The 72089-nt window shown below is 39.7% G+C and overlaps 1 protein-coding gene across 1 annotated transcript; it reads right to left on the bottom strand.

The window, feature by feature from the left end:
• Nucleotides 1-38337: 38337 nt before the first annotated feature.
• Nucleotides 38338-57569, bottom strand: SHISAL1 (shisa like 1). The gene is made up of 4 exons (XM_068402383.1): nt 57503-57569; nt 48605-48818; nt 40005-40328; nt 38338-38371 (listed from the first exon to the last, which is right to left on the bottom strand). The coding sequence occupies exons 1-4, from the start codon at nt 57567-57569 to the stop codon at nt 38338-38340; spliced, it is 639 nt and encodes a 212-aa protein (XP_068258484.1).
• Nucleotides 57570-72089: the final 14520 nt, after the last annotated feature.

Below are 72089 nucleotides of genomic sequence, written 5' to 3'. Positions count from 1 at the left end.
TGGCAAGTTGTTTGATTGTCTAGTCCCCTGATTCAACACCAAACCACCCAGGTGGCACCTCAGCAGCTGTGAGCAAGCCCACAGCAACTGGCTGGGGTCCCTGGCTCTGTGGGGCTCTGTCGGCCTCTGTCGGCAGAGGGGTCGCCACTTGACGCTGCTTGTCCTTATGTGTTGGGCCCCCTGGCCAGGACCCTTGGGATGGCACATCTCCTCTGTGCACTGGAGGTGGGTGGCTTGTTTTGGCGGTGGGCAGCATGTCGGGATCCCCAGATCTGACGTGTTTCCTCCAGCTGCCTGGCAGGTCTTGCAAGTGAAACTTTGATGCCAGAGCCAGCCATGGTGGAGCTGTGCTTTGCCTGTTTCCATTTTCTGTTTGAGATTAGAAGGCCTGGCACGATGATGCTGGGGAGACACCCTGTTACTGACACGCCAAACCCATGCTGAGCAGTTTGGGACGGGGAAGCCCAGCCCAAGGTCCCACCCCACATCTCTGGGGCTGTGAGCAACGCCTGTTTGACAGCTTGACCTCCCCACCTCAGTTGCCTGAAGGGTAAAATACATCTAACCAAAGGCTTGGCTTGCTTTGGCAAACTGATGAGTAGGGGAAAGGGACCTGGGGGTCCTAGTGGACAGCAGGATGACCATGAGCCAGCAGTGTGCCCTTGTGGCCAAGAAGGCCAATGGCATCCTGGGGTGTATTAGAAGGGGTGTGGTTAGCAGGTCGAGAGAGGTTCTCCTCCCCCTCTACTCTGCCCTGGTGAGGCCGCGTCTGGAATATTGTGTCCAGTTCTGGGCCCCTCAGTTCAAGAAGGACAGGGAACTGCTAGAGAGAGTCCAGCGCAGAGCCACGAAGATGATTAAGGGAGTGGAACATCTCCCTTATGAGGAGAGGCTGAGGGAGCTGGGTCTCTTTAGCTTAGAGAAGAGGAGACTGAGGGGTGACCTCATTAATGTTTATAAATATGTAAAGGGCAAGTGTCATGAGGATGGAGCCAGGCTCTTCTCAGTGACATCCCTTGACAGGACAAGGGGCAATGGGTGCAAGCTGGAACACAGGAGGTTCCGCATAAATGTGAGGAAAAACTTCTTTACGGTGAGGGTGACCGAACACTGGAACAGGCTGCCCAGAGAGGGTGTGGAGTCTCCTTCTCTGGAGACATTCAAAACCTGCCTGGACGTGTTCCTGTGTGATATGGTCTAGGTAATCCTGCTCCGGCAGGGGGATTGGACTAGATGATCTTTCGAGGTCCCTTCCAATCCCTAACATTCTGTGATTCTGTGAATACAGATATGCTGAAGCATCCCCTCCGCCACGTCTCGTGAGGCGATACAGAGATGCCAGGGCAGCACAAGCTGCTGAGCCAGGCTCTGGGGATGGGTCCCTGAACTACGTGGGGGGCAAGCAGTTGCTCAATAAACCTCCTGCACGGGGGGGCACAGGGATCAGCCCAGGCAAGGAGGGCACAGGCTGAATCGAGCAGGTTTGCTCTGCCACACCACACCATGTCCCTCTATCACAGACCCTCGTGAGGAAGCCAGGGGCAAGGGTGTCCTCAGAGGGATGAGGTGCATGGGCTGGTGGGGCCGAAGGCGAGCATGTGGTGTGGTGTTTCTCAAGTCGTGTGGGAGCTTAAAAGAACTGGCAAGGTGGAAAGAAATTTTAGTCCTGCCTCAGGACTTGCTAAGCACGAACGTAAGCCTGGTGATTCAACAGACCCAAGCGAAGGGTGTATTTTTCTGCAGAAGTTTTAAGGGGGTTGCTGGTATGAGGTGAAACCATTGATGTCATTGGTAGCATCACTTACCGTGCTGACATTATCACTACTCATACCATGCAGGCGATCGGCAACTTTAAGCTGCCAGCTATTAATCCCTTTAATCTCCTTGTGTTCTTTGCAATGCGGTAAATTAGCAGAGTACCTTTTTTCACTGCCCTTTTTTTTCCTTTGGAAAACAAATTCAATTCACTATATTCTTCCAGAATTAAAGGCGATGTTATGGGAATTGTGTCCCAATTGAAATGTTCCTTTTTTTTGCTAATATGTTATTGCCAATAGTTGTTTGTTTGTTTGGTGTGTGTTAGTTTTGGGATAAAAAAGGAAAGTCCAGAGACAGCTGGATATACATTAATCTTAGCTAAAAGCTTTTCAGTAGATTAACACTGGAAGGCAAAAAGGATGTGAACACAGCTGGAATGAACGATTGTTTTCTATTTCAAAAGAACATCCAGAAAGCTCCTTATTTTGGGGATTCACACCGAGTATTACAAAATTATCTCTTTCTGTCTTCATTCAGACTTCCCTTTACAAGTGTCCTGAGAGTGACTTTATAAGTTTATTTCTGTTGAGCTGCTGAAACACTTCACTCGAGTCCTTCCCACCCCTATTCTGGGCTATTGGTGGTAGCTCTGATTTCTTAGGGATTTTGTCTATTTAAGGTAAATTTGCTGGGAATTCATTAGTGTAAGACCAAAATCAAGGATCGTGGGGCATATGTGTAGCTCGGTGCTTGTGCCACACTATTGTTAGTAATGTGCCTGTTGTGTACTGTAGTTTCCAAAAAAGTGTATCTTTTACTGTTTGGTCCTGAAGGGCAGCCAAAGCCCTCACTGGGGTATGGGGTTATGCTGAGGATCCACCACAAGCACAAAAAAAAAGAGCCAGAAATAAAATGTAAGAGTTTCAGTCTGGAGGCAGAAACTGAGAATAGGAAGAATATAGTGGGGAATTGAAATGAAACTTTCATAGAATCATAGAATCATTTTGGTTGGAAAGGACCTTTAAGAACATCAAGTCCAACCGTTAACCTAGCACTGCCAAGTCCACCACTAAACCATGTCCCTAAGCACCACATCTACTCATCTTTTAAATACCTCCAGGAATGGTGACTCCAACACTTCCCTAGGCAGCCTGTTCCGATGCTTGAGAACCATTTTGGTAAAGAAATTTTTCCTAATATCCCATCTAAACCTCCCCTGGTGCAACTTGAGGCCGTTTCCTCTTGTCCTATCACTTGTTACTTGGGAAAAGAGACTGACAACCACCTCGCTACAACCTCCTTTCAGCTAGTTGTAGAGAGCAAAAAGGTCTCCCCTGAGCCTCCTTTTCTCCAGACTAAACCACCGCAGTTCCCTCAGCCTAGAGTTTTTCTGCATCAAGGCATTAAAGGAAATCCTTCATATTTACATCCAAGAAGGCCCTACTAGGAGGGCTGGAAAAGAAGCCCATGCAATATTCTGCAGGGTGGGCATTTTCTTGGTTTCCTCCTTCTGATGGCAAGACATAGCTCAGCCTTTTGCTTTATACTCTCTTCTGCAAATGCCCTATAAACTTCAGGGCCCATGCTGACCTGTTAAGATCTGCTTGCCACCAAATCTAGTCCACCCAAGCTCTGTACATGTTTGTCAACCCTGCTTTTTTGCCTTGGATCTGGACAGCCCGTGGAAACCCATGGGTCGTTCTGCTAAAGTCAATGGCTTTGGGTACACCGGAGTAAGTTTTTTGGTCGAGAAACCTGGCTACTTGTCTGAAATGGCAAATCCTGCAGCTGCTTTGGCAAAAGCTTTATATTTTTGCAGAAGCCCTACCCATGCCATCCAATTCTATATTTTCTTGTGAGTTCTGACATTTTCTATGTGTATTTCCGTGAGCAGCCATTTGTAATGCTCATTTTCCTACAACAATTCTGGAGAAATTAGAGAGATAATTACGCAGAATGGAACAGGACGGCTGAGCTGATGTCTTGAGCTGGGAGATGGCACAGCGAAGGTGAGCCAGAGTCCAGCAGACCTCAGCCAAGCAGGCTGAAGCTTTCTGGGTTTGGGTCAGATCACTCTTAATGCTTTCAGACGCGTGCTTGGTATGTGCTCGCACATGCTGGGCGAGCGGCTACTTCTTTTGATCTGAGGCAGTCTCTGGATGTTTGACTTTGTGGTGGGAAAGGAGCCTGGTTGAGGTATGCAGCTGCTACTTGGATACGCGCAAACAGCCGTGCCGACAACAAGAGGAGTCTGGGTTCATTCTGGCTTAGAGGGGTCTCGGCTCACAGTTAGCAGGCATGCGGCTTGGCCTTCCTTCAGACTCTGCTATTTTTACCCTACCCTGCTCCAAAGTTTATTTGCCCATTCCCAGCCCACCGAGGTTTGTCTCCTCAATTCATCTCAGCGGAGCCTGGGCAGCAGCAAAGCCAAAGCCCAGCCCTGGGGTACAAACTGGATAGCAACTGGACAGCAGAGTGTGGTTTTAAGTTGCAAATGCAAAGCATGCACTTAAAAGTGTTTTTAGTTTTAACCACCACTTCCTTCCTCAGTGTACGCGGATGTTTCTGGCTCATGGGATAAAGGAGGGAAATGCCTTACTGCCTGGTGATGGAGCGAGGCACAGGAGCCGTAGTGGGGCTGGAAAAACACACCTGTGACAAGGGGAGACCTGGCAAAGGCAACGGCAGTTTCAGGAGGTGGGCCCTGGAGGAGAGGACAGCATGGGGGACCCTAGATCAAAACTCGGGAAGTGGCCACAAGCAGTGTAGAAATCTGCCCACAGCACCAGGCTGGAGGAGTTTATCACAGCTCTGGCAGAGTCTCTTTTGGGAACAAGGCTCGGTCCAGAGCACGCTGAACCTCCAGATGGGCCCTGTGATGGGGTCTCATCTAGGTGGTCTGAACCTCTGGTGACTACAAATGTGAGGCTGCAAGGATTGCAGGGGAGAACAGGCCTTTTGCACCAACTGGAGAAAGATGGCCCAGCCAAAATATCCTTCATTTAACTGTTGGGGAGTAGAAGTGAAATGGAGAACTGGATTTGCCCAGTTTGTCCATTCCTGCCAACAAGAAATGTGTGTCTCTGCAAAAGGATGCTGGAAGCTTTAGTGCGTATTTCATCTGTGTTGTGGGTGAGGAGAAAGAGAGGTGAGAGAAAAGGAGATTTCTTAATATTCGTCGTTTTGGAAATCATGGCCTGATTTTCTGTTGTCTGAATGTTGCGAAATGGGAGGAGGAGTTAAAAGAGGAAGATGCAGTCTTCCAAATAGTCCCAGTATTCCTATTTTATTTCAGTCCTGAATCAGTTCTGGTTTTGGGCACTTCTGAATGTTCGTAGTACCCCTTCAGTTGCTGTGAGGCTGAAGCACCTGAGGAAAAGTATCAGGCCCCCAACCAAAGCCTCGGGGGGCTTGATGATGTCTTGGCTGAAAAGGAAAATATTCACGTGCAGTGTAGGAGGGACAATATTGTAGAAGGTGAAGCAGTGAGTCCTTGCAGCTAGGCGTTTGCTTGTTCAGTGCGAGGAGGCATGGCTGGGTCTTGGGGAGGGTGGGAGCACCTATAGGTGTGTGAAAAAGCACTTCATGCTATGGCTAGAGCGGTACCTCGTTGTACATGGGAAGTGCTGGAAAAAGATATGAACCGGAGGAATGACGACCACACAGCACAAACAACTCAAGTCACCTCCTGTGCTGCTTGCCTGCAGCCCAGGAACTCAATAAAAATTTGACTGTGGGCTTAAGCAGTGCTTATTATTCATGTGGCTTTTGTATGGGTAGTATAACAAAACAGAAAATCTGCGAGTCTCACATATTGCATGATTTCTTTTCCTAGGGTTTGGGGCTTTTTACTTCTTTTATTAGCTAGAGATAAGTTGCTTTAACAAACATCCATGCAGTTAGCAAAAAGGGAAAGGTGAAATGTCTTTGAGCTTCTATATCTGCATAATAATAGCAAATACAGCACAAGGATGCTGTGCAGTTAGCAAAAAGGGAAAGGTGAAATGTCTTTGAGCTTCTATATCTGCATAATAATAGCAAATACAGCACAAGGATGCTGTGTCTCCTTGCTAGATAAATTCCCAGCTGTCTTTTTCTGGTGGCTGCTTAGAGAGTGTTTATTCAGGGAAAGAGAAGGTGCGCTGTGTGGTTAAAATGATAATGGAGTTTATGCAGCAAATCCCAGCTATCACTTACTCACCAGAGGTGGTACTTGCTACTGTGCTACTACCTACCCCAGCAGCATTTTGCAACATACAATCTTCTAACAAAATCTGGGCATGACAGAGAAAGGTGGCTTTGCAGTGAACAGTTTGATATTGCACAATACTAGTTATCAATTATTTAATATACTTGATTCCCGGGCCAGCAAATGCTGGAGAAAGGAGCTGGCAGATCCTGTGCTAGGGAGCAAAAAACTCGAGGTCAAATGCCACATAGCTCTTTAGATGCTTCTAAGATTTGAATTGTTTTCAGTAGTCCTACATGAAAAAAAAGGTATTTTTCATCAGTAACTATAAGGCAGTTAAAACCAAAATTAATTAAAAAAAGTAATTTGGGAGACTGCCTTAAATTAAAACTGGAGCTTAGCTGGCCAATAGGAGAGTATTCTCAAATATTACCTAGATCAAGATTTTTTTGCTGTCAAAGCTGAGGATTTAACTCAATTGTCACTAGTAGGTCTCATGGCAACAAAGCAGCTATTGGTGTCCAGGTGCTGTCACCCCTCATGGTCCAGAACATGGCCTGAGACTCCTAGCAGCTCTTTAGAAAAACTTTCCTGATGCATGCAGCCTCTTCACTTAAAGTCCGACCTGCCTTATGTGCTGGTTTGTTTGGATCGTGAAAGACACAACAGTGAGACGAATAGCTCACTCCAGTGGGACAGCATTGCCAGTGACAAGGAGGCAGGAAGACGATTGAGAAATGTTACGTTAGTATTCCCTAGCTTCAAAAAAAAAAAATCAGAAAAATAAAGCGGGTTTGCACAATAGCAGAAGTAAGCAAGCAGGCACACACCTCATATTAGAGAGTGTTGCTTTAGTTTTCATGATGAGCACAAGCCCCTGGGGAAGCATGGACTGTGCTCCCATGGGAAAGCTGGGAGAGCGCATGCTTCAGGAAGGATTTATCCTTGAGAGTGCCGTCCTCTACAGTGGTCTTGCGACAGGGAAGTCTCTGACTGGATGCTTGCTTTCCACTTTGTACTTTGTCGGAAAAGTTTAAAAAATAGAAGTGCAAAGGCTAGCTGATGAAAGTGTGGTGAAGAGAGGCAGAAGAGTTTCCCTGTCTTTAGATGACTTTTCAGTTCTTTAGAAAATCCTACTGATTCCTCATTATCCTTACAAATAAACACCAGTGATGGTATTGCACTTAAGGATGAAATGATGAATTCAAATTTGAGAAGAGCTTGAGGCTCTGTACAGCTCAAAGGGGAGAGTTAAAATTCTGATCGTGAAATTCAAGCCATTATACGCTTACACATGAATGCCCACACCCCCCTAATATATTAGTATGTTTTTCCCCCACAGTCTGCATTTTCTGCACAAATCAAATTAACTGTTGAGAATAACTTGGGTGAAAGGGACAGGGTGTTGTTTTCTTGGAAGTAAATATCAAACCTGAGACACCTTTTCTCTCCTTGTCCGTCTGTACGTGTGAACGGCAAGCAGATCAGCCCCTCTCTCTGCTTTCCAGTAAGAACAAACAATTTAAAGGAACTGGCTGTGATGCTCCTGTTTGTTTATCATTTGGTGATAATGGCTTGGTAATGGCAGTCTGTAAGCCACTATCAGCATTTTAACATCTTCTATGGAAATTCCAGAGATATTTAATTTGCTCACTTGGCATATAAAAGCTGTTGCTGCTGAGCACAATGCGTTGAATATAATTCTTACTCAATTACTAGAAGCACGCTGTAAAAATTGTTGAAACTTGGTAAGGGAGCTGTAACACACCCAATATGTCAATTTACCATTTCTCTTCTCATTTGTCTTGTAAATTTAGCTGTTTTCATAATTGCAAGTGCAGTTTGAGAAGGGGAATGGGTTGTGATTATTCGTATTTTTATGTATTTATGTGTTTTTAAAACTGACTTTTGTCCTTTCTTTCTTTCTGCAATATGTCTCCATAAGTCTTAGCACAGTGGGATGTAATTGTAGTCTCTTACAGTTGCAAAAACTCTACGAATTACTGAAGTGTTGCTTTAATTAAAATCATCCTTTTCCATTTTTGAGCTGATGTGCGTAGTGACAGAAGCTGCAGGAATGAACTATGTTACACGAAATAACTGACATTACAAGGGATTTCTCATATTTTTTTAAAATTTGGCTTTAAAATTTCTGTATTTTTGACTGTCTAGGTGTATTCCTGCAGCACAGTCTCCAGTCTGGGGTCAGTGATCTGATATTGAAAGTGCAATTTCTAACATGAAAAGGTACATCCTGTGTTTGTAAATGCCAGCATTGCACTTGGACATCAAACATTCAGGATGAGCCAAGGAGGACAACAAGTGCTGGACAGGACAACAGCCGAGGAAAACTTATGCTTGGGAGCTGCAGGACAGAGAAGAGCAAGGACTGTTTCTATCTAGGGAAGCAACCTGTACCAAGAGGCGAGAAGCCCCCCAGGACTCTTCTCCTGCCCGTGCACTGTGTTAGGACCTAGACTCCCCATGTATATTACTGAAATCTTCTTGAGGAGTGAGTGGATGGAGGAGAAGCTTTAAGTATAAGCAAAGCTACCAACAGAAAACAGCAATGTTTTTTTTGGTTGTTTTTTCTCGTGTGTGTATGTTTAATCCAGTTGTCAAAAATGTTCCCTTTTACTAGTCCAAAGGGCGAAATTTCAGCTCAGAATGTTTAATATTTTTGGAACACTGGCAATGATGCCTCCTAAACAATAGGTGACAAAGGGATCTGAGAGAACACAGTGTGTTTAGAAAGTCTAAACCTTTCTGGAAAAACTGTCCACATCCTTCAGCCTGGCAGGAAAAAAAAAAAAAACACAAAAACCCCTCTTGCCTGTGTGAACTGTTGGTCCTGCCTTCTTGTACAGAGCAAGTTAAACTGTATTTGCCCCTGCCTCAGTTGGGTAGGTGGACCTACCATAACATCCATGTGGGACAGAGTACTTTGTGTGCGGAAATCAAAATGTTGCTTGCTTTCTTCTCAGTTGCACGTTTGGCCTTCTCAGCTAGCCCTGAGTAGTGGAAAGATGATGTTTATTTCTTAGCAGTCTCTGTTCAGTATCCCACACTTCCCTCTTAAGTATCTGGTATCAGCAGCTGCTGGAAATGTGATGCAGACTAAACAGACCATGTATTTATTTATGCAATGGCCTTAGCATTTTTTTTGTTGTGTGGTTTGTTTTTTTTGGGGGCCTTTTTTTTCCCCCTCCAAATCCAAGCATCATTCTTTGCATTAAATACACTCTCTTCATTTCCCCTTGTATAAACCACTCGTATAAACTATGGAGTATTGGTATCTGGGGATTTCCCCGCAGACAGAAAGGAAGACGTGAAGTTTGAGGCTACTGAAAAAAGTGGAAACTCAAATCTCTACAGCTATTCCAGACAGTCTCTGAAACACTAAAGCAAGTTTTATTACAGAGATTAGTTTATGTTACACTCATTTATTAAAACCTAAGGACATCTTTATAAAAACTACTGTATATAAAGACAAGAGCAGTGCAATAGCAGTGTAAAACACGTTTTTGGTTTACTTGGCAATCACTTCAGAAAGACAACATGATTCATAATATGAAGTTAGAGAATGCTGCAAAAAGTAGGACAGGATTAGATCAAAAACTAGATTAGCAAATCACTGGACACTGGTACGTATTGATTTCAAACATCGAGTGTTATGTAAACAGTATTATTGTCAATGTATTAATAAAGAGTGAGAAATCACTGCAACCCTAGAATTTCTACTTAGCTTAATTAGCCTTAAATTTGACTTCTGACTATTAAAATAGACTACTGTACTGTATATATTATCTTCTTAGTGATTTATTATTTATGTAAAAGGAGGACTAGAAGAAATGCCTGTCTTGTACAAGAGAATTTTCAAGGCTGAGAAAAGATGTTTCTTCCTGGCGAGTGCGTGAGGTTTTGGTTTTGTTGCTTCACTCTTCATACATCATCGCTAGTGGTGAAATAGAACTGACTTTAAAAATCACTTTGACATGTTATTTCATTGCTTCTTCAAGTGGACAGTCCTCATATAGAAATTACAGCCATAATAAAACTATTAAAACTAGTTATCTAAAATAGCTGCTACAATATGCTGAAGTATACATTAAGAGGCCAGATTGTTTTCACTCTTTTTTTGTAAGATCGATAACCAGGCATGAAAGACGGTTAATTACAACACTAAGTCCTGCACAAGCTTTATAACTTATCTTCTTATGTCCTATGTTATACACAGCAATTATTAAGAAGTTGGACACTCCGTTCTCAGTAAAACTGAAGTGAGAAAATGAGTTGGACAAGGAAGGAGGCTTTTGGAGCACGAAGGTCGTTAATAGCCACTGAGACAGCTGCTGTTGTTAAATAGGGTGTATAACGGAATGATACACTTCTGCAAATGTTAATTTTAGATTCCTTATTTTTCTAACCATATCAGGATGGACATAGAGGAAAATATATTTATTTTAGTCCAGGTCTTTTCTTTTAGAGAAAGATTGTGTTTGAACCAGTCTCTTTCTGCAGAAATAACTGAAGAATTCATTGCAGTTTATCTGGTTCACCATAATTTTGATCAGGTAAATGCAGAGGGATATCAAAGCACAGCTACATAGATGATTGAGATGTTCAGGTGACTGTTTGTCTAACCAGTGCTCTTCTATAATGTTCCAAACGCTAAGGGAGAAGGGCCGATAGCGATGGTGGTAGGGAAACACGTGTGGTGCACTGTTTCCCTTTAGTTTAAGGCCCAACGGGCATCAGTCTTATTCAGGAGCTTATATTCTACTGAACTAGAGAAGCTATCAGATTATAACAACACAATTGATGAACAATTGTTCATCAGCTACAACATGGATTTATCCATAAATTAGCTGGTAGGCAAAATCAGAATTTCAGCCAGAGAGTATCTACCTTATATTAACTGGCTCTGTATAGAGAATAAAAGAAAACAAATGAACAAACAAAAAGCACATTAATTACACGGTAGACATGTACTAGAAGTAAAGCATAAAACTGCTCATTAATAACGCACAATTCCCAAAGGGAAAAAAAACCCTTACAAAATACAGTAAGACACACAAACCAGTATCTAATACAAATTCCTTCATGAACATAAGCTTTTTACAAAGCTCTCTGTGGCGGTCATCACCTCACAAAGAAAGTAGGTGCTGGTAGAAAGTAAAAGGAGCAAACAGTTACTGCAAAGTGCCAAGGTAAGACTGATTACTGTAGATAGGTACTTTGTTGGGTGTCTGCAGAGGTTATGGATCTCGGAGCCAATGTGGAGAAGACGTGATGTTGGCAGAGGCACGGATGGCATTGCTTCCAGCTAGTTGGTTTCCTTTGCTTTTCTTGCAAGTTGGCACTAATAGCACCACCTTACATCTCATAGGATCAGCTCTCCCACTGCCAGGAGCACTGACCCTGTCACTGCCAAAGCTCTCATCATCAAGGAGAGAGCAGTTTGGACTGTCTGCCAGTATCTGCAAGCTACTTACAGCGTGTCTTTGCTGGAGTTCCTTTTTGATCCCAGCTGAAGTGCTTTGAATGGTTCTACAATGCTCTGATGAAATACTCCTTTTAGAAAACTAGAATCTCTTAGGTTTAGTGAGAATCAAGGTTTAAAAACTACTGACTCTGTTTTATTTGAAGTGCTACATTTCTTAAAATGTAGAATACCCCAGTTGCACTGTGGCAGCTCTGTTATGGCTCTAAAAGCTGAGCTGCGTGCAGAGATGTGCACGCAGGAGCTCCTGTGAAGAATGAGAATGGGCCAGGCCTTAACCTTACCTAGGACAGGATGGAGTCTAATGCCTGCAGGGTGGCACTCCCACCTGTGGCATTTGAATTCTTTCTTATTAGCTGTTGCCTGCTCTTACTCAGTGATATTTGGCATTTTTTACTGGTCGATTTGCAAAGGGGCATGCGCACATTGGTATCCTACTCAGATTGGGCCTTCTTTGAAGACTGTGGTCTCCAGCCTTGTTGGGTCCCTCAGCACTATTTATTGCTACATGGCTTTAGTCATGCACCATCATCATGCACTCCAGTAGCCATGAATTAGCTCAAATCACTCAGTAATCTATCCCTTTTGAGTTCAACAGAAGATTAAAATTCGCTCAAATTGAAGAGGTACAAAAGGAAAACTTGATCGTTCATTGACAAGGTGTTCCTCATATGGTTATATAGTAGAACATATGGTTATTTTAAAATTATTCAGATTTGCAGGACGAAATATTAGGCATGAAGGATTAATTTGGCATTATCATGGCTTTGTGTTATGATTTCTAGATAAACTCCTCTGCTTGGTTGTCATTGCCAGGTTCTCAATTCTTAAATAATTGAATTTCACAGGATTTGCTCATTTAATTGATACTGTAGGATTTTAAAATAAGTCTGTCCTGTGGAAAGTTAAGTCAAGCTATTGCAACCTAGTGACCAAGTACTCCACATACTTCTGTTGTAGCATCATTGTCCTTCTGGCTTACAAATGAATTCTCAGATTTGTGAGGGGTAAACTCTGAAGCCAGTCGGTGGCAGAGGGAATTGATTATTGCCTTGTAAAGCAGAGGGACAATGGTATTATTGCTTTTGAAATACATAGTTTATTGATTTTCTTCTGTTTCTCTTTCAGCTTGAAGGAGTATGGGGGTGGAATGGGTCGTCTGTGTTGCTTCTTAATAAAGCTCCCCTCTTCAGGAGGGTGTGTGAAGCTGAAGCCAAGATGTGCTCAGATGTTTGATGTCTTAGCAGAATCATTGCCAATGACCTTAAAAGGTGTATTAAGGTTTAAACGACTGCTACCCTGCAGTTTGACTTGATGAAAGGGCTTCACTTACCTTGTAATGCATATGACAATATGGTTAACAGTAATGGGGACTGCCAGCATCTACCCTATTGTGACAAAATATTCACCAGAGAACTTTGGAAAAACTCACATTCAGTATTCTGACACTTAGATTAGGCTCAAATGGCAATGGATGGGGAGGCAAAGTAAAGTTATTTACCAAAGGTTTGTCTTGTGATCTTTTTCCACCTTTGTGTGGATTTGCCAGAGCAACTTAATTTTCTTCCTATTGAGCATTTCCTCAAATATGATGCTTCCTTTCAGAGATAATATTGTCGGTCTAGAATTAAAATATTGCTTACAAACTACATTCTTCTGGAGACTTTTTCTATATCGTTTGTCTATAGAAGTTGTCTGAATGGTGTTTCTCTTCAGGTGACTTGCTCAATCTCCTTTTTGTAGTCTTTCTCTTTACTGCTTATCCATCATTTTTTCAGCTCTTGTCATTTAGTTGATTTTCTTGAAAGCTGCTCCTTGAAGTCTGATCTTACCTCTCCCATCTTGAGGCACATCAATATGATTTTCTGGAAGACATAAACCACAAATGTTCCCATAATGTTTCATGAGCACACCGCGTCAAAGTATTTCCTGTAAAGAAAAAAATTATCAGTTGTGGATTTAATTTGCGGATGCAAGAAAGAGGAAGGAAAAGCATGAGAAAGAAAGAGGCATTAGGAGGCCTCCACCTTCCTTCATTAGCTCTATTTGGCCCAGTGTGAGTTTGTGTAATACGGATGGTTGCATTCTCCTTCTGTTTTTTCTATATACCCAGAGTGGGAGGCTAACCTTGTTTCTCCCTGTTTGTATTAAACTCGTTCTGGTTCGGCAAAGTATTAATCGCACAGTAGGTGTGCAAGTTGCTTATTCTTATGTGTAACCTGGGCGAACATGGAGTGCTGCCTAGCTCCTGGGTCTGGGTGCATACCTGAGGTGATGATGATGTGCCAGACCAACCCCTGAGTGAGCATCATCAAGAGGGAACCCTGGGAACTTAGCAGGGAGGGAAGTGGGATACTTTCCTGCAGGTCACAGAGCCTTGGCTGCTGGAGACAGCAAGGCTGTATGCTACAGGATAAAAATCAGATTTCACCCCAAATCCCTCCTTCTGTATGTATGCCAGTGTACCCATTTCACATTGCTGTGTTGTCTACTATCTGTGAGATTAAAAGATCAAATACTTGACTGAAAAGGTGAAAGAGGAAATGTAACGAACTGCTAAACTCTCTATTTCTACTGCTTGTAGTCTACTCTGAAAGTACAAAGTGCAGAGGGCTTCCTTCTGCAACCATAAATTTACTTTGAAGTAAATCTTATTTCCACAGATAATCCCACTGGAGCTGTCTTCCTGTTGCACTCATTACCAAGGTATGCATCAGACCAAGCACAGGCTGCTTACTCTAACCCCTATTCCTTTCATATGATGAGAAAATGCACTTCTATTTCCACATGTTTCCACATATGTAAATGAGTAAGTGTTATATTCATGTGCTTTCCTCACAGATATGTTGTGAGTATTCATCATTTTTTGCTTGCAGTGCCTGCTGGACATAACAAATGCTTTAAATCTGCCCATCTTCACCTTGTGCAGAGTGTGTGTGTGTAACTGGCTATGTGATCCATCCATATATGAACTATGGCAGCAGGTAGGTAAATTGGCTGAAAGTCCAACTAGGGAAAGTTTTGAGGTAGACCAAGATTACTAATCATAATGATAAATTAAAGCAATGCATCTGTTTGCTCAAGCAGGCAAGCATAATGGTATGAATACAAGCTGTTGGAGGCATAATTTGGTATCCTAGTAGCAACAATACTTAATTAACTTCTCCCACCAGACAGCGTTCTTTGCATATTGGATATTCCCAAGTCTATGTGCTATATTATACATATTGCATTCCATTAATATATGAAATATGAAGAAACATCTGGTTCAGACAATGGAGTATCCATGGGAATCAGCATGTTTGAGGTTATCTAGAGTTTTACCCATCAAATCTATTCAGTATACGAGGCTTGAGTCTCAACTTTCGCATCAGCATAACTCCATTGAAATTGCCATGGTGAATCTGCTTGAAAGTGCAATTCTCTCGTAACTAACTCTGAGGATTTAAGCCTTCACGCACAACTCAATCAAATGAAACCTATGTCATGGTTTGACAGTTAATTGCTTTCTAATAATGGAATAGCCTAGACAGCCTTATTCATGTTAGAAATACAAAAAAAATTACTTTGCTTTGCTTTATTCTGTCACTGTCCTCCTTTGACTTTGGTAGAAACGGATAATAACAAAATATGCAAACCTGCCTCTTCTGAGGTCTGCAGGCAGACAAAGTTTAAAACAAGTTGTTTGTATCTAGAAGAGAGTCTCCTGAGACTTAGTTATACCTGATTTGAAAAATAGCTGGGGAGAGAAACTGAAGAGTATGAGCACATGCCATGGCTTGGAGCCACCTACGTCCTTCACTGCACCTTCAGTTGTTTCTTTTCACCCTTCTGTAGAGTGCTGTGTGTGCTTTAGCTCAGATGAAATGCTTTACTAATCTACAATCTGCATCATTTAAATCACTAGATTGTTTGACAGGACATGGTTTCTTTTAGTTATTTATTTATTCTTAAAGAAATGGTTAGAGATGAAGCAGGTAGAGCAGGCATTTGTGTGCTCCAGGACAGAATGCAATTTTAAATGTGTCAGACCCATCAGCCAGTTACTCTTTTCCTGTACCTGAGAGTCCCAAAGTTGCTCCTGGCCAGATCCTTCTCCCAAGGTTAATGTAAAATCAGGAGTGTCACCAAGGTGCTGTAAAATGAGAGTTCGCAGATCCAACGACCATAGAAAAGTTTATGAATATTTGTATGCAGCACAGAAGATAAAATATCATTCGTGAGAGTAGATTCAATACTCTGCCAGTTCCCCTAATGTGTGTATAAAGCTATGGGAGAACGAGTGGGAGGATGTGAACAGCAGAGCCAGAAACACATAGACCACACTCAGCTCTGAAAGCCTCTTACATCAAGTATGAAGTATTCACCCTGTGTTTTCCAAGCTCCTGGCTGAGCCTGATGCCGAATCAATAGCTTCTGCCTGAAACTGAACCCCAACAGGACAGATGCCAAGTCCTCTTCCTCTAGTGAGAAGTGAAGTGGGGTGTGGGATTGACTGATTGATGGCTGGACCAGCAAAGTTGAGAGGTACTGCTTCAGATCATTTTGCGATAGTGGGATCACTGAAAATACTTGCATTATCCTAAGAAAGAAGAGTGCTAATTCCCGTGTGCAGTTAGCCAGAGTATTTATCCCAGCCTCCTTACACAGCGTGCTTGGCAACGGCAACCCCGTATTTGTAACTTCTGGTCACTTCTACAGGATTTTAATGTATTTAGAGCTGAAGCATGTGCTCTGGAGGTGGTTCAGGTTGCTCCTACTCACTAGCAAAAGTTACCATCATTGTGTAGCACCCCAGATTGTCATCGCTGCTCTACCTGACTGCCCAGTGAAGAGCACCCAGTCAAGCTGCATCGATTTTCATTGCCCAGCAAGCAAGTAGCTAACTAAAAGATTGTCTCCTCTTCCACAGCAACGACTTTGCTTGGCAGCTTAGTTCTGCTGGAAAAAATTACATCCATTAATAATGAAGGAACGATTCAGAGCCTCTGGAGACAAGTTTTTTTCACAGACTTTTGTCATTTTCTGACAAATGAAGGAAACAGTTGCCGCATTCACCGTTCCAGGGCCTCTTGCTAAGTTAGTGTTCACATAAAAGCGCCATCAATCACCACAGCCCCTTCAGACCTCAGGTGACAAAGTGAACAGTCTCCGCAAATGTCCAGATCTCGCTCTGGCATAAAATTGTATTACACTGATATAAGCAGACCTGCACTGATCTGCACCTGTTGAGGTTCTGCTGCAATGCCTTCAAATCAGGTCATGTTGGGAGTGGAAGGCAAGCTTTCGCTCTCTTTGTTCATAGGATGATCTTGGATACCAGGCTAACAAACAGCTTTCTGCAATAAGAAGCCCTTGGCAGATACACTGATTATTATAGGCAATAGGAATGTCCTCCTTCCCATAAATGGAAGGACAAGGGAGGACAAAGCACAATGCACTAGATTTTGAAAAAAGCCTCAAAGACTGAAAGGAAGGATATGAGAAATGAATTGCAGGACAAGCACCAAATGAAAAGCCATTCAGTTGTCTAAATACATGACAAACCAGAAAGAAATAGAACATAATCTAATCCCTCTGCCTGTAGAGTCTGCCAAAGAGCAGGGAAATAATTTTCATAGCTTGGCATCTGTACACTCTTATGGCTATATTATACATAACATATAACATTATATCCAAAATGTATGCTGAAAGGCTGCTCAGGTTACCAAGACTGATTCTTGAAAGTTATGAAATGCCAGAATGAACACTGCTGGTGCAATCTCAATTTGGCCCTCTTGTTTGTGTGAAAGAAAGCAGAAAGTCTCAGATGTTTTAGGTGGGGCTCATCATCTTTTTATTTTTTTTTTGGGAGAACATCAAAATAGCTGAATGATTCAGGTTTTTCCGATGTAGGGGAAACTTCAACGGCAACTAAAATTTGCTTCACGTTGGCTCAGTCCTGAAGAGGTTGAATGTGTCAGGTTTTTGAATTGACTAGGAACACTTCAACATTAAGCAATGGCATTGGATGTTGCCATCTTGCTATAAAGAAGAGCTGGTTTGGCCCCTAGTTTCAACCCCAGGCTGCGTGATCTTTTACTGGGTTACATCGCCTTTGAAGCAGCACAAATTCTCCTCTGGTCTAGCTGTGAAATGCATCACGGCACCTGCATGAGGTCAGATGAGAGGACTGCCTTAAATGGTCGCAAATCAGTTTTGTCGCAGCCATTATGTAAAACGACCACCATCACTGGCAGCCATCACTAATGCTTCTAAAATAAAAAGTGGCTCAGGGGAGATAGACATCTGGTGGTTAAGAGTATAAACAAAACCCAGGCACTGGAAATTTTCAACTTGAAAAAGAGACTGAATTTTCAAGTGTTATTTCTACTGTAGCTGACAATTCTGCAAAAGTGGAGAGAAATGTCAAAGTATGTTTGAAAGCGAATACCTCAGAGAAGTGTTAGGGCTTAAACAGAATAAATGTGCAACACATGCCAGATTCATCAGAGTTAAGCAACCCCTTATCTGCAGACTTAAGAAAAGATGATGGAAATACCTGGGATGTGTTAAGAACGAAACCAGAAGCTTCTGCCCTGGTAGGTGTGCTCTTGGTGGTTGGAGGAACACATAAATGGGGCCAGCTGAGAGAATCCCTTTGCTAAGTAGTCACAAATGTCTGAGATGCTTCTATGCATCAGTTGTTAAGAAACACTGTAGGACTTCATAACAGGCCTGTAAGCCCCAGGGAGGCATGGGACAGACGGGCTTGTTAAATCTTGATCATATTCTGTGGGGACATTTTGGAGGGGTTACTATTTGAGGGCAGGTACCAACTGCATTAAGCTGGTGGCCCGTAATTTACCTAGTGCAGGTGTGAATGCCAACTAGAAATGCCAACTATGCTCTGGATCAAGCATAGATTGAGAACTGTGAACCCCAACTCTTGTGAGTCATGGATCTGGGGTGTGGCACCAGAGTGCTCAGGAGACTAAGCAGTTCCCTGTCAGTTCAAGAGAAGACTTTCTCAGCAGGATTTCTCTGCCCTGCTGCTCTTTTGGAGGACATAAGCTACCCTTTTGCTATCATAGCTTGTGAATCGCTCTCCTTATTTAAGTGCATCAGGCAAAAGACAGGTGGGTTGCAACAACGAGTGGAAGAACATGCATTTATCTCGTGTCTTCTGGAAAGACAAGGCCTACTTACAAGTCTTCTGAGACATGCCCTGAGCAGTGCTGGGATATGCTATGTACTTCAACATACACAAGGCTATCAGGAGAGAAAGCTTTTTCCGGGGTGGGTTAAAGATTATACTAAGTTCATACTAGTCCTACTGAAGCACCAGAAAGCCTGCTTTCCTTAATTGATGCTAGGAAAGCCACATGAGAGATGCTGTCTGCTCATATTGTTGCTTTGCAGGTGGGAAGAAATAATTTGGATTATATGAGTTCCCTTTGGAGCATGCTTACAGCAATGTGTTTGCTCATGCTGCGGTGTGTTAGTAACGAGGAACAAGTCAGACATAAGGTGTGAATCGGACCAACTCTAAAGTGTAGGTGGAGTAGGTCCTACCTACCAGTCACTGGAAATGGGGCTGCATGTCACCTGCCAGACCGTTCTCTTCCCTTCCACCTGGGAAATATAAGTGGGAAATAGGCATGTGCTTACTTCCATTGCGCTTTCAGAGCAGAATCGTCTGTCCGTGTTATGGAAGCTATTGTATAAAGGCTTAATATGTTACAAAAGTGAATGCTGCCAGCTGTCGTAGACATTGGAGCATTGTAGCAATATATCCCAGAGCAGCAATGACTGTTTACAATGCTTGAGAAAGGGTTACTAGAAAAAGTCAAGTGCACAAATTATGAAGCGATGCAATTTTTAAGAAATTTACATTTTAATGATTTTTTTATGAGTGTTCGTAAATCTGGCTTTTAAATTACTTGCTCCATTTCTTAAGAATCTCACTTCTTTTAGCCTGGATTAAGCTTGTGTAACTCCCATAAGGACTGAGGGATATAAAACAAACTGCACTTCACATCACTGCTGAGAGCTGCTCACTGGCTTTAAAGGAGCTTTAGAAACTTTGTGAAGATCTTGTGTTCCTGGGGGTAGGCTGGCTTGGGCACTTGTATGGGAGAAGGAGCTGCTGGTGGATGGCAGCTACCTGCTGGCCAGGTCCTTGGTTGTGCTGCTGTCCTGCAGAGGAAAGGTTGGTAGGTCAGGGGAGCTGCAGGGCTACTCTCCATACCAGAGGGACATTCAGCAACCTGAAGGATTTACACTCTACTGCTGCTTATTTCCTAGCTAAATCTGAACCCAATAAGACCTGTTAATTAACAACAGCCAAGCCCCCCCACTGGTGTGTAGTCACACATGAGATAAGGTTACTCACACCAGTGGAGGGTCTTTGTCTTTTTAAATTACTTCTTAATTTGATTCCATGATTTCTTGTTGCTAATACACAGTTCAAAGACGGTTTTCAGAGGAACACTTTGTCTATAGCACGTGTTTGGGCTTCATACTGGTGAGTCCACTGGTTCGGACTTTTGTCTAGGGCAGTGCTCTGAGCTGGTAGCCAGAGAGCTGGGAAACAAATTGCAACCAGTTAGAAAGGTTTGCCCAGAAATGTTGTGGATACCCCCTCCCTGGCAGCGTTTAAGGCCAGGTTGGACGGGGCTTTGAGAAACCTGGTCTAGTGGAAGGTGTCCCTGCCTGTGGCAGGGGGGGGTTGGAACTAAATGATCTTTAAGGTCCCTTCCAACCCAAACCATACTATGATTCTATGAAATTGCCTCCCAGCTCTACCCTGCAGTGAACGGGAGGGCTCTGCACCAGTGCTGTTTTTGGCATGGTGTATGGTCTCATTACCGATGATCTGGCTGCTTTTTTGGTAAGTGAAGCTTGGGATCTGCTTGGATCCCAGGTCAGTGTCATAGACTGATGCGGGAGCAGACGTGGCACTTGGAGTGATCCTGGAGAGCTGCTGCAGGCAAGGACTTGCCTTCCCCACCTCCTCCACCAGAACTGCGGGCGTTAAAACAGCAGCTGGCTTAACTTTTGTTATTAATATGGCTGCCTGGCTAACAGACCAAAGCTAAGAGAGAAAACGAGTTTCCTGTACAGTTTCTGGAATAACTATAATTGTACAAATTAAATACGTCTTTTGTCCATCAGCTGGGTTGGGTGGGAGAAGAATTAAAACCACACAGGATACAATTTTCTCTATTTTTTACTAAAGGCCATATTTTTCAGTTCTCACTTACAAAGATCAGTGATGTGAAATAAACAGAGTTGCTAACATAAATAAATATTACTTACTGTGAATAATGGTCTCTGAAGTAATCCTATGCTTCTGAAAGTCAAGTATTTTCCAATTAGTAGCAATGCTTTTCATTTGATAGTTCCTGAAATGGTTGATACTCCTTAACATAGTTCTGGAAAGTAAAAACATCCAGTTCTCTTGGTGAATTTCTGAGGGTTTTTTTTTTTTAAAGGAAATACGAAGCATTCAAAGTTCTGATTTATGAGCACTGAACAGAGGAACAGATGAAGGTTTGAGGACATAAATTGAAAGATGATCACTGAAAAGCTGCATGTGTCTTTCCTCACTGAAGCATTGCAGTCTGATTTTTAATGACTTGAAATGTTTTCTTCCTCCTCTTAAGGTTATTTCAAAAAAATACTCAAAACACCCTGGGCCTTCCAAAGCATCTTAAAAGTGTGGATGGCCAGTTAGAAGTAAAACTGAAAGTGAACTGGACCTACTAATTTGCCAGACATCAATGAAACCCTCATGTCACTACCAGGGTGCCTGAATTAGATGCTTCACTTGAGGCTGAAATTCATCTGGCTGATTGTTGCCAAATATTCCTGTAGGCTAATTTGTGGCAACCATTAAATAACTAATACACCTGAAGGCAAATTAATTTGCATGGTTCACAAAAAACCCCCCACAACCCTGGTTTCATTATGTATGCAGTTTGAACTGCCTTCAATTTTTTTCAAGACCTCAACAAATCATGATGCCAAACTAAATAGGGATATCATGTAATGAAATCAGACTTCTTGTTCTACTTGAGACTGTGCTCATTTTCACATATTTTCCACTAAATGGAGTGACCAAATAGCTTTAATTGCATTCCTGTCATAGAGGAAGATGACTTGAGATATTTAGACATGGAGAGGCGAAGAGGAACTATTGCTAGAGGCAAGATGATAGTATTTTTTTGCCTGCTTCTTTAAGGTCTGGGGCAGGCATGTTGCTTTGGAAAGGAGATTATTGATATATGTAATTTAATGGCATAGATACTGTAAGTGGGTTTCATCTCCCCTAACTTTAGGCATCAAAATGGTTAGATGACTTCATTTCCAGAGAGTCATCTCAGGCTCCTTTATTATCAACGGAAAGCAACAAGCACCTCTGCAGAGCTACTCTCCTCCTCCTGGGATAGACGTCAAGTTGGGTAAGTGATGCTGTGGAGACTCCCCTTTGTCCTTACTGGCACCAAACGAAGCCGATGGGTAATCAGTTCAAGTGCAGGTGCCTAAAAGCCCCATGCCTAACTTAGGGAATGAGTAGTCCCACTGCCCCCGAAAAATGAATTACAAAAATGTGTAACGCTAGGATGGATTTCTGTTACCATCATGGTCAGTCTTGTACTGCCACATGCAAATACATAATCTTCTATGTAAATATATCCAACTCCATGCTATTTACAATCCAGTACCACTAAGTGGATGTTGTTCTGTAGTCTCCATGTTCTGGTTAGAAACCTTCTTCCCTTGTGTTTATTCATGAGCAGATTTGATTCATGTGTTTAAGACCTATAACATACTGAAAGATTTTGAAGGAAAAACCAAAACCCGTAGGTATTTCCTCCCATACAGCTACCTCTGGAAAGAAAAGCAGCTTCTCACCCTACATGTGCATGTACAGTCCCAAAGATATTTTTTTCTCCCTCTCTCACAAACTTCCATTGGCTGAGTGGCAGGAAAGGTGCATCCCTGGGGCTCGTGACTGTAGCAACCCAAGAGATGCTGCATGCTCCTGTGGATTGGGTAACAGATGGGCACTCTTTGGAGCAGGGCTTGATACTAATTTTTTTTTTTTGCACAGTGAAATCTCTTGGTACTGTTGTAAAAGCTTTTAAAAAAAAACTGTGAACCTTTGAATATTTCTACATCAGTGGTAAGGACTGAATTATCTGAATGTCTCTGATTTCAGCTCATCCCAGTTTCCCAAAAGCTGATGTTACCAGCTTTCAAAATCTGTTCCCACAAGGGGGCTTTGACATATCTAAGATACTCAAGTATTCTTCATGTTTACTGAGCTCTTATACAGCAGTGTCTAAGATCCAAGAGAGCACAATGAAAAGTACAAGAGGCTTTACAAGAGCGTGCCCTTCTATGTAAAATTCAGGTACATGATATGAGAAAAAGGCCTCCTTTCATGCTGGCTGACAATTTGAATTTATTAGATCCACTACAAATTGAAAGCCAGGTTTAAAAAGCAAGCAGAACTTGCCATGTGATTTATGATGTAGCTTGCTAAGACATTGCCATTCCCTGCTTATGCAATCTCCTAATGCACCCAAAAACTTTATCAGATATATTTTAAAAACAGTAACACCAAAACTTTGGTATAACAGTAATGCCTGATTCAGAAAGAAGAGCAGTTATAGAGTGTATTCTTTTAATAAGTCTAGTAGCTTTTTTTTGTAATTCCTTTGTCATACAGTGACCAATAATTTATTTATAAATGAAGGACATAATTTATGAGGATGTTTATGCAAGCTATACTCAGTATACAGTATCTTCATTCATGTGGATGCTCAATTCTAAGTGTTGTAACAGGTCTTTGCAACTTACAGCTGAGGTTAAATGCAGCTTTATTATACAGGATGATATATGTGGTTTGTACCTTGATGTTAATTGAGCTGCACAGAAAAGTTTGTAAGTGAAAGAGAAATGTATGGAACCCCCATATGTAAGAAACTATGTGGGTATATGTATAGTGCTATGAGTGCACATGCACGTGTTTATGTATGTATATATGTATCTATTATTTATCTGGCACACAGTTTCTGTATACAATCTCCCACATTGTATATATAGCTGTAGCTTAGTTTCTTCATAAAATTCAAGAATGAACTACTGAGCTAAACAAAAGTAGGTCAACCTACACCAGGTGAATATCCTGCTCCTTTTATTATCTCCTTTTGCCCTAGTGCTCTTTGCCATCTTGGCATCAGCAAAATTCAATCTATTAAAATTGCTGCCTAGCATGTCCTGAAGTCCAACAGAGGATAAAACCAAACACATTCATGGAAATTGAACTGTCGAAACATGCTGAAAGGGGGAAAGTGGTTAGCCAAACATTCGATTTGAGTGTTTCAGTACCATTTGCAGAGCTTCAGGGTGCTGACTTCTTTGAAGGCCCATGGAAGTCAATAAAACCAAAAGCCACTGAGATTTCAGGGGATTTATGTTAGAAGCATGAGAAGATTTTTTTCTAGACTCCATTTGAAAGAAGGTGGCAAAGTTAGTTGCCAAAGCAGATCACATTAATATATTGCTTGAACCGGATCTGGATCACCCACAATTCCTAGTAACACTATGAAATACTCCAGGCTCTTCATTCCCCCAGTTGCTAGGTGGGTGCTGCAGGGGAAGAGGGGGTGAGAACAGTGGCCCTGAAGAGGAAGGTGGCCAATTCCCATGCCCATATCCAACAACTGCCCAGCAGCAAGGTAGGCGGTGAGCCCCTCCGGACGCTGGAACTGCGCCTCAGTCCCCACCTAGCCTCTGCATTTCATTTAACTTACTAAGTTACTCCCCTCTCTTTCTCCTGTTTCCATTTTTCTTTCCTGCGCATTAAAAACCTTCTACAATAACTGCTACTTCCTCCAGGAGAGCTGAAACAAGATGCATGTGCTGCTTCCCTCAGCCTCGCCAGAGGCTGAACTTGCTCCAACGGCGGAATGGTCTATTTAGGAGGGAGGAATCTGTTTCAGCACTTGAATTTTGATCCCCAAACCTGTGGTTTAGCCCAGAGTTGTATATTTACTGACAGTTAAATCAGCTTTTTTATTTACCTCCGCACAATACAGGAAATTCTTTCGTTTCTGGAAATAAAATGTGTATTAATGGCATATGGAAAAAATTGTATTTCTTGAAATAGTTATTTCTTTTACCAAAGAGCCTTATTTTCTACTTTTGCTTTTCAGTATTTAGAGGGCTAGTCTTCTGAGTCAGAGCTCAAGAAAAAAAATGTAGCAATTACTGTGTTGAGAGCTAGATTTCAATGTAGGATGAAACAGTCATGTTTCCTGCAGCTATTCTTTCTGTGTATGATTTTTTTTTCCTCAATTGCATTTGTGTGGCTCTTCCAGCAGTATGAAATTTAAAACTACTTATTTGAAAATAAACTTCCGAAGATACTTCAAAAAAGACCATGGAAAAGCTTTTTAACATTGACAAAATTATCAACGATTAAAAAAATAGGAGTAAAGCTGTTCCAATTTAATCTGGTTACTGTTTGGCTTCCTGTTGTAGATCCAGTGTATGTTTCTTTGCACATAACCACACAAGCGATAAATAATTTTTAACTTTGTTTATTTGTAGTTAGGAGCAGCAGGGTAACACCTGCAACACCATCACTGGGAACAGCACTACATGCTGGAAGAGATGTTAGAAAGACAATTTTATGCAGAAATGTCTCTTGCCTCTTTCCTCCCTGCCTTTCCCATGTAAAAAGCCATAGGAGAAGTGGAGGTGTGGTGAGATGTGGAAAGAGAAGAGGCCAGGCACGCTGGACAATTTTAGCAGAGTGTAAGAGGCAAGAAAACAATTTCTTTTCTGTCGTTATCAGAGCTGTAGTGCCAGCTTTACAAAGACACATGCTTTGATGCCAGTGGTGGAACTGTGACTGGTTTATTATTTTTGTCTCATAGTTGCATCTAGATATTGGTCTGCTGGGGTGTAAAACGTCCTTTGTCTACAATAGGATCTTTGTGGGTGGATCAATGACAGTGTATGACCCCTGTTGAGTAGCATTTCTTGAAGAGAAAGAAAAACAGTGCTTGCTTGGTGTCATTGGGCTGATGTATTCTGCTCGGTATGGCTTGGTTTGAATGATAATTTATGAAGCATGGAAATTTTTGGTTTGAACAATTATGACTGCCAGCTGGTGGGTTATTCTCTATTTGTTCTAAATTATTCTTCATTATTTACTCATTTGTTTGGATGTGTGTGCACGTTTTGTATTGTTGATCTATTGTATGCTCATTTTTTTCATGACAGACATTCAGGCTTCTTGCAGTTGACCAGTGATGACTGCAGTTTTCAGGTGTGCACCTTAGTATCAGAGGAGAGGCAGAAAGACCATAATAATTCAGAATGAATAATTCAACAACAGCTATCACATGCACGCACTGTAATAGAAAATCCTGCTGTGCTGTGTCAATGTTTTTGTGTCCACTATAATCTTACAGAACTTCCAAATAAAAAATTGGAAGCCAGTTACTTATACACAAAAATAATCTTCACCTCTGCTACCATCACTGGCTTTCTATGCCCACAGAATGTGAGAGATGAGGATTTGGCAGGTGGTGCCAATATGAGACTTTGCCCAGAGATTTCCATTCTTTGGTGTGATTATGCAATCACCGCGCAGTCCCACTGGCATCAGCAGCTATTATGAAGCAGCTGCATAATCAGGCATTTATTGGAAGAGGTGGGGAGGAAGAAGGCCACATGTTTGTCCTGTGTGTTCCCTAATGGTAGAGGATGAAACAATGAGAAAAAGCATTGTGTGATTTTTGATGTGCAGCTGTTGGCCCATGTTTTCTGAATGCACTGTAAGTCCGATGAGAATGCGATGCTAGGAAAATGTGATCATAACAACCCCATGCAATGCTATAGGCTTGGGGAAGAGTGGTTGGAAAGCCGCCCAGCGGAAAAGGACCTGGGGGTGTCAACAGCTGGCTGAATATGAGCCAGCAGTGTGCCCAGGTGACCAAGAAGGCCAACAGCATCCTGGCTTGTATCAGAAATAGCGTGGCCAGCAGGATGAGGGAAGTGATTGTCCCTCTGTACTTGGCACTGGTGAGGCCACACCTTGAATACTGTGCTCAGTTTTGGGCCCCTCACTACAAGAAAGGCATTGAGGTGCTGGAGCGTGTCCAAAGAAGAGCAACGAAGCTGATGAAGAGTCCAGAGCACAAGTCTTATGAGGAGCAGCTGAGGGAACTAGGGTTGTTTAGTCTGGAGAAAAGGAGACTGAGGAGAGATCTTAGCACTCTCTACAACTATCTGAAAGAAGGCTGTAGTGAGGTGGTTGTCCGTCTCTTCTCCCAAGTAGCACGTGATAGGATGACAGGAAACGGCCTCAAGTTGTGCCAGAGCAGGTTTAGATGGGATATTAGGAAAAATTTCTTCACTGAAAGGGTTGTCAAGCATTAGAGCAGGCTGCCAAGGGAAGTGGTTGAGTCACCATCCCTGGAGGTACTTAAAAGACGTGTAAATGTGGTGCTTAGGGACACCTAAGTGGTGTCCTATTTAGTGGTGGACTTAGCAGTGCTAGGTTAAAGGTTGGACTTGATGATCTCAAGGACCTTTTCCAACCTAAATGATTCTGTGATTCTATAAAACTGATGTTGGTGTGAGTCTTCTGGGAATGCAGCCTCACACGTTCCCCAGATAAATCAGATTTTAAAGAGCCATTCTCCTTAGGGTCCTCAGTTTGGTCTCCTAGTGCAGACCTAGCTTCCCATCCAGTGACTCTTGCTTATATTCCACAAGCCTCCTTGCCAGCTTTAAAATGACAAGTGTCCTGGTTTTGTGGGGATATAATTTATAGAATCAATTTTCTGTTACATTTTGTTTCAGTTTGTGGCCAGCCATGGTATGGTGATTAAGGCCATTAGCAGTTAAAGCCAAGGCAGCTGACTCAGGCTGGCCCACAGCTGTATTCTATAACATTAATGTCACATTCACTATAAATTGAAAAGCTTGCTAGAGATGGGGGGGGCTTTTTGCTCTGCTTTCCTCTTCTTCCTTGTCCTCTCTTCTTAATGGTTACTATCCCTGGAGGGACTTGCCACCACTTTATGGGCTGAGTATAACTTTGTGTCTTTTGTACTAGTATTGATTTTCTTATTTTATTAAATCTGCTTAAATTTCAACCCATGAGTCGCCCTCCTTTTCCCAGTTCCCTTTCTCTGTTAGGGAGGGGATGTTGGGTGATAGAACTAGTTATTGTTTAGCCCTGGGTGTGGGCTAAACGCAGACAACAAGTAATGGGTATTTTGCTACATCTCAAGACATTACCTTGGTGAATTGCCAACTTTGAAAAGAAATGTACACTTAGGTGAGATGAATCTGGAATATTGTATCCAGTTCTGGGCCCCTCAGTTCAAGAAGGACAGGGAACTGCTAGAGAGAGTCCAGCGCAGAGCCACGAAGATGATTAAGGGGGTGGAACATCTCCCTTATGAGGAGAGGCTGAGGGAGCTGGGTCTCTTTAGCTTAAAGAAGAGGAGACTGAGGGGTGACCTCATTAATGTTTATAAATATGTAAAGGGCAAGTGTCATGAGGATGGAGCCAGGCTCTTCTCAGTGACATCCCTTGACAGGACAAGGGGCAATGGGTGCAAGCTGGAACACAGGAGGTTCCGCATAAATATGAGGAAAAACTTTACGGTGAGGGTAATCGAACACTGGAACAGGCTGCCCAGAGAGGTTCTGGAGTCTCCTTCTCTGGAGACATTCAAAACCTGCCTGGACGCGTTCCTGTGTGATATGATCTAGGTAATCCTGCTCCGGCAGGGGGATTGGACTAGATGATCTTTCGAGGTCCCTTCCAATCCCTAACATTCTGTGATTCTGTGAATCCCACTGTTAAACTTCAGCTGGTTAAATGTTAGTGACTTGTATAAGCTCATCTTGCAGCACAATGTCAAGAAATCAATGAAGAGATGCTTCCAAGAGATTCAATCCATCCTAAGGGAGGTGGGATGAATAGCCCTCTGGAAACCCCTCTTTCAATACATTATTGAGGATGCCTAAATAACTAGTAGATGCTCGACTTTTAGATGGCTAAATTGACTGAGGTTAATCCTGCTCTTTACTGCCAGTCAAGATTTGTATAAATTGATCTTTCAGGTATCCGATCTTTTTCTGTCTTTATTTGCTACAGGCCTCTATTATCTGAAATCTCCTTGCCACAAAGAATTCACAAACTGAGGTCAAATTGCCTTTTAATGTTCTTGTAGCTTTGAGCTTCTTAAACTTCTCACAGTTTGACAGACTTTCCAAAAGTCAGATAAGCTCTGCAGCTCTTTCTGAATGCTTTCCCATCTGCTGCTACAATTTTTGCTGCTACAGGCCCCAGTGAAGGTGACATTTCCCTCTAGCAGTCTCACCACTGCTAGTGAGATAACAGCTCCCTACTTCTAATTGGCACCTCCTCTTTATATACTCAAGAATTTCATTAGCTTGCTTAGCCATCACACTGTATAGGAAACTGATAGTGAGCAGTTACCTATTGTATTACTGGATATTGAAATAGCTCCAGGATACTCTGTATCAGATTGATTTTACATATATATGTGTATATATATAAATAAATATATATATATATGTATAGCCAGATTGGATGAGACTTTGAGCAACCTGGTCTAGTGGAAAGGTGTCCCTGCCTGTGGCAGGGGGGTTGGAACTAGATGATCTTTAAGGTCCCTTCCAACTGAAACCATTCTATGATTCTATGATATCAGCGATGCTTACAACAAAACAGCAGAGAGTGAGTTGTGCTGTTACCCAAACTTATGTCCATGTTTCTACTACATAATGTAAAATGTGCAATCTCAGTGTTGTGAGGCAGGAACTTTTTTGCCCAGGTAGTGTGCTAAGTTTCAGATACCAAAACAGAGTGTGGTATAATTAGTCTTTAAGAGCTAGATTACAGCCTGTTGTATATTTGATCTTTGTAATGCATTTGCAAATTTTTATAATTTTATTATTTGCAAAAGTTTGTGAATCCTTTAATGACCTCTTCATCTTCTCTTAGGCAGTCTACTAGAACCTTGCCAAAACACTAGATTACGTGCTGCACTGTGTGAGTGAATCTCTACTCATGTGCTGCCATGTGGTCTCCTCATAGTATGTCAGATAAGGTGCAAAACCCAACTCGAAGAATCAGTGTTTATGTATGTGTATAGAGCAGGTTGAACCTGGGACTGTCAGAGCCCAAACCTACAGACTTCTACATGCCTCCACAGTCCCAGGATTACTGCCTCCTAGATATGAAGGACGTATGATCCTCTGGAAACTTCAATATGAGATTGGGGGTGGGGGGCAATTTCTTGCTTTTATAGTATTACAAAATTTTACACAAATTACAATAATGGAAGTATTTTCAAATAGATTCAGTGTGGCCCTCAGTAACTAGATAAGCTTTTGTCTCATCTGTCAAATGGAAGTAACAAAGCTTGACTAGCTCACATAAAGCACTGTGTGGACAAATACACCGCAGCCTATTAAGTACTCATTCACTTCTATAGTATATAGAAGCAGTGGTAACTCCTGCTATAGCCAGCGGTCATGAGAACTGCCTTTAAGAACGAAAGGGAAATCCCAGCCAATCCCCTAGCTAATTTTTACTAATTTTGTTTTTTTTTTTTAAACATTCTAGACCATGTTTGCACTAATGTAAATAGAATAAAGGAAAAAAAAGAAAATGAGGCAAGGATTGCCTTCACAGGTTGAATTTATTAGTGTAACAAACACTGGAAGATTAGGACTTAAAAAGCGAAGATGTGGATTGCTCTTGTCACTATCCTAATGCTTAACAAGCTCTTTTTTCTATCTCACTTGTCGCTAACTCCTCCAAAACATGCTCCCTATAGCCAGCATCATCTTGTGGACTTTCTTAAGTATGGTTGTTGGACTGCTTCAGGTATTTTTACTTTTGCTTTATGCATTCCCAGGGAAGAGACAGGAAGAGTCAACTTGAGTAAGAGTTAGGCAAATGCCCAACCAAGTTTATTTTTTTCCAGTAGCATCACAATTAGATTGTATTTTTAACACATCCACAAAAATGCATCCACATTTTTGGTTTTTTTTTTTTTTAGTTGTTCATGCAAACAGTGGCGCTCTTTTTAACTGTGATGCTATTTGTTGTTGTGAGCTCTGAGAGGCTTCAGAGAACAGTAAAAAAATAAAATGTCAACTCCTACCCCTCATCTAATTTTCTTTAAAATGTCTTAAAATGCAAATTAAGTGTTTTTCTAGTTGATTTCAGTTGTTACTTCAGCAGCACAAGAGAAGTTTGCGAGGTTTTTGGTGATTGAAAAGGGTGAACTCTGGCTGCTTTCCAATCACAATTTCTTTAGAACTTTTTGGTGAAACTGTGCTGGAGATGAGCTGTTCGCATAAGAATGATAAAAGGTCCTGGGTTCAGCAGCTCCCTCTGACTCATCACTTTTCAGAGATTAGAAGTTGGGAATGCAATAGAAAATAACTTGCCTCCCCTCTCTGCGTGACTGATTAAAATCTGTATCACTAATCAACACAGAACATAGTTAATGATGGTTTAATTAATTTACTGTAATTTTTGATGAAGCTCACTGCAATTACTTTTCCACATGCTGCTACATGATAGTAATGATTTTCAACAGAAGGAAGGCAGCCTGTCTAGCGTGTGTCAGCTCTCAGAGCAGCATCACTTTAATGACTGCAAGGAACTGCTCTAATACAGAATTCAGCTCATAGATACGACTAGCTAGTTAATATGCACAATTCCCATAGCTACGAAGGCTCCTCTGTGCATGAACTACTCAACTATGTACTAGAGCACCAGTCCTTCAGAAAGAAGAATTGTAGCTGGACCTCGTCTCCTTTTAGATTTGAGCCCAACAGTCATTGTTCTGCCAGGTGATCGCATGAACTGCTGTGCAAACACCTTTCCATCGCTGCTCTTAACACTCACTGTAAATGGTTATGTCTCCACAATCGTCCCACCTTTGAGATTCTTTGGAGCCTAAGTAAAGGTTGCCAATACATACAAACAAACACCAGGGAAACAGATTACCCTGTTGGGAAGTAAAGTGAGGTAGCTTATTGATTGCACACATAACCGCTTTTTAGAGTGATTTTTACCCTTCTGTATTTTATGATGGGTGCCCAGTTTCCACTATTGATTCCTTTGATGCTGCTCTGTGGAGGCTACATAGTGCTGTGCTGATTAAACTAATTTCTCTGATGTTTAATGTGTCTCACTTGTTCTGTTTTGGGATCACATTATCACCTGACATGGGACTAACATTAGCAGCATTTCTAATTGTGTTCCAGTGACATTTGTCATATTCCTGTCATCTAATGTCTTAAACTGGTTTTATCGCTTTAGCATTTCTCATTTCCAACAAACTTTTTACAGCTGATTTCAAAGTCTTTTCAGAGGCATGCTTTTTTCCTGCAGTGAATAGGTTTTATTCACAATTATGGTTGTAGATATCTGTGTATACGTATTTATTAGTGTTGATCATGTAACCTCTCCAAAACCTTTTAAGTTCCTGAAAATTGTTTGCTAATTGGCATCAGCATTCTCTCATGGCTTAATGAACAGTAAATGACTCTAATGTTTCTCAAATTTCAAGGCTTTTTGATCTATTTTGCTTTTGAGACTTAAACAGCCATATATCTGATATCTTCCTAATGATGAACAAACTGACTGTGTCTAATTGCTGGCCTTTGCTTGAACCGCGCAGTGAAACATCGTTATAAAACCAAGGTCATCCAAACATGTTTTATCACTTTTTTTGATGAAATGCCTAATTGCTTGCTAGGGTTGTCTTCACCATGATCTAATCAGGGAACAGTGACAATAAAAGTAATGATGTGGTAGATCCTTGACCTCAGCTCTCACTGCAAATAATTGTCTGACATTGTTACCATTTATGGTCATGCATTCAGCATTATCACATAAGCTTTTGATGATTTCATTACTGTCTGCTATTCCATAGTATGCCATTATTTCATGTAGAAATTTTAGCATGCTCTAATATCTTCTGCAACCCCATAAAAGGATTATTTATTACATATGGCTTTTTGCTTAATAATAACTCTGAGAATAATAAATTGGTCTGCATACGATCTTCAGCTCTACTACCTGCTCGTTCTTCCTTGAGTTAGGGAGTCGCCTGTTTCTTGACAGCCAAAACATACGTTGGGAGTTCATTTTCCAAGACACTGAAAGCAATGGGATTTTACTTCAGAGACTCTTTATTTTTTAAATTCTTCTTCATTCTCACTTCCGTTAAAAGCACAGTGTTTACATAGATAGTTGTTTTTCAGGTGTTTTTAGGAGCTCTCTGGGGCATAGCCTACTTAAGATGGACAGAATTCTGTCCATAATTTTCTTTTTTTTTTGAAAAGTGCTTTCTTTCAGTTCAGAACTGAGTTACGCCAAATCTCCTACTTAGAAATCCTGTTGCAACTTTGCATAAACACAGGAAGGCTTGCCTGTTTAGGTCATTAACTCCAGCTCCTTAACACCTCCCCTTTTATTTCTTCTACCACTTGCAATCTCTTTGGCTGATGCTGTTTATTCTCCCCGTCGTTTGCTTGTCCATCTGCCTTATTTAGTCTCTAGAAGACTAAAAGCAATTAGTTGAATTTTATCAATGTAATAAAAGTTTTGGTCCCTGCCAGTTAAAGCTTACTACAACTGAGACTGCATAATTCAATACAAGGTATGGGAGCTACTCGCTGCTTCATATCTTTGCCTTTGCTACTGTAGATCCAGCTAGTCTTAAAAGCATGTCAGAGACAACTAGGCTGATTTTCAGTTACGTTTGTATTTACAGATCTAAATCAGGAGTGATTGTGAGCGCCTGCCTTAGCTTTTTAAATGTGAAAATGAAATCAGCCAGCCTGGACACCCTTGATGTGCTATTGAGAGAAATGGTCAGACTGCATGAATGTACGTGGGTACGTGTTGTGCTCAGCTGTACTTGCAAAGTGGCTGGGGCTGTTTTAAAGTTTCTCTATGATACGTTAGAATCTAAGTGAGGAGCGTTAGAATAACCTTGCTACTTTATTCTTCACTGTATATATAAAATGTGCATACAATTACTATTGAGCATCTGGCACCTAAGAGCATGTAAGGGGTAGGAGTTTTGTAACTACTAAAATAACTACAGAGTCTCTTAAAATTAAGTGGTTTCTATTTTAACAGAGAAGATGGAATTGGTTGATAAAACTTGGGATGTCGCACTCGTTCCTGTGTGTGATGCTATAGTGTTGTAACGTTATGTAGTGCAATTGTGGGCTAATTGGAGTCTTTTGATTTCACACAAATTTTACACTGCTATCTGCTACTTGAGTAGTGTTGTTCCAGATTTGTTGTAACGTAGGTGAGGTAATGATCTCGCTGCAAAAAATTCTACTAAAAATATATGAGAAAATTTAAATATGGAAGATATATTTTTACCAGCTTTCATTTCTCAGTGTGCAGAGTTCATTTAGCAATAGTCTTCAGGCATTTTAACTACTCACTTTCATTCTAATTGCTATTTTCTGACAATTCATTACCACATTTAAGTTACATTAAATAAATCACTTCAACTGTACAATCCATTTTAAAGACAGACTTCCCTGAAGCTGACAAATGTGACAGTCCCAATTTGATAGAAAGACTGAGCAACAGCTAAAACAGGGAATATCAATCAGCCCATATTCAATGAACCTGCAGTTAACAAGAAAGTAGAGAAATAAAAGTTGCAATAGGGGTCTATAATTTACAGAGCAAAAAGAAAAGGAGAATAATGCATGAAATGAACAATATGTATTATGTACCAAGAAAAGATGCAGTGGCTATCAATATACACAAAGATTGCCTATATTCAGATTGAGGTGGACAGAAACCTTGCATATTGGCTTAACTTTGCAGGCTAATAGTGAATTTCTGAATACAAGGAAGAAAGAGAGCACTTACTAACTTATGTGACTTGAATTGTTTAAATGCAAATGATAAAAATCAAAACTACATCTTCCCATTTATTTGCATGATTATAGTACTGAGGCAAGTCAACAAGACTCACAGCACTGCAGATTTTGAGGTGTTTGGTTCCAAGCCCACTGCCTGTTTGTGCTGTTGGTCTCCTGCCCTGACATCAAATAGGAGGCCATGCAGGAGAAGGGATACGCAATGCAAAACGAGTTTCAGCATCTGGCTCTTCTAGGAGCAGAAAGTGATTTCCTTAGCTGTGCTTTTGTTTTTAAGCAATTTCTATTTTTACAGTTATGCAGTTTCTAGCAAACAGACAAGAATATTTAGAAGAAAATATAATCAACAATATCTGTTATTCTAACCCAATATATTTTGAAGGGAATGGAGGCACACATATAATGGTAGATGTTGTCTAACATACCTAACATGTGTTACCAGACAGATCCGCCGGATGATGTTAATTCCCAGACAGTTCTTTCATAAAAGCACTATATGAGTACTCAATTTTATTTTTTTCCATCTTTTAAAAAAAACTATTGGTGCTCTGGTTTGCCATATTTAGTCTGAGTATAATATAAAAATCTAGGTAGGGGCTGTAAATAAAAGCTATGCTTTGTCCTATGATGCAAAAGTTTGCATCTTTAAAATAGTATCACAGTATTCCTGTTTAATGTAGTGATTTTGCAAATGTAAATTTGAGATCTTTCTTATTTTCAAAACACTAATTAAAATGGAAGGAGGTAGATTTTGTTCACTTTGTTACTGTAAATATCTTGTCTCAAGAGCAGCCTCTGCACAAAAGCCTCCCACCATCCCAGTGCCTAATGTTTTTGGTGGACTATGGCCACGTTCACACTGCACAGCTGAGCCACTTCTGTGCCAATGTCCCAAGCTAGTTGACACATGCAAGGCTGCATGTGCAGCTCTTAGAAATTATTGAAGCAGAGGACCTACTGAATATGGATATTGCGCTCCAGTGATGATAGTCTGTATCCTGTTCCAAAATTTGGTATCAAAGGGAATTCTTTCATGTAGCCTTTTTAGCCACCAGCAAAGTATTTATTCCCTGTGTTTATTGCACAGTTGCTGTGGACATGTACAGTTACCTGCTGGCTTCTAAACTCTGCCAATATTTCTATAGGCTTTTTTCTCTCCTTGTTTATAAGTAAGTGCTTTGGTAGCTTTTTGAAGAGGTGTCAGGTAGCAGGTGAATAGCAGCAGGCTAAAAACTATTCTATTTGTTGTCTGAAATACAGTGTGAGTCGGAGGAATTCACAGCAAAAGCAGACTGCAACACCTAATAAGGGGAAGTAAAATGGACTTGCCTTTGTCTAACCCATTCCAACTGCATAAAGGAAATAAGCACAGTCTTAACCTGCTGGGCTGATACTTTTCCTGATTCTGGACAACCAGTAGGTTTCCGAAACTGAGTCACGTAGCATAACATATATGATCGCATACAGAGCAGACATTGCCTCTGCATGCTGTTGTGCAGAAAGGCAGGGAACAGAGAGGCAAAAGTTAGACTTCAAGACAGTATTCCCTGTGATTTGCATCCTTGATGGAGGTGGGGAGGAGTTTAACATCACCAAGGCAGAGAGATCACGTTCATCTGTTCCCCTCTCACATCTGGAACACAGCACAGCCACGGAGAATCTGTAGAAACTCTGCCAGGCTGCCCTGGCCCACACTTCGTCTTATGCGATCTTCCTTGCTAGTGTGACCTTTTTTAGTCATTATTAACTAACAACACTCCCGGGGTTGTGAGAACAAGTTTTTTCAGTAGTCAGGATTTTGATTCGTCAACTTATAATATTCCATTTTATTGCCTCCCTGGCTTCTACTTTGTTGAGCAGTAGTAACGATTTGCCTGCTGCTTGTTGCTGTTTGATCTCCAGCTGTTAAAAGCTTGCTCAGGCTAACCAGCCTGCAGATTCCTACATGGACCAGTGAGCGTGGAAGGGCCCAGCTCATGCACCTCAGCCGTGACCTGGAGGAACCACCACGAGGCAAGCCACAACTGTTTAAACTCATTCACTTGCAGTCCGTGACGGTGTTTGGGTTGCAGAAGGTACATCCACCAGAACCTTCAGATCACACAGGCCTTTGGACAGCCCTCAGATGGTTTCCATACTAAAGAAGAAATCAGCATTAGTTGGGCTGCAAAATCCATACGCTACATGACGAAGCAACATTATTCTAAATTGGGCTCGATGCTTCTGAGATGAATGATTTTCCTCCCTCTCCTTGCACAACACTGCAAGCCCTCTGCAGAGCAGCCAGCAGCATGTATAATGGATTCCAGACTTCTTTAGTTATAATAATATTATGGCTATACATGGTCTTCTTTGTCTCAAGTAAATAATAAAGTGATCTGCTAAAACAAAACATTTAAACATCCTGGGGATGGTTCTACCCACTATATACCATGACTTGCTTGATTTTTCTCTTTGACATAATCTGTTTCAGTCATTGGTTTCATTGCCAATTCAAAGTATTTAAACTAGAACAAGAAAAGAAATGAAAAAATAAGAAGCACTTTTTTTTTTTTTTTTTTAATACAGGATGGTACCAAACTGCTTTACAAACTATAGGTTAATCCTGCCATCTTTCTTGGGGTAGTTTCTTACACTGTCAGTTCTCTGCAATAAGGATACCTAAAGTCTTCAGCGTTGCTGAGATTCTTGACGTGCAAGAATCACTTTCCTATTACCATCATATAGTGTCCTCTAGAATGGGCATGTTTTTTACCTGTATTAGGATAAATGTAGTACAGGAAGCTAACAACTTCAACATCTGTCATCAAGAAAACTTGCAAACTGTTTTGGAAAATGTTTTTAACAGTATTTAAGTTTTTATGCCCCAGGATATATGCATATCTCACAGGATTAAAAAAATCTATTTTGTATTTTCAAAACGCTCATCTGTAAACAGGAACTGTTCTTATGGTATGATACCACCTCTACATATACATACGTAAGTGTGTCTGTGAGGTGCTAAAGAAGAATGCTTATTTTCTCTACGGATGGAAAAGCTGGGTTAAGTTTAGGACACATTAAAAATGCCAACACAAACTGAAAACTTGATTTTATAGACTGGAAACCTGCTGTTACCAAAGCATCTAAGAGGTTGGTGTCATAATCTACAACAATGGAAATTCAGGTATAAAATACAAAATTATATTAATAGATTAGGCAATTTTAAAACCAGTGATGGAAATTATAAATCCAGTAATGCCATTGCACTTCTTCACTGGTAGTACGATTACATTTTGAGAAAACAGTACTGAGGTCATTCAGCAAACATAGACTGCAGCAGAACCGTACTCCGAAACTAAGCTTAATTTCTATATGGCAAAATTACCATATTTTCATGTATATAACCTGCACATTATCTCATGGAGAAACAAACAGCCAGGGAACCTCCTCTTACTCCCCACTGTCTTAGCAATTGCTGTAGTACACAAGTGTCTCGTTTTCTGAGGGAGCTGTTCACTCAAAAACCTCTTTTACATGCTAAACACCTTGCCTGTGATCACCAGCGCCTACTACCTTTTTCTTGGTATTTTTTATGTATCCAACTCAGACTGAGTCATCTACGCACTTAGTTAAGGGCTTGTGAGTTTCAAAAGTTGCAGGTTATAAGTTTGAAAATACGGCAACTCTTTTAGTGTTTTACATGCTGAAATACAAGGGATAAATATGTTTTTGTTAAGGAAACATCTGCTTATTTCTTCCACTGAGTAATGAAAGAATTAGGAAAAAGAGAAACAATTTTATGGGCACTGAGGGGAGCACAGACAGACGGTTCACTGGGGAAGGGGTGAGGGTTACTGGAGTGACTTATCAATGCTCATCTCCTGCAAACACAGGAAAAGGAGCATATGGGATACGCTCACCTGATCCTAACATACATTCCCCGCTTAATGCTTCAAAAAAAGCAGAAACAGAACAACAAAAGTCAGTAATGGAAAGTGACCAAGAATCCTTCAAGAATTATTGAATAATTTCCTTTAATTTGTAGTGGTATGGCAGAATTACCAAGTGGTATAACCAGGCTAATTTTTATATATATTCATGCAGTCATTAAATTTTTATATATACACACACATGCACACACGCATATATTAAGCTAGAATACAGTTATTGTACTACAAATGTTGGTGTTAACCTGTATGGCAACTCTGACTGAAGACTGGGAAATCAATGACGTGCAAAAAAAGCTGAAGGAATTAGAAGAAAAAAGGAGAGAAGTAGAAGTGAAAAGAAGACAGCTTAAATCTAAGCACAAGCAAGCCTCTATCTTAAGTAGCACCGTTTGTTAGACTCTTCTGCTTGGACAAGGCCTGCTAGAATAGTCCTCAAGTCTGATCAGCACTGGATACATCCAGTACTGGCTACTATGCCAAACAACCTCCTCTTTCACTGAACCTTGTCCTTGGGTCAAACTATCACTACCTTTTCTATTACAAAAAAGCATTAACCCTATTTGCTCTAGATTTACACTTAAAATTAAAGGGCAAGTTATAAAATAAAAGGACTACTGCTATCATCATCCCAACTGCAACACAGTGCTACCCAAAGGTTTCAGACCAAGATCAATGCTGTGGCTTTAAATGTTCTACAGCTTTGGGAATTGCTGTCATCTTTTTCGCCCTGCTCGTTCTTAGATCACTTTATTTTGCCAAAACTCAGCACTCAGCCTTCTGCAACACTTCTAGAATACACCGGTGACCCTCTCTGCCCCCTTCAAACTCTTTAGGCTCTTGCCAAGAAAAAAGTCCCTGCCTTTCTTGACACCTTATTCAGAGCATTGTTTTATTCAGCTCTCTTCCTTTGCTTCTGTTTTCTTTGGTAAAAAACAGTCTAAAATCATTCAATGTCATTTTGTCCCATGGCTATCAGTATTTTGTTTCTTCTGTTTATATTGCATGTTCTACCTGCTCCTCAAGTATGTGTCTCCCATTTGCTCTGTGTTTTTTTGGGGGTTTTGTTTTTGTAGCGTTTAACTTTACAGTAACCTACTTGTGTCACTCTGTCAAATGAGATCAAGCTATGCTTTTCTGGCTATGCATAGAAAAAAACCTAACCTGTTTTTTGTGTTGTTTCTGTGTCTTATGCCACAAATAGTGTGGATTTGTGACATTTTGCATTGAAGCTATTTCAGTGTAGCTATTTATACAATCTTTTAAAACCAGACCAACAGATACATAGATACACATAGCAATTAGTCTTTGACACAAGATTAAAATTAATTTTATAATGGTCGATGTAGAAGAAAGATTTGTAGTTTATTTGTACCACAGAGTAGTAAAACTACTTAGCACTGAAAAATGGCAGCATCTATTTCTCTGAGAAGAGTATTAAAAGATGACTTAATATATTCCAGAGTAAGAAATCACTCCTAAGTAGTAATTCTGTAAGACAGTTCATTACATAATTATGTGCTAGAAATGGTGCTGTTCAGCCTGAATTTGCGGGCACTTCCAAATACAGGTGATTGTTCACACTACAAAACAACAGAGTCAAAAAATACATCACAATATGGCTTAACTTACTTACCAGGCAGATGTACTCTGAAAAGACATCAGGGGTGGGCTTAAAGCATCTCCTTTTAAAGTGTGTACTGTCTGTGACGTTTGAGGCTGTGGCTGAGTTTGAGGCTCTGTCTCTGGCTGAGGCTCTGTCTGTAGTTGGCTTGGATCCTGAGCAGGGTTAATCCATCGGCTCTGTCCCTGTGTCATCCACTTTCCCTGGATTCCCCATCGTGCCAGGTAAAATTTGCAAATATCATAGTTCATTGAAGAGTAATATAAAAGGTCCAGTACCAGCAAGATCACCACAAAAAAGCCATAGATCCACACTCCTAACAGTGCACTGTAGTTGCTGTGACAGAAAAAAAGGGAAAACAAAAAAAGTTACATATCAGTAATGTTCATCGTGTTAGTTTGTTTCATTAAATATATAAATATATGGATGGATGAAACAAAAATTTTGTTCTAAAGCATGTGTCCTTAAAAATTATTTATTATTTCAATCTAAATACTGCTATATGCATGACATGGAAGGTTTTTAAAAACTGAGGCCCTCTATCTTACAAACATTTTTATTTCTCCCTCTCATCTGTGTATTTATATCAGCACACAAATTTGATGTACAATTAGCTTCAGTGCTTTAAGTGAGACCACTGATATGTACATGCTTGGTGGGTCATGTCTTATTCTGCAAATTCTCACTCCCAGAGAGTTACCCTACTGAAAGTGACAGGGCTTTTACTAAAGTGAGGGTTAACCATATGAAAACATGCTGTAATAATTGAGACTGAGGAGTGGCTATACTATTGAAAACATTCACTGCTGACATGCACTATAAACCACTTGTCTTAAAGGGTGTTTAGTGCTTGTATTTGCTCTGAATTTATAATTATTGCTGGATACAGAAGATAACAGTAGAAGTATAGGCTTTCAAGAGCAACTGCTAAAGACCCCTTAGTTTGCTGGTAATAAATTTAGGAAGGAAGAACATTGACAAGACCATATTATACAATGCATTCCACAGGAAGGAAAATATGTACCACATTTATATGTATATGTTGGTGTAGTTATAATGTGTATATATATAGGTAAAGGCCATGAAAATTATCAGCTGCAGACACGGTGCAGAGAGCTGTAAAGCTATGACAGGTGACTATCTATTAAAAGAAAGCAGGGGGGGAAAAAAGGAGGGAAAGGTATAAGGGTCAAGAATTTGGACATCAAAAAGGGGAAGAAGTGCTGAAGCTCTGCAGGAGATGCAATATTATTAAAAGAAAAATGACTGTCAGGTGTAAATGCAGTTTTGACTGGAAACTGTGTGAGTGGGGAGGATGAGGTCAGAACACAGAAGGAAAGAAATGGGTAAGAATGAGACTGCTAGGTATACAGCAAAAAAGGCTCATATAGACCTACGAGCCAATGTGGAAGTATGTGTACCAGAGACTGTAAAAACAAGAGCAAGCAGAAGGGATACTAGTAAAAAATGCCATTAGGAAGACAGTCTTGGAGAAAAATTATATTAAGTAACAGGTAGGCAACCCACATCTACGTGAACCTGAACTTACATGAATAAAATTGAACACACACTCAACCATGCTCTCCTTCACAGACGTTCAGAGAAACTCTGAGGGAACTGTATTTTATCAGAACGTTGATTAAAACCGAAGTGCTGTGAGAAGAAAGGCTGAAAATTATAGACGTATTATAGATGCAAGCCAGAAAGATATTTTGACATTTTAAAAACACGTCCCAAGCCTTTTCAGATCTAAAACATTTCAAGTCTCTGCTTTGAACTGTCAGTCCCATTTAAACTTGTGTATGACTCTCTCATTCTATATTTAAAAAAAAAAGAAAATCAGAATTTGAAACAAGAAATCAGATAAGAAATCAGAATTTTAATTTCTGTGTTGCTGCCTGTCAGCACTTAAGGAGACTGATTCTCGTCTCCAGGGAATGATTTTTCCACTACACAGATATAACATGCTTAGATTAAATGAGGTTCCATAGCAAATAACTGTAAGTAACAAGAGGAAGGTCAGAGCTGTTAATGGGACCCTTCCTGTGTAAGTTTAGGATTATGCAAGCCTGGGATTTTAAAAAATTTTCAGTAACTTTCCAGGAGGATTGGAAGTAGACAAAACACAGTGCTTCTGAAAACGCTTAACTCATGAGTCTTTGCCTCTACTAAAGACTTACACATGCATGCCTGACTTCACACAACAGTGGGTAGACTTTTGTAATGCATTAAAATCTTTGCAGTCCAGGCACTTGAAAGTATAACAGGATCTGGTTAATCCAGGCTTCTCAGCAGTGCTGCTCTTGACTTGCAGTGGATTTATTCCTATTGGGGTAAACTCTTCTATTTTCTGCTAATATAAATAAAAGGGAAGTGAAGGTTGGAGAAGTCAGGAAGAAATCCACTGTAACAAAACCTGTTCTTCCTCATCACTAATGCCAACAGGATCCGTTTTACAATTAGGTGAGGTATATTTGATCCATAGTAAGAATGGAAATATTAGAAAATATGTTATTTTTGTTTTGGCAACAATGTGAGAGGCAGGAACATTTCTTATAGTTAACTCAAAAGAAATTGTTTTTACTTTAGGTATTTATTTTACCCATCAAAATTTTGGTTAGCAAAAATCAGAGCTATTTTGAGTGTTCCAATTTAAAGCAACAATTTATTAATCACGCCATATGTGACTTATCCATCTGCTCCTTCTAAATAACATCTGTTTCTCACAAGTACAAAAATGAAAGACTGCTTTATTTTAATTAACTGACAGTGGGACAACAGCACTCTCAAAAGGGCCTTGCGAAAAATCACAAGCAAAATTAATAAATAGTATGTTTTGTACACAGAGAGAAATTCTATGTTTTCTGTTTCTCAAACTATTAAGATGGTAGAAAATATTAATTTTGCTGATGGTTACTAATTATAGTAAAAAAATGTAACTTCCCTACAAATTAAGAAGATGTCTTAACTAGAAAATAAACACTTTTACTCACACTGAATAACAGTAAGGCCAGAGACACAGAAAAGAACTGGGAATCAAAAAACTCCTAGGACTTGCTCTCATTTCATTGAACTGAATGATTCGATTGTAAGAGTTTCATCTTGCAATCTGATTTTGCTGTACTTTCGTTCAGAAGTTTCATTTCAACTAAAAATAAAGCGTGAACAGATTTCAAATTTACTGAGATTCAAATTACAGGGGCTTGTTCCTTCACAGGGACAATCAAGTCTAAGAAGTTGTTTTGGGGTGGTTGTATCTCCTCTCCCCGTCCCCAGCTGGAAAGCTTGCCCTGCCCTGCTAGTGCTCCTGCCCCTCCCAGTCAGTCATTTTGGAGTTTTCTGTTTAGGTTCAACACAAGGTTTAGCAACATAACATTGAAAATGACTTCTAAAGCTATGTTGCCCAGTCCTCTGCTGCTAGCACACAAATACAAAAGCTAAATCTGGAGTAAAACTTACAAGACAATTTCCTTTTACCTTCTCTGTGAAATAGGGTAATTCATGGACCTATTGGAAAAGCTCAGTAGCTCATTATTTTAAGATACTTAATCTTTTACAGAAATACAATGTATATATGGTATAGCCTTGATACAGAGCCCACTTGTGTAAATCGAAAGGTTTGCTCTGACTTCAGGGAGCCTTGAATTGGGCTCTCTGAGAACAATAAATACTTTTACCATCCATCTCCTCCTATTCCATCTACAGACTCCTGCTAAGATTTCTCTACCATCCCTACACACAAATGAAAAGACAGGTTCTTTTATTATTATTCTTACCCATGTGATTCCTTCCATCTATTTCATTAACTTTTTGAGACAGATAACAAGCAGGTTAGGACCAGGCTGTATTTTTTTAAGAAGAGTTTGTTGTGTTTTATGTGCAGCACATGAACAGAAAATAATTCATTTGGGAATTCAGGCTTAAAAAACCCAACAAATCAAAACAACTGTGAGCAGAATTCTACAGCTGTGGAGTTTAAATGTGGGCAGATGGCCGGGGGAACTGTTTCTTTCCCTATTCCCTTAAACAGGGCTGTTACTTGCAGTCATTAACACTTTTTAAGTGTTGTCCCAAGCAAATGCAAACTTACATCCTAGCAAATGCCCTGGTACTTCTAACACTGAGGAAATCTGTGCAGTTTTTGCATGTACACTTTAAATGTGATTTTTTTTTTTTTTCCTATTTTACTATTATCTCAAGGTCTTTGCCCAATCCCATGTTTTCCTGTAGAATCTGTTACTGTAGTAAGCTTTCTTGTAAAATTGACTTTCTGGGAGATATTTAAGCAAATGCCAGCTCTGCAGTGGACATGCTGTACATAGAGAAAGATAGTGCTATTGAGGCCGCACCTTGGATACTGTGTCCAGTTCTGGGCCCCACACTTCAAGAAAGATGTTGAGGTGCTGAAGCGAGTCTGGAGGAGGGCGACCAAGCTGGTGAAGGGTCTGGAGGGTCTGACCTATGAGGAACGGCTGAGGGAGCTGGGGTTGTTTAGCCTGGAGAAGAGGAGGCTCAGAGGTGACCTTACTGCAGTCTACAACTACCTTAAGGGAGGTTGTGGCGGAGTGGGAGTCGACCTCTTCTCCCAGGCAACTAGTGATAGGACAAGAGGACATAGCCTCAAGCTTCGCCAGGGGAGGTTCAGGTTGGACATTAGGAAGAATTTCTTCTCAGAAAGAGTTATTAGACATTGGATTGGGCTGCCCAGGGAGGTGGTGGAGTCACCATCTCTGGATGTGTTTAAGAAAAGACTGGACATGGCACTTAGTGCCATGGTCTAGTCGACAGGGTGGTGTCAGGGCAATGATTGGACTCGATGATCCCAGAGGTCTCTTCCAACCTGACTGATTCTGTGATTCTGTGATTCTATCCTCACATTGCTTTCAGTGCAATGTTGTAGCATAGCGTACAAAAGCCATTCAACCATGAAAAACTGCAATAAGAGATAAGGAAAGACATGGATGCATTACAGACTGCCATAAAACTGTTCCAGTATTAGATTAAGGACTCCTAGCATAGTAGTACTGTTGACAATCCACCAAAACACGCATAACAGAAAATCTGAGAGAGTATGAATACTAGATTGAAGTGAATACTATTTTTAAGAATAGTTAAACAACTTAATAGACAAGTTTTACGGAAAAATACTTTGGATAGCAGAACTCTTCTTGTCTGTTAGACATCATTGGTATTTCTATATTTAATACTAAGTGAATTCTTCACATTCAAAAATATTACAGACTGATTAATCTGCATGACTGCAAAAATAAAATAGCCCAGTATTCTGCACTTAAAAAAACATAGAAATCTTTTGTTATAGTAATGAAAAAAATGTAAATAAAACTGGCTATAGTTATATTGTGTGACTGTAGAAGACAAATGTGGGTTTTTTGCTGTGCCATGACAAAGAAGTTACAAGTCACTTCATCAATTTTTTTCCCTCAATTGTATTATAAAACAAGAAACTTGTTTTGATGATCACAAGAATGGCTAAGGGGAAAAATAAACCAAATAATAATATTGAAATAAGCCAAATAATAATATTGAATCACTCTTCCCTGAAAACTATAATCCTTTTCTTTCAGTTCGTTGCTATTCCCATATCTCATATCATTCTCCCCAGCCACAGTACAATAGGTTTCATCAGAATTTTTTTCAGTGGTGTGTGAAATTAGATCTAAACAAAGAGCTGACTTTGTTACTGTAAAGTGAACCCTGCATATATCAGAATCCAAATAAAGTTAAATTATTGTATATGTTAAATAAAGTCCAAGTGTATTAAGTAAGATGCTTTTTACAATGTTTTTGATGTAGACATCTAGGCTTCACTTCTTTCTGCCCCTCCACAGCATACTAAAATTATCAGGAAGTTTTCTACCAACCTCAGCGAGCTCAGGGTGAGGAGATCTCTCTCCCTCTGTCTCACTACTTTGGTGGAGCACTACATAGAAAGTTAGCATCTCTTAATTTTCCTGGCCCTGACTGATTTATCAGAAGTTAAGTTTCACGAAGTTACAAAAAGGCAAAATTGGTTCCACTCTTGCACTTCTCTAAGCTACATCTCCAGAAACTTTTTACTGTACTTAGCATGATTTCACACACCTTTGCAAAAGATCAGCACATAGCTAATGTCCACAGGAAATTCTGGACTGAAGACATATATGGTAAATAGTCTGCAGGTGGTTCTTAATCATGAATCTTACCAACAAAGACTACAGAGGTAGCTCTTTCTCCATCACAACTGAATGAGGTGACTTCTTTGAAAAAAAAGATTGCTAAATGAAAACTAATATAATACTTACACTATGCTCTGAATAATTTCATTAAAATTAATACTGTAGTTCAAAGAATACCAAATTACCTTTTTCCTATTGAGGAACTGCTTACACACAACAGCTCTATAATATAAACAGCCCTACATTTATTTCTGTGGGTGTGTGTGCATGTGTGCGTACATATACAGATGTGAGCAGGCATGCAAACAGAAAAAGCAGGAGGCAGAGGAATGTTCTACATCCCAGGGCATATTTTGCAATCAGACTGTACCTGTTCCTCTGTGCGTGCCTGCTTTGGAAAGTGGCTGATGGCCCTGTTCATTTCAGGTTGTTGGTGAACAAAAGAAGGGCCTTACCTTAGTAAGCTCTGGCCATGACTACATGGAGTAGCTGCTGAGATATTGGAAAAAGCCTGAAGCATTGGCTTTCTACTTGGCTGAACTACAGTTGGTCAGTAACATCCCAAACTCTGTGATGAAGCTGCCTGCTAGGCAGACTTGGTTGCTCAGCAGTGTTGGTGTAGGGCTTACAGAACAGTAAGGGAAGAAATAAAGCAAATTTGCTGCGTGCAAGACAAAGTGTGGGGGCAATAGCCACACTAGTCCATTCTTGAGACTCTCTTTTTATCATTCTGAGTGTGAAGCAGTTTCTATCTCTGCAACTATGAGCACAGCCCTTCTGTACTGAGGGTCCTGTGAGGACCTCTCTTCAGGAAGGCATCCGATTGCTGCCGCAGTAGCACGGTCATCCCAGTAAATTAAGGGGGAGCACATCCTACTTTTACCATGGAGCGTAGGTAGAGTATGCATTGCATGAGGACACTGGGGCATACTGTGGTATAAACTCCACGAGCTTGCCTGGAGGCATATATGTTGGCAGAGTTGGGTAGCCGCAGGTAAGGGTACTACCAGCTTCTAGATTGTCCAGACTGTACAAAGGGTGGAGAAAATGGATGGTCTTTAATGGGCCTGTTAGACTTGAAGTGTCTCTCCAGAGTTCTATTTTGTGTGATATATTCTCACGATGTTCCCAGATGCACTACAAGGAAATTTCACCTCAAGAACATAGCTGCACGTAGAGTAACAAGACAGTATAGATCCACATTGACGTATAGGTATCTCATATGGGTAGAGTTTATTTTTGTCTTTCTTTTGCACTACACAGTACACAGACTTCTTTATAGTAGGTGATTGTCACTTTAACACCTGTAAAGTTAGAGTATGCAACTTGTACATCTATGCAAGAGTCAAACTTCTCTAGGCAGAGCTGTATGAGGAGTGTTTGTTAAGGAAGACAACAGTTTGCTGACTCCATGAGCCGGCTGCTGCTGGACGCAGCTGCACACAGCGAGTTAAAAGAGCCAACATCAGTATTCCAGCACCATAGCCTCCTAGCAGCCTCTCAGCTGCTTCCATAGGAATGAATGACAACACACTGGCTGACTTTTGCACCGCAGAAAAAAACACTAAAATCCCTGTTGTAAAGAGAAATCAATAGACTGGAATTCCAGTTGTCTTTAATCTGTCCCTTCCTTGCCCTGGAGAGGCTGGACACCAGAATAAGATGGCAGGGGAAAGCAGACAGATCAGAATTTGACCTTGGGGGTTTACATCAGCTGAAAGTTGCCCTCTACACTGAAAGAAATCCCAGCAGATTAGTGTAGCCAGAATGTCAAATACTTAAATGGGAGACAGATCACAAGTGAAGATTTTGTCATTATAAGCAGGTAATCAGTAACAAAGACCTACTTACTACTTACTGGTTCTTTAGGAAAAAGAATACTGACATTTGTCTTAGAGGATAGGCCCCAGCAGTACATGGAAGTATCCCAGGTAATAGCAAGAAGACCACATAATGTTGGTGTATAACCAAATATGTTCTGTTCCCCAAGGTCAGTGATTACAAGAGATTTATATTCAAAACATCAGAGATTCAAAATAGTGCATTTGGGTTGATATGGAAAATGTCAGCTCATTCCCTCTCTCCCCTGCGGACAGCTGTGGGGTTTATTTTTACTGATACACATGTAAACATAGTTTGGATCAGATTGTGGCTGGGGGAGAGACTTTTGTAACTTTTATATGTAACTTTATATTTGTTACATTTATATGCAACTTTTACATATGTGCTCTCCAAGAAATGTTAACAGCCCATGTCAAAGCAAAGGAAGCAAAGCTAAAATATCCTTTTAGGAGTTCTGTAACAGCAAAAACCTTTTAGTAATGTTTTTCTGTATGTGCAATTATTCTAATTGCTTCCATCATTAAGTACACCTCAGACTGTGTTATTAGACCAGTAACAGTTTGGTGAAGAGTACTTTCAAACTCATTTACTTACTTATGCATATATCCATCTGCGTTCCCTGTTAAGTTCATCTGCATAACAGTCTGAAATTCTGTCTCATTGCAGCAGTATTTAAATACTGTGTTGTTATGGTGACAGCAAAAGATGTAAGATTTATTGTCAGAAAGACGGGGGCAGTGAAAACCAAAGTGGTAGCGACCTTTGTAGTCCGTATACGGCTCGCAGACCCGAAAATGTGCGGACAACACTGTAAAACAAAGAACAATATTGGCTTTGTGAGTCACTTGCGTTATCTGTATGTTATGAACTGTAATTTTTCATTGGTTAAGCTTAAACAATTGTTGTTTGATTTCTGAAAAACATGAATATTTCAGAACTTTCAACATCATAACGTTTAGTACTAAAAGATTACAATATTTACCCTCTTGTTGTATTTTGACTTTTATTGTTATTATATTTCTGATTACTATTATTTCTTTTCAGGGAAGAGAAGAAATGCGCCCCATGCCAAGAAGCACAAAATATTTAGGGAAACGTTTTCATACTGCGGTTCTAAATATATGGATATCCATAAACACCCAAAAACATATACGTTTGATTCTCCTGGGATGACTTCATAAAAACAAAAAGTCTATGTAAAAACTGCAATAAAAGTTTGATGGCACTTGATTTACAGTCACTTTTCTTGACAGAAAATATCTTCCCTACCGTAAAGGTCATTCTTTGATAAGGATTATTCTGCCAGAAATAGTAATTACAAAATGGTATACCAGATCTGAACAACTTTGCAAATAGATAGAACTAATAGAAATACAGATATTTCTGGGAGTTCTTACATTTCTCCTTTATTAAATTCTCATGTAAAGCGAGACTTCACTACACCTCTCAGAACATTTTTACAGCAATATGTCACACTGATTTTACCATTACTTTTCCTGGGAAAAAAAAAAAAAAGAAACGCTCTCCATATACATCCTTTGAATGCAGACTTGAGGCTGATTGTTGTGTGGTGACAAGCACGCCGTGCTTACATCCACATGGTAAGACTGTGGGCAGATGCAAGCTCTCTGACCACACTCTAAGCCTACTGGTTGCAAACAGCTCTGAACTGGAAGCTGTGCAATCATCTTCATTTCCCTGAGCTACTCAACTGTGCAGAGGGGCAGGACATAGATCCCTTCCAGTATGGTCATAAGCAACCACACGCGACTTCCTGGTTGATCTGAGGAGTCTTGTAAGAGACAATATTTGGTTCCACATACTGCCAACATTTTAACTGATTTGTAGCTTGTGTTATGGTAGGCCTTATGGCATCATTTAAGATGACACGTACCGCACAGACTCCCCAAAGGCCTTACACTCTAAGGAAAGTGAAATGTAGAAGTCAAGAGTCTGAATACTCTTAGCAGTGAAATGTTTTTACTCTGATTAGAGAACAGAGGCACAGCGACTCTGTGGGTAGCTGCACTTCCTAAGTTTACACCAATTAATAAAGGATATTCACTTTAGACTGACAGAATCAACCCTTGTAACTTGGTGTATCATTTTTATATCAGTTTACCAGTACAAAAGGTTACAAATAATGACTTGCATGGATTTAGCTTAGCTGCATTTTATCTCTCTGCACATAGTCCCTGTTGATCTGTAATTGCATCTGTGCACCTTATCCATGTAATCCTCATTTCTATGTTGCTTAAAAAAGCCTATTCCTAACAGTTTTGTTTCTCAATTTTATAAAATATATTAATTTCAAGAATCTCTCACTCTCTTTCTGTAGGTCTAGTCACATTTTAAAGATTGTGACAGTGGAGATTACTTCTTTATTTGTGTGTATAGAGGGAGTGCTGAAAACCAGAGTGCTAAACTGAAGAGAAAACAAGGTAACTTGTACTGCCCTCTGAGTGAAGGAAAACCACTCCAAACATTTTACATTTATATATATACACTCACACTGGCATGTGCACACACACATACCTGTCACCATTACTTTAACAAAAGAGAAAATCCTTTTGTAGATTAATTCAGCCAGGAACTGAAAGTGCTAGAAGAATGCTGTTTCTAAAGGAACACAGTTATAGAGAAAACTAATTACATATCTGTTCCTGCCCTGCCTGGGAAAAATGCGTGTTCCAAATCTGAGGATGCTATAAATCAGTAAAGAAATTGTCTTTCTTTAGACATAGGTTTTCAAAACCCTCTGTAACTCTTGCAACAAGTCTGTATGTTCAAATTCTGTAGCAAAATCCACAAAGCACGTAATTGCACAAACATGTATTTGTTTGGACAAGTACTTACCTCCCTGTACCCCTCCTTAATTAACACAGCAATAATTAAAATTTTCCAGGATTGATTAAGTTTTGAAAAAACTCAATGGTTGCAGTTGGCAGGGACCTCTGGAGCTCATCTGGTCCAACCTCTCTGCTCAAGCAGGGCCACCTAGAGCATGTTGCCTAGAAACATGTCCAGATGGCTTTTGAATATCTCCAAGGATGAAGACTCTAGAACCTCCCCAGGCAACCTGTGGCAGTGCTCAGTCACCCTCACAATGAAAAAGTGTTGACGTTCAGAGAGAACCTTCTCTGTTTCAGTTTGTGCCCATTGCCTCTGGTCCCGTCACTGGGCACCACCCAAAAGAGCCTGACTCAGGCTTCTTTACATTCCCCCTTCAGGTATTTATATACACTGACAATATCCCCCTGAGCCTTCTCTTCCTTAGACTGAAGAGTCCCAGCTCTCTCAGCCTTTCCTCATATGAGAGATGCTCCAGTCACAGTAATCATTCCGTGGCCCTTTGCTGAACTCTCTACAGTAGCTCCATCTCTCTCTTGTACTGGGAAGCCCAGAAATGGACACAGCACTCCAGGTGTGGCCTCACCAGTGCTGAGGGGAAAGATCACTTCCCTCAATCTGCTGGCAGCACTCCTACTAATGGAGCCACACAAAGAGCTTTCCAGCCAGCTGTCCCCCAGCATATACTAGTGCCTGAGGTTGTTCCTCCCCAGGAAGGTGCAGGACTTCACACTTCCCCCTGTTGAACTTCATGAGGTTCCTGTCAGCCCATTTCGCCATCCTGTCCAGGTCCCTCTGGGATAGTAGCACAACCCTAAGGCATATCAGCCGCTCCTCCCAGTTCTGTATCAACAAGGAACTTGATGAGGTTGCACTCTGTCCCATCATCATTTTAGTTTTAACTATGTATCATTTGTTTTTGGAAAAGTTAAATCTAGAAAATAATGGAAAAGACATGTGGCATGGGAGAAATTCACAAACTAACTAGAACTTTTAACTAAGTATTTGATTTCTAACAAGAGCAAGAGCTTGATTCACTTACTTAAATACAGGTCTCCAGTGCCAGCTAAGATTTCCCTAGCCTGTCCTGCCTGGTCTCCAGCTTTCAGTGGAGGAGATGCAGATCTCTTGTAAGTACAGTGCACACATCGATGATCTGGGGCAAGTCAAATGGAATTAGATGCACATGGTTAGGCACCTATAAAGGTTCCTAAGTGTTTTGTAAATGTTTGATATCAGCTTGCAAGGGTGCATTGCATGCATTACAATGCGTGTAGTTCCACTAGTCATCATTACTAGGGAAAAAGGTGAGTCCATATCTGCTGTCAACAAACAACGTAAGTCTTATTATTGGACCTAAAAAATGCAAGTGAAGGGATAGCCTTCATAGTGTAGCACTGCACTTCCAATAGTGATGCTTATCCTCCACAGTATTTTTATTTACAGTATCCAGCAGAAGAGCACCCATCTAATCCTTCTCTGATAAATGGCCAGCTTCAGATGCTTCAAAGGAAGATATGTATGCGCTATATTGAAAAAGCTGTGCAATAAACTCTCTAGTAAGAAAAATGTCTTTCCATTCTTCTCCTTTAGGGGTTGCTTATGTTCTGAATATTTGTGTTTGGGTTTTTTCTCCCACCTTGTCCAGTGTTCTCCCTATCCAGCCGAAGGATAACTTTCACTGAACCTACAGATTTCTTATCAGAATTAGATCGTTTAGTGTATGTGCTTCTTCAGTTGCAGCCTTAGAGAAAACATAACTGATCTGAACTGATCAGTTTGACAGTTCTCGCTTTTTAGCCATCTTAACTTGTTCCTTCTTAGTTAGAATATTGGCACTTTGATTTTACCAGCTGCTCCCAGGAAACAGAATTTTCTTCTTTGATACCTGCAAAGCCTCAGAGTGCAACACAAATTTGGTTATCATGCATTATCAACAGAATCATCACTTTTTTCAAAATGCAGGTATAATGGCTTTTATGACTGAAGATATATTAACTTTTTTTTCCTTTTAAAAGTTACATTATTACAACTATTTACAGGTTAGTAATTTTTGAAGCCTCCAGTATAGATGGTGGTTTCAAGTTTGGGACATTTTAATGGAAGATATTTATTGCTAGAACTAGCTTTGAAAATAACAGGATAGCAAAAATGTCATTTTTAGTGTGTTATTACTACAACTTAGCTTAGGTGAATTACACCCGTTTTAATCTACCACAAGTGAACAGCTGCCCTGCAAGGTTATACCTGACTTGTATATACATCTAGTGCATGTTATAAGAATTAAAACTAGTTCTTTATGTTTCATAAGCAATTGCATACTGCCATGCTTCTGAAATTATTCAGTGCTCTGAGAGAGACATTGCATTGTGAGAATGCACTAGAGGACTACAGGACCCTAAGAAGTTTAGCTTGCTCATCATTGCAGAGTAGTGTACTTAACAGCACATGTGAAAGTGTCCTGATCCCTAGGCGGGTCCTTCGCCCATTTTGAAAGGAAAACAAACCCCAGATTTCTTTGGAGATGAAAACTGGGGGAAGGATGACTACAGAATGAAGAGACAATGAAGATAACATCAGGTCAGAAGAGTAGTGATGTCTGTAATAAAATGTAGTCCTGAGCAAATCCTTAAATAGTAAAATGTATGTCAGTGATTAAAATAAATGCACAAATAAAAGTATAACATGATGATGGAATTACAGTCTGAATTTGGTAGTCATTGTGTGGTGGGTTAACCCTGGTAGGCAGCTAAGCACCACACAGTTGCTTGCTCACTCCCCCTCCCAGTGGGATGGGCAAGAGAATTAGCAGGGCAAAGTGAGAAAATTCACAGGTCGAGATAAAGATGGTTTAATAAATGAATGAGAAAAAAAACCCCAACAACAACAACAAAAAAACAACCCACAAGTGATGCTAAAGCAATCACTCACTACCAGCAGACTGATGCCCAGCCAGTCCTCCAGCAGTTTTTGGATAAACTCCCAGCCTAGTTTTATTGCTGAGCATGCCGTTACGTGGTATGGAGCCAGTTTGGGTCAGCTGTGCCAGCTGTGTCTCCTGCCAGGCTCTTGCCCACCCCGGCCTCCTCACTGGGGTGCACAATGAGAAACAGAAACGGCCTTGACCCTGTGTTAGGGCTGTTCAGTAATAGCTAAAACACTGGTGTGTTACCAACACTGTTTTGGTCACCAATCTAAAAGACAGCAACAACACGGGCTACTGTAGAAGACAATTAACCCCATCCCAGCCAGACCTAGTACACAGTGAAAACCTTTATCAATTTACTGTAAACTGTGTAATTTTACTTGCTGTCTTTACTCCTCCGAGAACCAGAGATCCAATAAACAAAGTGTAATTTTTTTTTAAGAAGTATTTTTCCTGAAAATAACTTTGCTTAAATCCTGAGGATTAAAGAGCCTTATTTCTACAGAAATACTTCAGATAAAAGTATTGTACCTGAAAGGCTCTTAAGTTGTCTGTTGCAAAGATGGCAGCTGTTTCTGAAGTGGAGTTGCATGTGCAAATTCACATACTATTTCTGAAAAGTATTATTGAACAGGAAAGTGGTATAGATCCTCCCATCTCTGTTCCTACTAATTTTGAGAGAAGAATAGTCTGTCATGCTTCAAATGACTGATTTAAGCTCATCTTAAGATTTACTTACTCTACCTTAAAAAGTAAACAGCCACTGTACATCAAACTGTTACTTCCATATCTGTCCACAGTTACAGATCTGTGTAATGCTGATTAAATTTTTAATTTAGCTACCACATTTTTACAGCCCCAAGGCTTTCAGAACGGCTGGTCTTTATAAGCTTTCCATATGGATCCACAGAAATATTCACACGTATGCATTTTACTTAGCACAATGCCAATCATTTGAGATCCTCCGATAATTTTGCTATATGGATGTTCATTTCCTACTTCAAAGAAAAAATACTGTAATGTGCAAATAATCTGTCGATTTTTGCTTGTTAATATAAGCCTTGCTGTCATCCCTGATTTTAGAAATGTGTTTCAATCCATTAAATGAATATAAGTATCAATATTACTACAAAGAAAATCTAGAAGTTAGTGGTCAGGAAGGGTACTCTTCTGGCATGACCGCATGCTGCTCCTCACTTTATTATGCGTTCCTTGTGCAGCTAGTACAACTAGTAAGTGTTCACAAATCCTAAAACTGCATGCCACTGTGATCTTGATAGCACTGAAATAAAACCAGTCTGAAGTTTCAGTATTCTCAATCCAATTTCTTCCTTTATTTAAATGGAGCCATAGCCTACCTACTCTGAACTGAAGTCTCCCTTTTCAGTGTTATTTGTCCCTGCCCTGAGAGTGTTTTGCCCATGTTAGGCAACTGCATCTCCGTCCTAACCACACAGCTAAAGCTGCCAAACTTTACCCTTGTTCTGAGCCATGACCTTGGTATCTGACCATACCCCTGCTCCACTGCCGCTGCTTCTCTCCTTTCCTGACAACAACGAAGACCGGGTTCTGAGAACAGCTGCTCTGGGAACTTTTCTGTTACTCGTGCCCTTACTTTGTTCCACCTGTAGAGCCAGTGAAAGTTATGCTTCCAATTGTTAAGTGCAGTCTTCAACCATGCACACAGATTTTAGAAATTTGGTACTAAGATTGTGAATCCTAGTATATCGAAGAGTTGGAAGTAAAGCATGATCTTACAGACAGAAGTCTGTAAATCTAGGAAACTCAAAAGGAGTCTTGCCATTAGATTTTAATTTCAGCTCAGTTTAAAAATGACGTTCATATCATTCTAGTGAGAGTAGCATCCTTTTTTTCCCCTGTTATTCTCACTACCTAAAGGCAGTAGCTTTCCTTTATGGAAGCTGACCTGTCTTGGACAAAAAAAATTACATTCATGCTGGCTGCAAAATAAAAAATAATAAATTTCATCCTGTAAAATATGTGAGTTAGTAATGATCTAAACCCACTCCTACAGATATCAGTAGTAAAATTCCCCAAGGAACAGAGTTAGGCTGGCATGAAAGGCTTGTGGTGATTAAGCCTGTACTCAATATGCTAAAACATTTACAAAGACAATAGTTTATGACGTTAATAGATAAATTATGTAAGAAGTAAAAGCTATATGTAATTAGTTTCAAATAAAAACATTGTACTTCAGAGGTAGTACTTTTCTTCTAAGAGGAAAAAATATTAGAACACTGGCTTTATGTCTGGGTTTGAGGGAATAAGTGTGTATATATACCAATGGCTGACTACTATTTGCACACGTGGTGTAATCACAGTGTCCCATTCAACTAGAACACAGGTGTTTACATCATCTTGAGGAAAACGGTTGAAGAAGTGGGATCTCAGGAGGTCTTTAGTAGAAGTCCCCTATGAAGAGTGGCAAAGGTATGAAAACTTAACAAAAATCAACAGAAGAGACTGGAGTATCTGGAAAAGTTTTCTGTTTGATCACTGGGATACATTCACTGGCATCTTCTTGAATAATTGGCTTCATTCATGCACCAGGGAAATAGCTTTCTGAAATGACTTTAACCTGGAAAACAACAAAGAAGCTGCTACAACCCCTGTGCCTGATCCTAGTACATAGGAGGAGGGTAGTTACATAACTAGGGATGCAGCGCCATACATTGGGGTATCAGTGGAAGGACTCTAAAGGAAAATAGAATTTTAAGATTAGGCAGAGAAGTAGTCTAGTTGAATATTACAACATTGTCAGCAAAAGGACTGTGTCAGTTACAGCTAAATAATGAACTATCATTAGCAAGAATCAACGTGAACACTTTTTGGATTAAAAAGTGCTTCAGGAATGGAGGATAACGAGGTTGTACTGACAGTTAAAATCTCGTAGGATCATACCTATTTGGACTAAGAACCTTTTAAAATATTTCTTTAAAATATGCATTCATAATTACAGAAAACTTTAATGTCATAAATAATTCCTGGAGAACAAATTCAACTAATAATCATAGCATTTGACTAATTCTCAATCTAACAGCTGAGAGATTTCTGCACAAATCCTTTCTGTGTGCTAGTAGCAAACATCTAGGGCAGATCTACCAAGCATCAGGAGAAAAATCTCTGGAACCATGCCCTGGTCCAGTCAATTCTTTAGATTCAGGAAAATAACATAATATTTGCATACCATGTTGTCATGCATTTTTCTTTTAAATATACATAAGACAAGTTACATTACACCTAACACGTATTCATCTCAAGAATAGCTGAAGTTCCAAGTTCAATCCTTCACATTCTTACATACTCTTGTGTGCACATATAAAAACACACAATTGGAACCCGACTTGCTCTGCTTCCAATAGACAGCTGTTTAGCAAAATGGTTGGATTGTACGGTGTTTTCTTTTAAACGAGCTGAAAAAATAGCATATCAAAACAGTAGCTTTGTTTCTTTTAAATTTTCAGCCTACTTTACCATGTCAGTGTCACACCACCTTTTCTTTCTTAAACTGAATTTTCAATTACATTTTAAATTCCAGCTTCCAGTTCTTAAATACCAAGAGGCTTTATTTATTTATTACTCAATTAACAATCCATTTGATCTTGTTTGTTTTGTAGGAACCCACTATTAAATTGCAACTAATTTTTCCCTGTGGCACACACCAGTGAAAGACAAATTCAAAGTATAAAAGTTACCTGCTGACAAGAGTAATGAAAGCAGAACCATCAGTACATTCAAGGACTGTTGACCACAACTTGTCATCGTTGGCTTTCATTGGTCCATTAGAGAATTACCTGTTTGACAAGACGCAACATCATGGTTAAGTGTCTATTTCATCTCACTTTCATCGTTCAAACTTCTGCTTCCCCACAAATCTTTGGTAAAATGAGATGGCTTCATACAATACAAAAAAAAAAATATCGTACTTTTTTCTGGACTCAGAAGTGAAATAAATTCTCCTTTCAATGATTTCATTAAAATTCCTTTCTCATTTCACCGTGAATGTATACAGCTATTTACACACTTTTCATTAACCCAGAGTAGAGATGAATCATGTAAAGTCTTATTGGATATTCACACCTCTCCTGTAATCTACATTCAGCAAAACTGTGCTTGTTCACTGTCACAAGAATGGGCTGTTGTATTATGCCTATAAGGACTGGAATGATGTAAACAATATAAAAATAAATTGGCTGCTTTGAAAGTCAATCTGGTTTACCCCATTAGAGGGTGCAGTCGTTCACAAAGTGGGCTGAGCAACTGAGATGGTTGGAAACATTTCAAAAAATGTCATTTCATTAGTCAGAGCATTTCATGGGATTATTATTTCTTGTTTTCCTAGAAATGAGGGTGAGACATGATGCAGTTTGGCTGGCAGTCATCATAAAAAGGTTATCCTAGTTTTTTTGCAGAACAGCCCCACACAACTGGGTGAGTCCAAATGCATCTTATATCCACACTGATTCAACATCACCAGCTGCACATTCTACAGCTCTAGCAGAGGCCCTGTCCCAATGCAAGTGTTGTCATCAACATCAGTAGGAACGTCTGGTACCCTATCCTGTTCTCACTGCTAAAGCAGACTAACTCTAAACGTATAAGGTCTTCAGCATCCTGAATTTACGTTGACATTAGAGAATAACAAAGAGGTAATTTATTGGTTTGTACAATAACACAGAGCTTGGGCTATAAACCAGAAAGCCTAGGTAGTGCTACTGAAAGCTGGTGGGGTAAGCCTAATTCTTGGGTTGCTATAAAAATTGTTCTAAGGTGTTTATAAAGAAGCAACTTGGAAAAGAGAAAGGAAAATGGCAATTTATGTCAAAAATTACATTGTTTCTGACAGCTCAAGAGCAACATGATGCCAAATTCTTATGAAATCAGTCTTCTATCATATAAATACTAGGCAGTTTACTAATAGGTGTCTACTACAATCTACTGAATCAAATTAAAATGCCAAGACATTTGCACCTACATGTAACAAAAGGGAAGGGCGTAAAAATCAACATTATCATGAATAACTAAATTCTGACTAACATGTGGGCAGAGGAGGAGAGACAGTGCTATTTACAGAGTGTCTAGAGACAAAAGATTTCTAACAAAAAATACTGTGTCTGGCACAAGCAGATTCTCTAAGAAGTCATCTTAGCATATGAAAAATGACAGATCACAAACCTAAAAAACACTGTAACTTTTGCACAACAAATAATGATAGTTTATATTGTTATCTGCAAGCATGATTAACATCCAAACCACTGTATTTGTAGCTTTAAAATAAGTCAGTTCTTCCAAGAGGAAAACAATTAGAAACCATAACACCATGAGGGGAAAAAAAAGTGCAGATAACTATGAATGCTAATTAAGAATATTTCTCTAAGCATCAATCCTGTTTGAAAAAGCTGCCACCTGTTTTCAGAAGGAATATCATATTAATTAAAACACCAAGCAGAATTCAAGTTAGAATTGCATAAAAAAAGAATAATATTGAATATAAGCCAGAGGTTAAGACTGTAAGAGTTTAATAAAGAAAAACAGATACAAAGAACAAGCTATTGCCAATATTGTTAGGAATAAAAGGAATAAGATTTTTTCCTGAGTAAACCAAAGCTGCAGGAATTCTGCTAGTGATGCATTACTAGAGGGAAATCTTGGCTTTAGTAACAGTTAATTAAAAAGAGATCAATAAGCACTTCTGTTGTGTATCTGGGAAGAGACAGATGTTTGGTCTAGGTGAGACTACTAAATATTTCCATATCAAGAACAATTTAGGATGACATGAATGAGTTGACACTAAGTTTGATATTTGCAATTCTGTGTAATTTGTCTCCAGTTATTTTAGAAGAGCTGTCTGGAAGAATATATATCCTTTTTTCAGTTTGTTGGGAAACTATGGCAGCTTTCAGAAGACCTGAAGAAATCTAAGGACATTTTTAGAGGTAAATGAGATAATCCAGGTAATTATAAACTTGTGAGCATGATGTGGATCTGGAGAAAGTTAATGGAATGGTTAATATAGAATCCAATTAATAAATAATTAAGGAGAGTAATATCCTGTGGGCTTATGGTAAAGTAAATTTTATTTCTCTCAGTCTTGTTGTTGATGAAGGTAGCTTAAAATAGTAATAATATAGTAGATTTCTGTAAATACCTCACTTGGTAGCATGCAATTTGACGAGGCAGTGAGAATGATGCATTAAAAAAAGCATACCAGTTATGGTAGACTAACTCAGATGGGAAATAAGATGCATGTTTTCTGAAAAGTACAGTTTTGCTAGTAATTGAGTATATGCAGCATTACTCATAATTTTTTAATCAGTCCTATATGTAGAAATCTAGAAGCTTTTCAGGGAGGGGAAGATTTATTAAATTATGTCCAATAGAACTGGCAACAATGAAATTGGCATTTTAATCTAAGTCTTGTAATGCTTGTATTTTATTAAGTGCCAGCTGGGAAGATCAGAGCGAGAGACTACAACACTACAGCCACACATCAAAGGCCAGGAGAGCGACAGAATCCATGTATACGTATACATATATACATCTTTGTGATGACAGGGAAATGCTCCGATATTGTAACTACTGCTTCAGTGATCATTAAACTGAATACAACCATTTTCAGAAGGACAGATATACAACTAACCATGCACTACTTGACCATTCTGAAATTTTTTTTTACATGCTGTTGTCTGACTAAAGCAGTCATATTTAGTGCAGTAGCATGAGGACATCTCTGAGCTATTAGAGCTCAATCAGCCAGGTGGAAGACATGGGCAGGAGAACAGGTGGTACACTAAAAGAAATTGCCCAGATCATACAAAGTATTTCCTAATGCTAGGCCACAGGATAGAGATGATAGAAACATGGTAATTAAAATAGTATTCAGCTAGATCACTGTTATGGTTATTATTAGTCAAGACTGACAAGGCACTTTAAAATTAGAGAATTACATTTGAAGGAAAGAGGAAAGGTAGATTTGGTTACAGTTTCTTTTTTTTTTTTTTTTTTAAATAAAATTTGAGGGCCTGGAGGCTAAGACATTAGGTTTTCTTTCTAGTTCTATAAATCGGCGATTAGAAGTGTGGTCTAATGCACCAATTTTATTTTTTAATGCACCATTTTAAGCTTATTTGTGGTCACTGTGTAGGGAAGGAGAATGCCCATCCTTTTCCATATCCTTTGAGATTCCCAGCCTCACACCGCCTCCTCCCTTCTGCTAGCAATCACAAGTATCTCTGCAGCTACATCATAAAGTAGACTAAAGAAATGGCTGAGGAATCACAGTTTTAGAGGCTTTTTTTTCACTCTGTTTCAACATGTCTACTATGAAATAGAAGAAATGGTCCTTACTCATGTTTATGAAGTGCTTTGCTATCTTTTCACAGAATAAGGATTATGTTAAGAATATTGCCTTCCCTTGCAGAAGATGCAACAATGAATGATTCAAAGACAGCAACACCCAAAGGAAAGGTGCTGTAATGTTATGATCAAGGAGAACAGACATTAATATGAGACACAGCAGGTGGGTGGCTTTTTGTTTCTGCTGACAAAGAACCAGCAATTGCATTGTAACTTCTAATCTCACCACTACTGCAGAAACTGAACTTGTTTGCCTTTAACCTCCCTCCTTACCACAGCGGATTTAGGCACAGGGACCAGATATATGTACCAGATCATTACGCCAGATTTTACTTTTTACTTACACACTGTGACATTTTTGCTCTTACTCTGGTGCTACGTACATTGCTTTGGTTATCCTTATAGTTTTATCTAGCTGTCTTTTCTTGAAGGGAATCAGTGAATCATTGGAAAGAGAAGCTCCCAAGAGAAATAACCATTTCATGTGGCAAGATTTTTATGTAGAAATAATTTTCCCCTCACTTTGAAGGAAAAGAAAAGTAATGCTTAGAAGAGATGTTTGAAAAACATTGCACATTTTGCATTTTTTGGTTATTAGAAAGAACAAAAGGAGCTAGCAAGAGAATGTATTAAATACATCAGTACTACCTCACAAGTTAGCTCTCTGTATAGCAAAACAGAAAATAAGGCGATTCAAGAGATCATTCAATCCATTTCTGTCACTGGATTAAGTACATTTAAACCACTCTTAGCAGAAAGTTCACAGAATCTCCACCACCAGAGGGGTTTTCCAGCCTCCTCAGGCAATTTCTTTCCGCTGTTCCTATAACTTCACAGCTACAAAGGTTCTCCTATGTCTAACTTGCAGCTCCTTTGCTTTGATTCAAGCCCATCCTATCCCCAGAGGAGCTGGAGAACGATTTACCTACAGATACAAAGAGAGGTGTAACCAGTGTATCAGTCTTTAATTAATACATAAAAAAAGTGCTATCACATCTTCACTCAGCCTCTTCTTAGGCTAACAACTTCCACTACTTACAATCTTTCCTTAAAAAAACGTATTTGCTAAACCTCCTATATCTCCTCTTAAATCTGGCTCTACACTTTATGGCAAGGTTGTGTGTGTAACTTTAGTGTCATTTTGTTTTCAGTTGTTTATATTTTCTTAGTACCCAGAAGGTCCGAATAAATACCGCCATAGTGCCAAGTCTTCCAAGGTAAATAAAATTACAGCATTACAAAAGTGCAGAGAGCCATAGAGCTTCTGCTAATTCTCACACCAAAAGATACATAGGTATATCACTGTTATACCAAGATAGGTACATCTACATACAGACATAACTATATAGGTAAAAAAATACCACCACATGTGACATAACTGAGGATGACTACCTCTTTTCACACTAATGTCCAGCAGGCCTTCCAATCTTAGTGAGTACCAGTGACGTGGCCCTGGGAAATCCTGCCACAGCAACAGTTGCAGTGATGGGCTTCCCTCCACTTTTTCACCTATTCTCTCGCGACATGGTCATCTTTCACAATTATGATTAAATGCTACCTAGAAAAGCTCAGATTTCCATAATCTCTTATTGCCCAGTCTCCTCCTGGAAAACACCCTCGCTAACCACAGACACATCAGCTTTGCTGCACTTCCTACATCGCTGGGACGAGGAGGATCACCAGCAGGGAAATGGTGTCCTCTCAACCTATTTGCTCATCTGAAGATAACAGACAACACTGGTCGCATTGTGGCAGCAGTAAAGGGACGCATAATGTGGCCAAGACAATCCCAGTGGTGTAGAAAGCTGTTTAAAATTAGATGGAAAAGAGAAGGCTGTGATCAAAATGTAACTTCTAGTCCAGCTCTGTTCACTTCTCACGTTAAAACAAGCTTAAAAATGCATCTAGTATGAGTCCATGAATGCTATTACAATGAAATTACAGTCTTATTACAAAGGCAGCAATGTAATCGGCATGAAAGAAAACCTGATTATTAAGAAAACGTGTGGTTTCACACTGCAATAACCTCAAGAAAATACTTACCAAAAACAGATACTAGTTTTCAGTTGACAGTTGTCTTACTTAAAATGTTTGAAACAACCTATGAAAAGGAAAACCTTTTGGATTAACATTACTCAGTGTCTCTTCCCTAAAAACATCTTACTACACATATGCTTGAAGTTAAGCATGTGTAAGTCTCTACACAACTGCAGACAAAGCATTGCAGTTAGGGTTTTAGTATTGCTAAAGATGAGCAAATTTATATTACACTAACTTGGTCATTGAATTCTTCCCCCTTATTTTACAAATCTTAAAAATGAATATATGAACTACTTTGTTTTATTTCACCCCCCCATTTATTATTTCCCCCAGCTATTCTCCAAACAGTTACGAACAGACAACATGCATGAGTCCTGAAAAATAAACCTATTAAGTACAGCCTGAAGACCATCTTGTGAACTTCAAGCAGTTATTAATAGGACAAGGCCAAGAAACCTGTACATGCTACAACCGTCAATGCCGCTCATTCATCTCTTGCCTCCTTTACCCCTTCCCTTTTTCACCAAAACATTTAGTCAGCCATTGCAACCTGTCCTACACCTACATCCCAAGAGACACATCATATGCATGCAAGTTGGAAATGAATTTTAGCAGTTCCTACCCTGACTACGCAGTACATTGCGCAGTACAATCTGATACAGATGTTAAAAGATTCCTCTATTAAATTAATTTTAGAGAATCAGTGGTACATTCAGGCCTTTTAAGCGCAAAATTTAACTGATGAGAAACTTCCCTAAGATAGCACAAAATCTTTACTGACAGCCAAATTCCTCACTGTCTCCACAGCAAAACTGAAGATAAAGATATTACTATATTGTAGCTGTAGTGCAAATAAACTTTAGCTAATCAATTTCTTGCTGCAATTCATTACATATTTGCATTTGGTAGGATAAATATTTGATTACTGTATTTATTGCTGATGAAGGTAAAAAAGTTTTAGATTGTTGTCTGTCCTACAACTGGCCCTTCACTGTATACATTAGATCTCATTTTGGGGAAAAATACCTAAATTACTTTGGGGAGACAGTCAGATACGTAAAAATAACAGCTGCAGTGGTGATGATTTACTGACACTGATAACTAACTTCAGCTACAAGTTAGTGGCAACTTTCTCACTTCTCATAAGCAAAATTCCTTTGGCAGCCAAGAGCTGCAACCTTTCCTAATGGCCTGAACATCACTTAGTTTTGTTAAGAGACTGAAATATTCCCATAGTCTCATTTGCATGTACTGCATCAGCATGAGTGCAGGCAGCTGACAAAGATTTGTTGTAGTCATCCAGAATCCTTATTTTTAATGAACTAAACTCAGTTCAGCTGTATACCTGGATTATTGAGTCAAACAAGGCAGCTGAGTGATTTTGTGCAACCAACTTCTAAGATTAGCCAGCTGTGTAAGCTGAAACAAGTGCTTCATTAATGAATTAATAAATAAATCTAGTGAAATGAAACTACGAAGTCTGGTCTATTCATGGAACAAAGTAATCTGAAACAACTGAATTTTGACTCTGAAATGATGAATGCTCTTGGTCTCCCATGAGGCAGGAATGATAAGGAAACATACATAGTTTTGTAAGAATTTTCTAAGAGACCTTGAGAGGAGGACAGGATTAATTTTAAAGTGATTACAAATCTCTATTGTTAATCAAGTTATCATTTCGGCTTTTAAGAAATGCAAAGCTCTTCCCTAGGGAAACTTAAGCTTGTGTTTTTGAGCTGCTTTCAGTATAGAACCAGAGACAAGGTACTTTAATTTAAAATATTACAATTTCCAAGTCTTAAATTAATAATGTAAATTCTACTAGTTTATTGGAAACAGTTTGTTCATGTAATTTTAAGGTGTTATTGAGAAATAAAAGAAGTTATGAAGGTAAGATTAGAGGTTTCATAACAGGCATGTTTTAAAAAACCCCCAAATATAACAGACAAATATTGCTCATTTCCGTAGTACAGCATAGGTCTAAAACCACCTATAGTCTCGATGGGAACACTTTTGATATATTTTCCTTTCAAAATGGGCTTTTCTGAAAAAATAAACCTTCCTGTGAAAAGTCTGTTGACATCTAAATTTTATTTCATTCTCACGTTCTTAAACATCGTTAATCATTATCTGTATCTAAACAGATTGGTTTCTAACCATCCATCACTCTGGGTTTATAAAACAGTTTCAAAAATTATTTTGCTCAAAATTGAAAAAATATGAGGAGTAAGTTAGGCAAAAGTTAAAGCGGACTCAGGAAAAAGGATTAATTTAAACATGTCAAATTCAAAGGACTTCAGAATTCTCATTAATACTTTTTTCCTCTTTCCATCAACTTGAGAAAGGATGTTTCCTTTTACAAATATGAATTACTACTCCATTCCTTTACAATCTAATTAAACATTCCAAGCCTCTGTATGGGTACCAAGATGTACTTTAACTCTGGCTAACGACTAGGCATCAATCCTTGCAAAGTTATTACCTTAAGTGTGCCCTGTCTTATAGTATCAGAGCAAGTGCTTTCTAAAAGGCTCTAAAATGGTTTTCTGGCCAGCGAGTATTGAAATGATAACTTGTGTTCCTGCTCAAAAATGTCACTATACTATTTAACACATTTTAAAACCAGGATACATTGCAATGGGAAAACCAGCTAATTTTGCTGGCACAGTTAGCTAAGCCAGGGAAGGGTGCAACCCCTGATTAATGTAGCAGTGCTGGAAGAAGCTGCCAGTTGTGGTTAAACTGTCAAAAATACTTTTTTTTTTTTCCCCCTCATGAGGATCATTTTACTATGCCAACACAATGTGTAGCTCATCTGACATAGACGGATCTGCACTACAAGTATTTTGGCAATATCATTCCAACTTTCCTAAGGAAAACATCTCAACGTGCACTGCAAGCCAGTTCTAAATGTGAACTGAAAGCTGTCCTAATGCAGATCTACGTGTAGTTTCATCTACCCTATGAAGAAATATAAGTTGCTCCCAGTATTTACGTTGGTTCATCTAGAACCAGTCTTTATATTACAGAGTAGCGTTGATATACCCTTAGCACTGGCAGCAACAGGGCTTATGAGAAATAAAATGGCCCACGTAGTCACCTGGGGTGAACTGCCAAAATGCTGTACTTAATCTACCGTGTCCACCTGTGTGGTGGTGGGTCTTGTTTCTGGGATGGGTTGGCTCTTGTACGAATTTGTTCAAAGTGCAAAACGTTTTCACTTTTGGAATCTGAAACTAGCCATCAGCGTTCCCTTAAGAGGCAACTAACTCTTTGGATGCCAGGAAACATTTTGGTCAAATCTTGCTCAGTCTCTCATTAAAGATAATGATGAAAAACACTCATCAAAGTAAACTGAGAACTGGCCTTCCTCCTTAAAACATCTGCGATGGTATATTCAGATGTTTCATATACTGAAATATTTCTTAGTAACATCACAAATGAAGGCTGTTCCTAAAGCAGACTAGAACAGGATAAGGAGCTGTCACTGCATCAGCTAAGGAAAAAGGAAACTGTGTGGGAGCCCTGAACCAACAAATGTTGGAGAGAAAAACTGTATGGTAGAAGATGGTAGGAACTTCCTTGCATCTGTCCTTTTGCCTCATTCCTGTTAAACACACCAGCTTCACACTGCAGCAGAAAATGCCATTTTTCACAATTATACACTTAAAGACTACATTAAAAAGCTGGTTTTAACAGCACTACGTGCCTGTGCTACCGCAACCATCTTAGCTCATAGCCATTCTAATTAAAAAACCTAAATTTTGGAGCCCCAAGAACACTGAATTGTTAATAAGAACTTCATTTTGAAAGTTACAAGGCAGCAGAACCAAGAAAAATGCTAGTGAATCCTTTGTCCTCTCCTCTTAGGCAGAAATACTTGCAGGACAAAAGAAAGGACAATTTTTAGTCGTCAGAACAGCAGGTGTGGAGGTTGCCAAGCAGAAGGAAAAAAGGCATGCAGAGCAACAGAAAAGTGGCTTGCAATAATTTTTTTTTTTTGAGCATGCATTTTTGGAACTGAAAAACCAAGTAAAGCTGTGCTGCTGGTCATGACACCACAGGCCCCAATCTTTTGTTTCACATCCTTTGTTTTACAGGATGTAAAAAATGTTAATTATGTCTAGCTTGGGGTTTCTGCAGATTTTTTGCTGTGCACAGAGGTAGGTGCAAGGGAAGCTACTTGAAGAGACTTGTCTAGAATTCCACAGAAATCCTGTTTCCTGACCTCACATGGATCAAGCATTGAACACCCCCCTCCCATGGAACCCCGTGGAGTTCAGCAAAAATACAGGAATGTACCAGAAGCATTACCCGCAGATTGAAACCACAATTCATTTAGAAGTTGCTTCCTTTGTTTAATATTTATTTGTACCTGCTCAGAGGGCAGGCATACATCATACACACAGAGCATACTCTGCAGTGTTCCAAGTACTACAATAGTACCTGTGAAGCCTAGTCATGAGCCACTGACATCAACACTATACTTTGCTCCACACAGCCACGTTACCTAGCAAATGGCTTCCACATGAAACACTTGCCATTTATATGTTTATAATTACAGTAGTACACAGAGAACAATCTGTATGGAAGAGATGCTGGAAAGAGGCTCTGAAAGCCTCATGTGCAGGCAGGCAGGGAGTGAAGCTCAGCTCACACCCAAAACAGGTTCTGGCCTGGTATTCTGGGTCATTCCAGCACAAAGCTGGCACTGATTGCATGTGACCTATATGTATGCTTCTCTCTGCATAGTTACTAGAATAGCTCACTTTGTTGAAAAATTCCAATAAATAGGGATTAATTTTACATTTCTGAACAGTGAAACTTAAAGGTAAAATTTAAACACCTCAAGACTATAACTGCACTAAGTGCCATTATGAAGACCGATGAATATGGTTGGCTTCAATCATGGAGCTAAGTCCCATTGGATTCAGCTGGCTGCAAAATTATGTCACTACTAAAAAATAAGGTTTTACTGTCAAGTACACTTAAAGCACAATTTCACCTTTGCTTGGCACATGTTCAAGTCTAGTAGGAAATCAATGTTCTACACTACACACTGGAGACTGTAGAACAATCACCCCACATCCCTATCAACAGAAAACGACTGTGAAACACAGGCTCATGACTACAAAGCAACCGACTGAGGAATTACCACCCTTGTGGATGTGTCAGCCCCTGAGCTGACAACTACGCTCTACGGTGGGACACAAAGTACTCCTAAAAAAATTTACCCATCTTTCTGTAAGCCAGTATTATGTTTCTAGTTTCAGCATCCTTCAGCATCCTTCTAAATCCAACTTACCTCAGCATGTGCTAACAGTAGGCACCTTATAACTTGCAGATGTAAAGTACACATAGTCTCACATAAAATAAGCACGACCCAGCCGTGTATTTTTATTCAGCTCAATTATTTTATGCTATGTAAGTTTCCTCTACATAGAGAAGGGCATTTATTTCTACATCTTGCGCAAAGTAAGTTTACCACAGTGTTTTGATTAGCTCCTTAGCTAACTTATAATTAAGTTTCAGGGTAAAATACCGGCTTTACTGAGGTGAGAGTTTTCGCTTGAAGTCAACAGAATCAGCTTTTTACATCAGATGCTCACAACTGTAGTAACAAACCACTACTTGTCTTCTGGTTGCAGTACCCAATAGGTCCATTTGACAGAACTTTCTGAAATGGTTCCTCTGACAGTGACATTCATTTCCTATTACCTTACAGACCAGTATAGAGGATGCCATCAACAGAACATAAAAAGTCCAAATAATTCATATGTAAGGACGAAAGTATGGCATTCATCATATATGTTACAGAGTAAAGAGATTACTAGCAAGCAATATTGTGGTCATGCAGTCCATTTCTTCTCCCAGACATTTTAGAGTCTAAACAAATGAAAAAAGACAAGTGGAGAGGTAGCACTATTTGTATTTTACAGAAAAGCTGACGCCCAGGGCAGTTACAGTCATAAAGGAAGAATACATCAGATTTGAGAACTGTATATCAAGTTTCTAGGTCTAATGCCTTTAACAGGAAACACTGATTAAAAATGCCATGCTCCTGTGAAACCTCACCAGGTTAGGGGAAAAAAAAAGACCCATTACCTATGAGAATATAAACTCACGTGATGTTTAAATTATTTTCACAAAGTTTACATACAAAAAGAGAGCATGGCTAGGTAATTCTGCTGTACCCTATTTAGTAATGGTCAACTCTGAAGTCATTATAAGCCATAGTGATGCCTTCTGTACCAGTTAAGTTGGAAAGTGGCAGTCAGAAGTCTAATTTACGACTTTCTGACGGGAATTAGATGCCAGCCACTATATCTTTGACATACTCCTACAAAGTCTCTGACCCAAAGAACTTAAAAGAGAATTATCTAACCTATGTATAATTAAATACACACCTCAATTTATTAAAAGATTGTGATGAGAGGATACAGGGATACCAATATCACTTCGATCCATCCTTGCAGAAAACAAGCTTAGGTATCTTTGAAGGGTCAGACTTAACCTCTACATTCAGAGTTATTGAGGAACAGGACACAACTTGGACATGTTAAAGAAGCGAAACAAGAATGTAGAGCTTTAAATCACAAGAATGATTTTGAAAATGAGATGCTTTGTTTCTGGAAATTCTGGATGAATAACTGCATTTCCTCTCTGCAATAATACCACATTATATGCATTACCTCATCAAAGTCTATATAAAGAATCCCTTATTGGCACAGGGAACAGTTTTTCACAGTCTAGTCCCAATGACCCATTATTTTGGGTATTTTAGCAATATGAAACTAGTTACATTTGCTAAGTGACAATCTTCTTATCCTGTAATACAGATAGTTTTAGCTATTTTGCTTGGATGGGGAACACAGAAAACCTATCATAAAACATATGACAAAAAAAAAAAGCTGGTGCTACAGCATCTAAGGCAGAGGGGCACAACATGCATGCAAATTTTATGAGCAGAGTATTGTTTTAATCCTAGTATCTCAATGCATTTGCAAGGTCTGTTCCCAAACATCGTATCTATTGTAACAAAATTTTTTTTACACTCTTGTCTAATAAAAATAGAATCCTTTTGGCAGCCATCACAGATGCTCATTCTGCAGTGATTTTCTTCTCACTAACCATAAGGCCTTTGATGCCCACTATGTAATACATTTATCAGTGTGGATGAAGTCATATACTCCAGCCAATCAATTGTGTTTTGGAACAGTAAATTACATACAAAATATAACAAATTATGAAATCCTTAGAACTCAAATGTAGCTGACCTGAATCTAATGGAGTCTGTGAAGATCAGAGCAACTTTTTATGTTTAGGATTAACCCACTTCAGCTATGGGTTCCAAACCTGAATTCCAGCCTTCCCCCAAACAAAGCGGTCTGATACAGAGAAAGAAGGATTGAAATCTGCCTTATTTTACCTGGAATTACAACTCACAGAGACATCTCTGGAAAACTCTGAGGGAAAGATGGCTAATATTTCAAGAGGCAAAGGAGGGGATGAGAGAGAAACTAAGTGACAGCATAATGGAAAATGGGGTCATCCAAGTAACAAAATAGCAGCCAGAGGCATAAGTTATTTCTCCCCTCCTGTATAACCTTATTCTATTCCTTCCCATCTCCTACCTCCTTCAGCTGCTTAAATCATGATTTAGTCCCTCCAGTCAAAATGGTGGGAACAGAAATAACCAGATTACTTCCAAAGAACCCTTCCTGTTCTTGAATTTTATTCTGCTTTCTAGTTGCCTCTAAAATCCTTCTCTACGTCCCCATCATCTCTAAGTTCACTGACACATCATCTTTTCTAGCCCAAAATCAAAGTCAGCAGACCATTCCTCAGCTTCCTTGGTAATCAACTGTCTTCTGCACTATTAAACATAATGCTTTGGTTTGTGGTATTTGAGAAAAGGTCATATATTACTCTGTATTCTCCTTGTTGTCCTATTTTCTCTCTCCAAAAAAAAAAAAATCTTCCTCTTGGTTAATGCCCTTGCCCCTGAATCCTCATGTTTTAATACTTAGACTTCAACATCAGTTAAAAGGGTAAGCATAGACTGCAGCATGTTTTGGTGTACTTTGTGTCATGGAATTACCATCTAGGATTACTGTCCTATTCAGGCACCACAACAATGGTAAAGGAGGCTTTTCCGCCTGCATAGTCAGTGCATCAGCTGTTGTAGCCATAAGACAAACCAACTTTTAAATATGTTGTCAAGAAGTTTTGCTTTAAGAAAATAATCTAGATTTGTAGTTATAGCAAAATATAGCAAATAAACACAGCTCTCCTAAGAAGGTTTAGCCAATCTAAGGTCTTTCATGCAAAGATATAATTTATTCTTATTTAGCATCTTATCCATCCTACACTAACACAATAGAAAAATTTTAATTGACCTGGCCACAATACTGAAAAATTTCTAAGCATTGAAATCTTACTGATTACAGGAAATCATCTGCCCAAAGAATGGTTTACACAGCTTTCAAAAGCCAGAATAATACCTTATTCCATGTGGATGAATTTTGAGGGTTTCTTCCTCCTCTTCTTTGCACTGAGACACTGTTAACCTTGCTGCCTCATCCTAAAATGTGTATTCATGACAGATTCAAACATACCAGACGTAAAACTATAGCCTAACCACTGGAACTGCATTAGGGTTTGGCTTTTGTGTGCTTCGGGTTTTTTTGTTGTTTTTTTTTGTTGGTTGTTTGTTTGGTTTGTTTTTTTTCCCTTTCTTTCCAGGTAGCATTACACCTTGCTACAACTGCTAGAACTTTAGTTTAATCATCCTAGTTTTCTGCTTACTGGCAAGGCTGGTAGCACTATCAGATAGCTATACGCTAGACAGTTAAGTTCAGCTCTGTTCTTTTAAGCCAGTTGTCT

This window comes from Nyctibius grandis, chromosome 5, assembly GCF_013368605.1.
Source record: "Nyctibius grandis isolate bNycGra1 chromosome 5, bNycGra1.pri, whole genome shotgun sequence".
Lineage (NCBI taxonomy): Eukaryota > Metazoa > Chordata > Aves > Nyctibiiformes > Nyctibiidae > Nyctibius > Nyctibius grandis.
The sequence above is the reverse complement of the archived record's forward strand: the minus strand, read 5'-3'. Positions and strand labels throughout refer to the sequence as shown.

Bases quoted from the DNA above. Each gene is read 5' to 3' on its own strand.
- SHISAL1 (XM_068402383.1), bottom strand. From the start codon at position 57,569: ATGACAAGTTGTGGTCAACAGTCCTTGAATGTACTGATGGTTCTGCTT. The intron at 48,819-57,502 runs GTAACTTTTATA...TTTGTTTTACAG, and splicing joins TTCATTACTCTTGTCAGCAG to TGTTGTCCGCACATTTTCGG. The intron at 38,372-40,004 runs GTAAGTAAGTTA...CTTTTTTTGAAG, and splicing joins TTTCAGAGTACATCTGCCTG to CATTAAGCGGGGAATGTATG.